We start from the raw sequence: 71,402 nt of genomic DNA, 5'->3' as shown, positions 1-71,402 counted from the left end.
TGCTGGTGGCCCAGGGGACTGGTCTGAGGACCAGGTCTCTCCCCTGGGCCAGCATCCGTGCTGCTCACCAGCCCTTTCCTTCAGACACCTCTTAGTCTCAAAGCTGAACAACTTCCCTCCCCAAGAGCTCGTGCCCTTGGCCCCAGACCTGGGCCCTAATGACCTGTTCAATATCTTGGACTCCTTTTTACAGGAACCTCATCACATTGTGTTTTATGAAGTCACCTATTTCTGTCCCTTTCCAAACCCCAACCACTCATGAATTTGAGCCCCACATATTGGTAGAAATAATTAACTGGGAAACCATTAGTGTTCCCAGATCTGGCTCTTGGCTCTGGTACCTTGGGTTTCAAGGTAATGAAAATGAACATTAACTCATAGTGACTGGTCATCTCCCAGGACAGTAAGCTTGAGGTTAACCACCAGAAACTGTCAACTAACCTCAAACTGGAACTTTCCAGAAGACACCAAATGTCTTTTTAAAAAAAAATGAAGCAGAATACAACAGACACCAGAATGGCAATATGTAAATCAAAGGTTGTGCAACTGATGTGATTCTGCAATCTGTATATGGGGTAAAAATGGGAGTTCATATCCCACTTGAATCAAAGTGTGAAATATGATATATCAAGAACTATGTAATGTTTTGAACAACCTACAATAAAAATTAATTAAAAAATAAAAAATAAAAAATAAATTAAAAAAATGATACTAGGGACTGAACAAACCAACTTTCATTAACCATTGAGCCATACGCCAGATCCCTGGAACATTTTTTTTCTTTTTCTTTCTTTCTTTCTTTTTTCTTTTAGATACAGGGTATTGTTAAGTTGCTGAGGCTGACTTTCAACTTGCAGTCCTCCTGCCTCAGCCTCCCCAGCCACTGGGATTGAAACCAGGTGTGCTATTACCACTGAGCCTTTTCTTAATTTTTTAAATTTTGAGACCACCTCTTGTGCAGTTGCTGAAGACCTTGCCAGGTTGCTGAGGCTGGCGGTGAACTCGTGATCCTCGTGTCCCAGCCTCCCAAGTTACAGGGTAACAGGGGTGTGTCCCCTAAGCTGATGTCTTAAGGTGAGGGAAGCACTGTGCCTCCTTCCTCTGAGGTTCCTGGGGGTGGCAGATTCATGCATGTGGCAGAGCATGAAAGCAGAGAAACAGGAGAACCCAGCCACCCCCAGGGTTTCCTTCACAGGTGTGACGAGGAGGAACCAAATGCACTTAATTGTTTTACTGGTTGGAAACCAGACAAGGAGAGGAGTAATGGCCCAAGTAGGGAAGGTGATGTAGGAGGCTCCCAGCACAGGCTTCTTTTTTGACACTGGAGGAATGTCTGCACAGAGTGGAGACAGTTTTGCTTGTCAGCTGGACAGAGGGCACTGCCCATGTCCTGTAGGTGGAATCCAGGGAGGCTGCTCAGCTCCCACAGTGCCCAGGACAGCCCACCACACCACAGAGTCACCAGCCCCAAATGCCCAAATGGAAGGGTGCTGAGGGGGCTGAACCCAGCTCCAGGCCACCCCATGGGAAAGTGCGGGGGTGGGGAGGCAGGGGAGCACTTGATGGGGAGGTGGGATTTGAGCCACAGGTGAGCATGTCCTGCCAAGATGGAGACAGGGGAGGGGACTTTAGTGGGCAGAACTGCGAAGGAGGCCTGGAGAGGCTTCCTGATAGTCCCAGGAAGGACCAGGTGTGCTGAGCAGGTCAGGGCTGAGACAGGGTTCTGGTGTGGAGGGGAGATGGAGAGTCCCCCAGGGGCTCACTGGAGGGGGTTAGTGGGGAAGGACAGGGCTGGTGGGGACCATTAGGAAGCTCCCTTTGCTGATGCTGTGGGTGATGGGCTGGAGGCTGAGGGGAGCCCAGAGGCTGGGGAGAAAACTGTAGGAATGATCTGGGGAACAGAGGTCACAACTTGGACCTGGAGGTGGGGAAGAGGGCACAGATCAGAAGTTGGGGACTGTGGGAAGGGACCACAAGAGAGAGAGGGAGAAGTGAAACAAAACCCTGGCCAGGCACATGCGAAATTTCTCCTTATAGAAACATTATCTAATACTTCCTATTTGCTAACTGGGACTTCAGCAGGTTTTCCCCTGTGACCACAGGGACACTCACTGTATCAGGAGGCAGGTGTAGAGCAGCATACAGCTGGCACCTTAGGGGATTCTTATGGTTTGAGTATGAGGTGTTCCCTGGAAATCTCCTGTCCCAATGCAGGAATGTCCACAGGTGAAATGAGGAGATTGTGACCCTGTCACCTAATTTGTGGATTACTCCACGTGATGGGATAATAATTTGAGGGATTACTGGGTGGTGATGGGAGGCATGTGGGGATGGCTGGAAGAAGCAGGTCCCTGGGGTGTGCCTTTGGGGCTTTTACTTGTCCCTGGCTCTGCCCTCTCACTGTGCTCTCCTCTGCCCTGGGATGAGCAGCTGTCCTCCACCATGCCCTTCTGCCACAATGTCCCACCTCACCTTGGCCCCAGAGCAATGGAGTCTGCCCACCATAGACTGAACCTCTGACTGTGATTCCCAGATAAACTTCTCTTCCTCTGAGCTGTTCTCACCAGGTGTTTGGGCCACATCGGTGAAAAGCTGACACAATCAATTAGAAAATTGAACAATGACCTCAGCAGCATGTGGCACTCAACTGAATGAACTTTGTCCAGTCCCCCAAAGCTGACTGCTGCTGGACCCTTACCACACCCCAGACATGCACCAGACTGCTGTGCCACTTCCCTGAATCCTCAAGATGAACCCGTGAGCTAAGTGGTCCTGTTATCCCCATTTACAGATGTGCAAATGGAAGAAGGAAGAGATGGAGCTGTGAAGCAGGCATTAGAGTTCTGGAGATCTGACTTCAAATTTCCATCCCCATCACCATCACCCCCATCACCATCATCATTACTATCACCATCAACATTACCATCACCATCACCATCATATTACCATCAGCACCATCACCATAATCAGCAGCATCACCATCATCACCATCATTATCATCACCATCATCACCATCATCACCATCATCATCATCACCATTACCACCATCAACATCACAATCACCATCATCACCATTACCACCATCACCATCACCACCATCACCATCACCATTACCACCATCACCATCACAATCACCATCATCACCATCATCATCATTACCATTACCACCATCACCATCCCCAACACCATCATTACCATCACCATCACAATCACCATCATCACCATCACCATCACCGTCACCAACATCATCATCACTATGATCATCATCACATTTTGGTTTTGGGGACTGAACCCAGGGCCACTTTACCACTGAGACACATCCCCAGCCCTTTTCAATTTTTATTTTGAAAGAGGGTGTTGTGACTTTGCTCAGGGCCTCTTTTATTGCTGAGGCTGGCCTTGAACTTGTCATCCTTGGACCTCAGTCTCCCAAGCCAATGGGATTACAGGCACATACCACTGTGACAAACCTATTATTTTTGTAATTGAGGCAAAATAACATGACATAAAATGAACCATTTTAAAACAAACGATTCAGTGACATTTAGTACATTCATAATGTTGTGCAACCACCTCTATCTAGTTGCAGAACAATTTAATAACGTCAAAAGGAGACCTTTTGTGTCCACTAAGCTGTTGGTATCCATTTCCTCCTCCTCCACTTCCTGGAACTCACCAATTTAATTTCTGTTTCCATAGATCTACCTCCTCTGGACATTTCCTTTTATTGGAATCATGCAATATGTGATCATTCGTGTCGGGCTCTCTCATGGAGCATCATGTTCTTGAGATTCATCCATGCTGGAGTGGACTTCCATGTTCAGTCCTTTTATGGCTGATTGATACTCCACCATATGGGTAGGTCACAGTGTGCTAATCCATTCATCAGTTGATGGGCATTTGGTTTTTCTCCACCTTCTGGCTGTTACCAAGGCTTTAAACTTTACCCATTGTTCTCTATTGTTTCCCTCAGACAATTTAGACACTCTCTACATCCTGTAAATACAGCTATGGAGAAGAGATGGATGAGATACAAGAGGCAGAAGTTCTAGAATTTTCCCAGGGTGGTACAAAGGACTTGAAGAAGCTCATGCTGGAGAGAATTTTGTCATTGGGTCTTGAGGCTCTTTATACAGTACCAGAGAGCTCCCAGGCCCAGGGAAGCAGGAGGAGGGGAAGACTCACCAAATCAGGAAGCGGCTCAGTGGCCCCTTAGAGAAACAGGCAGAGAGGACCTCAACTGGGACATGAGAGATTGGAGGATGACAGGGTGAGATCTGTTCCACAAGATCCTGTGAGTGACAGGCCTGGGATCACATTCAGTGGTAAATCAGAGCTGGATGCAGAGAACAATTCCATCCCACCCAACCGGCCTATATATAGGACAGAATGCACATGCCACTGTCACCTCCTCATGTGGCGATGTCCTGAGGTGATCTCAGATTTCAACAAGGGCATCTGGGTGCAGAATTTATAGTCACTCTCTGTACCATCTCAGCAACTTCTCTGTGAATATAAAATTCCTCCAAAATTAAGAATTTGTTTAAAAATAAGAAAGGGTTGGGAATGTGGCTCAGGGGTAGGGCGCTTGCTTAGCCTGTATGAGACCTGGGGCTCCATCCTCAGCCCTGCAGAAAAATAAAATGAAATAAAAATAAGATACAAGGTAGCATGCATAGAAAGTGTGTGTGTGTGTGTGTGTGTGTGTGTGTGTGTCTGTGTGTGTGTGTCTGTGTGTGTGTGTACTTGAATGTACACACAGAGGTTCCCTATGAAAGGATAGTCTAGCAGGGAGAGACACAAGATGTGAGGATTACCTTACACTTACTCAATTTTACTGCGTGTTGAATTCTGTTTTCCTAGAATCCATGTGTTGAAGCCCTAACCCCCAATACAGTGTTATTTGGAGACAGTCCTTTGGGAGGTGTCTGGTGTCACTGAGGTCATGGGAGCAGAACCCTCATATAGGACTAGTAAGAGGAAACACTGTCACCAGGGGGCAAAGGCTCGATGTATGCGGTCGAGGGGAGAAATAAGGAATGTCCACACACTTCTGCCCTTTTCAATGCTTTATTCCCTCAAATCACTCAATACAATTTCACTCTGTAGGTTCTTAACCAAGAAAAGGAGAATCCTTAATGCCAGGCACTGCAATGGTCATAATCAATTCACAGCAAACAATTCTAGATTAATTAATTCTAGGCACTGCAAACACACTTAATCATCAGGCTCAGGACAGACATCCCCTCTGGGTGCTAAGTTCTAAAGTCTCAAGCCTTAGGCTTTACGTCCAGCAGATGCCCACTCACTCAGACCACGGTGATCAGGTCCTGACCCAAGGCAGGCTTCTCCTGGTGTGAAGTGGACGACCAGTCGAGGAGAGGGTTACAGGGAGTAGTTGTGATTCTCACCAGGGTCCAGATGAGCTGGTAGTTTGAGGGCAGTGAGGATCACACAGAGGATCAGGAAATGATGACAAGTGATGGGACGTCAGTCCAGGTCCTCGTCAGGTCCTCCAGCTGAGTGCATCCTTGTTTCCACTGGCTGAATCCCTGTTCATTAGCTCTATTATTTATAATAAATTTTGGGGCTTTTTACCCCCGCTCCTTCAACCCTTATCATCTACCACTGGGTTTCTCCATGACATCATTTACCATGGGGTCAGAAACATTTGGTCTGCTGGTCTCCGCCCTGAGCTTCTCGCCTTTCCCTCTTATCAGACCATGACAGCCTGCCAGGGGCTGCACTCTGTTATCAGGGTGAGGGGAGGTGACTTCTCTGAGGCCACACTGGAGGTCCCCCTTAGGTGAGCAACTGACACTGCAGGTTTTCAACTGGAGTTTTAAAATGGAGTAGCTTAGGCTCAGGCCTCAGGCTATCCTCCAAACACCAAAGAGCTTGGATCCTTTTTCTCCACAGTGTGAGACAGGAAGAGGAGAAGATGGTCATCTAAAAGCCAGGAGGAAAACCCTCACCAGGAAACAAATGGGCCAGCACCTGGAACCTGGACTTTTAGCCCACAGGACATAGAATTAAATTTCTGTTAAGTCACTCAGTGCACAGTATTTTGTTACAGAAGCTCAAACAGACTAAGACAAACTGTGTGCTTACTATTATAAAACAATAACATTGCAAGATTGAAGGGGATCAGGCTAAATTGGGACCCTAAGGAGAATGAGGGCAGAGTTTGGGACAAGAATGTAGCTCTGGGAGTGGGGTTGTGGCTCAGTGGTAGAGAGCTTGCCTAGCATGTGGGAGGCACTGGGTTTGATTCTCAGAACAACATAAAAATAAATAAATAAAATACATGTCCATTGACAATTAAACAATATTTTTTTAAAAAGAATATGGTTTGAAGGCAAAGGAGCATCTTTGAATCATTATGAGTGAAATATGTAGAAGGAGGTACTAAGTGAATGCATAAATAACCACCAAACTAAAAAAAAAATGTAGCCCTGGGACAGGTGAGAGGGGAAGTGACCTTGGGATCCCTTGGGGACAGCAGGAGGATGGAGTTGGAAGGTGACAGTGGGTGGCTTCCTGCCTTTGCTGGTCCTGCACCTGGTCTGACTTTCTCCTGAGCTCTGAAACCCAGGTCTTGTCTGAAGCTGAAACAGTCCCCACCTCCATCACACCCCAGAGAGGGTGGCTGTGCCCACCTGTGCCATCTCACATGGCCAGGTTCTGTGGAGACAGGATTGTTCCCTCTCAAGTAACAGGAAGGTGGCTGTGGATACCTGTCCCCAGAGATATAGGAAGGGGAAGGCGATGGGGTCTGTGATGCTACCCCCTTTCTCCTCAGTAATGGCTTTTAGGGACCTGGGCACCCTGACCTGGCACTCACAGGACACATTTAGCCTGACAGCTCTCTCCACCATCACCTCCGCTCCAGGGAGGTCACAGGAAAGGTGTGGTAGGACCCCTGGTCGTGGGGCCCTGGTGTGAGGTGACACTGGGGAGTGGGGCGTTCTCAGGCCTGGGGGAGAAGCTTGTGCTGCCTCGGGAAGGTGCATGGCCTCTCTGGGCAGCTAGATGCCCCTGCCTCAGGGGTGTAGGTTGAGCCTACAGTGAAATGGGGTCAATCAAGGGAATTGAGGGATGGGTTGGAGGTGGGGTGTGGTTTCCTGAGTGTGGTCAAGGAGGGCCTGGCTGAGAAGAGAACACCAAACTCCATGACTCCGCCCACACCACAGGTTGGCTCCACCCACTGGCCACACAGAGAGGAGGGGTTTGCAGGCTCAGCTCCTGATTGTCTCTGGTGGCTGCTCCATGTGGCACTGGAGCCTTCTGTCCCACTGCCTGGAAGTGGAGTAAGCGTTTGGGGCCCCTGCTTGGCTGCAGGATGGGTGGTCCCTGTGAGGTCCAGGGTGGCCCAGGGCTGCAGTGAAGCCCTCCATCTCGTGCCCTGCACTGTAGAAGAATGGTGACTGGCCCCCTGGAGTGGCAGTGGGATCTGAGTGAGGATCCATAAACTGGGCTGCAGGAGGCCGGGCTGGTCTCTGATGGGCCACTGTAGCCAACCAGGCAGCCACCGGCCGTCCAAGCCCCGCATTCAAGACCCTCACCACCGCCCTGGCAGCCTGTCGGGTATGCATGACCAGCTCCTGATGGTCAGACCCCAAGAGCGCAGACTCCTGGTCAATTCTCTCAGAGCCCATCCATTTACTGATCAATGGTCCCTTTTCAGCATGTCCCCCTCAGTCACCTGGACCTGCAGAAGACAGCCAGTGGGTCACCAGTCACAAGGCAGCCAGTGTATGCTAATGACCAAGTCACTGTCCTGAAGGGTGGAAAGCTCTTCCCCTTGAGGATCGGTTTATGTGGTCACCCCCAGCCTGCCAGGCCGAGACTTCATTAGGTTCCACTTTTATCTTCCTAAGATAGTCCTGTTCTAGGTCACCAGTCCCTAGCCCTGTGCCTATCCCATGGGTAGGGCAGGTAATGGGTTTCACCTCAGCCCATCTTTTACCCTACAAGGTCTCACTTTGGGACAGGCACCCACAGGGCATCACGGGTTGTCTGCTGTCCCACTCCACCCCTTGTCCCTTCAGCCTCAGTCATGTTCTTATCCTGTCTGCTCTGGGGTCATGGGAAACCCAAGTCTCAACTTCTTCCCTTCATCACCACCTCCTCATCTTCATCCTCCTCCTGCTCTCTGGGGACATGGGTGGTGACTGAGCCACCAGGTGAACTCTGCAGCCAACAGCCCTCACAGCTGTCCCATGGGGGACACTCTGGTTCCCTCCTGTTTAGCCCCTTCATCACCACATTGGGCCCCTCCAGGAGCTTGGAGACCTGGCAGGAGAAGGGACACTCTCCAAAGGGTTGTTCCTCTGGGGCTGTGGTGGACGAGGAGATGAGAAGAATTTTCCAGACATGCTGAGGGGCTCTCAGAACAACCTGTGAGTCCACCACACCTTCACAGGGGCAGGGGCTCCAGAAACAGATCCACTTCCCAGTGCTCCTGGGCTCCCTGCTGGCCTGGGACCCAGGACCCCCCTCTTAGCCTCCCTGCCTCTCTACTCCCCACACCTATAGGGGGACCAGTTCCCCTCTCACCTGGCCTGGCTGGTCCTTTCCTGCATTCCTCAGAAAGCTGCCTGGCCCTGTCCATCCTGCACTGTTCACTTTGAGCATGTATGCAACTGGTGCTCTAGGTTGGGCCAGCACCAGGGTTGCAAGGCCATGGGGTTCCTGGATCTAAGCAACAGGAGGAGAATGGTGACGTCAGTGAGCAGGGCAGCTGGGCCCTGGGAACTAAGTCATCCAGATGGCAGACAGTGGCCAGAGGCACTGTGACACTGTCATGTCTCTTCTACCAGGACACTGGGCCAGAGCTCCAGTTTCCCAGGGCAGAGTGAAAGAGCCCTCAAGACCCAGGGTGGCTGCTGCTCTGCTGTGTGTGTTGTAGCATGATCGGGTCTTGCCTGTGTCCATGGCCAGGGTTTGTGCATTGTGGTGTGTTTGTGTTGGTATCTGTGGCCTCTGTTTGTGTCTGAGGTAGGTGTGTGTGTGTGCATATGTGGTATGCACATCAGCATCTGGAGTGTATATGTGTCCTGCATGTGTGTCTGCATGTGTGTCCATGGTCTTTGTGCACATGTCTGAAGTGTGCATGTGGATTTTTGTGTGTTTGAGCTGTGATGTGTCTGAGGTGTGTATGCATCTCATCTCTTAGTGCATGTGTGTCTGCATGCAGCATATGTGTGAATTTTGAGATGTGCCTGTTTTTATGTGTGAATGTGTGTTTGAATTTGTGCATGCGGGTGCATGTGATATGGTCACTATCTGTATGTGCAGATGGATTTTCTTTGTGTCTGTGAGTGTATATCTGTGGTCTGTGTATGTGTTTGTGTGAATTGTGTGTGCATTTGTATGATTGCCATTTTATGTGTGTGCATTTGCAAATATTAGTTTCTCAGGGATGATGTCCTTGGGTGACATATTGAAGAGTCCATTCCATCCCTCATTCCCCATAAAAATAATCCTATTTTGTTTCACTCCAAACTTCTTGTCACCAACTGGAAAAACATGCAATACACTTAGTTATTATTTACCTGACTTTCTCACTATTAAGTTGTGTACCTAATGATGATTTTGTTTATCTTCTGCTTACTGCTGAATCCTTCTTAAAAAATGTGTGGCATATGTGAGGTGCTCACTAGTTACTTTACAAATGGTAAGGAAATACAGAAATGCAAAATGAGATTGCTTCTCAAAGGGACGACTCTGTGCTCTTAGAACATCTTGTCTGCAGTGATATGATTCCAACCTGCTGTGCCTTTGTGCTGTGTGACAATGTCCTAAGGGAGAGATGGAGAAGGGCAAACCATTCCTGCCACATATGCACCTACCTTCTGTCTCCTGGAGGCCCTTGTTGCCCACACAGTGAGCTGGTTTCATAGTTCATCCACAAATTCCAATCAAAACACTTGTGTTTCTTTCTCTCCTTTCTGGTTCTCTCATTACTAATGAGTGAAGTAAAATATCTAATGTGTAAATTTTCTCTGTATGACAGTCATGGTGGTGTCCCTCTTTGGGGAAAATCGTCCTTGGATGGAGTAGTGAAGAAACCCAGGTGTGCAAGATGGACTCTCCAGACAGAATTGTGAGAAGACAGAGGGAAACCTCTGAAGGGAAAGAGGGGAATAAATTCAGATGAAGAGGAAGAGGGGGGAAGCCCTGCAGGTGTGGGCTTCCGGGAGCAGGCTGCTCACCAGAGCCAACCTTATTCTCCCAGGGTCTGGTGATGCTGTAAATGCCACTGTGAGTGACTCATGCTCCTTACCAATGCTGTCCCAAGACAGCACGGCCACTCCCACCTGGTCACTGGAGATGTCCCTGGCTAACCAACCCTCACCTCAGGACAGCCTGGATCCCTAGTTCACACCCCCGGGGACAAGAAACCCCAGCCTGGACACACACCCCACAGGGTCCTGGACATCCTTGACCAGCTCACAGACAGCGTGTCACCAGGCTCCTCTGTAATCCCACCTCTGCACTGGTGTGTGGCCAAGGCTCTGCTCAGGGATGCCCATCCACCAGAAGACTGTGGCCCAGGGACATTCTTGCAGAGGGGCTGCCATTGACCATGGTGCTGAAACAGGATCAGGATCCAGCTCAGCTGCCCCAGCTCTGCAGAGGGCTGAGCCCAGAGCCTGAGGAGCCCAGTGTGGCCCAGGAGGGGATGGCCAGGCCTGCTTTAGAGGCACTGGTGGAGTCTCAGGGGACCAGAAATCAGAGGTAGGTTGCCCTGCAGCTGCCAGTCCCCCTCGGGCAATGTTCTCCTGAGGGCAAGGTCAGCCTGCCACCCTGGCTAGGTCACAGGGAAGGGGCTGTGCTTGATAAGGCCCTCTGCTGGCCCTGAGCTGCCCCTTTACCTTCTTGCTTCACACCAGCCTCATGACTTTGACCAAGAAGAATACTGAGGGTCAGAAATACCAGTGGCCATGGCTCAGGCCTGATGGGGAGGGGACCACCTGTGACCACTGATTCAGCTCTGATTAGCTCCCCTTCCAGGAAATGTTGGTCCTGCCTGAGGACATCAGAGGGATCCTCTTCTACCAGGAGCCCATGTGGCTGCCTTCTGCTGCTGGCCGGGGGTGGGGCCAGGGTCCTGAGGGACCTGCCACTGTTGGGTGGTGGCAGCTGAAGGGGCAGAAGGGGCTCTACCTCCATGTGTCTCACCAGTCCAGGGTCCCGACCAGCTGGCCTCGCCCACTTCTCAGAGTCCCTCTGTCTCTTGCACCATTTACAAGTTCCTAGTTGTGCTGAGGCGGGAGGAGCAGGGGACATGGGAAGATGCCAACTTCTCATGACCAGAAGCCTCACAGCCACCTCCCAGTGTCTCGGCAGTGAAGTCAAGCTGGTCACGCCTGCCACCAGCCTGGACAGGAGCCTGACTCAGCTACCCTGCTGAGGACCTGGGAGTGGCGTCCAGGCCACAGGTGCTTTTCACTCACGGCCAGAGTCCACCATTATTTACTGGTCCTCATGAATTTCTGGCATAATGCTGTCCCTGCCATGGTTTGGTGCTGCTTGGTGCATGTTGGGCAGTTACGTCCTGAACTAGCTTTCATTATTATATTTAGGCTTTCTAGAAGGACAGTCATGAGCTCTACTTCACCACTCTACCCAGCATCTGCCTTTGAGCTCATTCTGAGGGCACGGAGGTTTTAGCCTACCTGTGGTCAGCTCTGAGTTCTAGAAAGTTCTCTCACTGCTAGCCTGCAGTTTGCCTGTGGCAGGACATAAAGGAGCTGGGAAGGCTGAGTAGGAGAGAAGAGGGATGGAGAGAAGGAGGCCGGGAGTGGAGGGCAATGGTGCAGGTCAGGGGGAGAGCGCCCCCTGCAGGGTGTGGGCAGAGGGAGCCTGAGCTGCTGATTCAGTGTCTGTGCTCAATGGGCCTCTGGACTAAGGTCAGCAGGAAGGACCAGGATGCACAGTCATGGGCTCCTGCAGGTGCATGCTATGCTCACCTCTGCCGACCTCACAGTCACTGTTACAATAATGCAGACCTGGAATCTGGTACACGGAGGGGCAGAGTGACTGGCCTGTGTCACACTGTTCATCAGGAGGGAGCACAGATGTGATCCAGGTCTCTGGTGGCAAAGTCTCAGATGATGTAATTACAGCAGGAAATGCACTCATGGCTGCTTAAGGACCCATTCTCTATGAGGTGTCAGTAATCAGCCTCTTGGTCCCACAAAGTGCAGGATTGCGCCTCTGAACAGCTCGGGCAGCTGAACTAAGATGGCTCCTGTGAATTTGCAGGGACACAAAATAAAACACAATTTACCTTAACACAAGCCTCAGGACGGCTTCCCAGTCCTGGGCCTCATACTCACCCAAAGGAGAGAACAAGAGAAATTCACAATAGCCTTATGAGAGAGAGAGAGAGAGAGAGAGAGAGAGAGAGAGAGAGAGAGAGAGAGAGAGAGAGAGAGAGAATATTTGGAAGTCATCTTTAATTGGGGGACTCTGTTCTTAAAAAGTTCTATCCATAAAAGGGCAGAGGGGCAGGACTAGAAGGGAACAGGTGAGTGTGACTCCACCCTAGGGACATGCTCCACAAAGAAGCCCTCCTTGCTGTCCCCTTGGGTCTCTGACTAGGCCACAGGAATGCAGGGTTGGCCAGAGCCTGGGGCATCAGGACTGGAGGGCGTGGTCACTCAGTGTGGCTCCACCGCAGTTGTCCTCTGCTGAGACAGGTACCTGCTGGTCCCTCCCTGTGCCCTGATCTCTGAGTACTGGGTGGAGGTATTCTCTGCAGGACTTGCCCCGTGGACGTTGCGAGAGGCCCGGTGAAAGCTGAGGGTGGAGTAGTGCAGCTCCTGCTCCTGCCCCAAGCCAGGGCCAGCTCCTGAGGAGCTGCAGGGGTCAGCAGGGCCAGGCAGCAGGGGCTCCTGCCAACACTCCTGTGTGGAGAGGAGAGAGGGTCACACAGGGCAGGGTGGGGAAGCTGGAGGGGCTGGGCGGGGTCCACCCTGACAGGACCCTCCTGCCCCTCCTTCCTCCTCCCCAGGTGGCCTGATGCCTCACAACACAGGAGTCCCCTGCTGCTCCCAGTCCTGCTCTGCATTCACAGACCTGGATGCAGACCCCTGTTCTGCCGTCTCACAGACACGGGAACTGACTCAGAGAGGAGGGGCTTCCCTTCACGCACCCTCCATCCCAAACGCCACTGGGGTCCTGGGCCTCTGTGCCCAGCACTGGGTGCACAGGAAGGGGCAGTGCAGAGGGAGCCCTGTGGGTCAGTGTCAGAGGGGACCAGTGCAGATTGCTGAATAGGCAGGTGATTGCCCATGGCGACTTCAGAGGACAGGGCACAGGTGACCACAGAGGTCTTGTTGTGGAGCTCAGGTGGGGAAGCCCAGGGAATGAGGCTGCCACCAGATGTGGGACAGCTGTGCCCACAGGAGCCTGGGCAGCTATGGAGTGGGGCCGAGTTGCCTGGAGGGTTCGGAGATGCAGCCCTTCTCTGCTACAGGCCCAGTTCTGGGCTCTAGGTCCACTCCGCTGACCGTGACCCTGCCTTTCCAGCCCCAAATGCCAGGGCAGGCTGCCCAGGGGCTCCTCTTCTGCAATGAGGAGAAGCAGTGCTTTTCAAACTTGGATGGGGACAAGGACAGTTGGTGCAGGTCCTGCTGATGGGTTGGGGATGAGTGTGAGGCAGGAAGGAGTGGGAGGGAGCTGTGCTGAGGGGGAGGGCTGCCTTAGGCTGAATTCAGAGGAACAGGAGTACCTTGGTGCAGGTGGGCAGAGGGAGAAGGATGGGGGACTGGGGTGGAGAGGGGCCAGGTCTCTGTTGGGCTGTGGGGACAGTAGTGCCATCAGAGATGGGGAACCCAGCGAGTGAAGGGTGTAGGGATGTATTAGCCATGCACTTCTGAGGTTCTGACATCAGGGCCTTGCCCACCCCAGACACTGCCTCTCCCAGAGCCCATCCCTAGGGACAGCAGAGGACACGCCTACTATGCACCTTTCCCTGCAGACCAGGTACCCAGACCCCAGACCAACCACGTCCTCCTGGAGCCCTTCCTCTCTGGACGACCATCACATACCCTAATAACCTAGGGCAAAGCACCAGGCAAACAGAGACACCCCAATCCCAAGCTCTGCTGACACAGAGCAGCCAGTCCTACCCACTGCCCGCCCGGTCTCGCCCAGCCCCTCAGCATGGGCTCCTGCCCAGTCTTCTTCTCACCCTGTCCCCTGACCAGCCCTCCTGCTCCACGAGTGGCCTTGCATGGCATGGCCTGCCGGTTCCTCTTTGGAACTGGGAGTCACACACTGTCTTCACACAAGGCCATCATCTCCTGCAGACTGGCCTTGCCATGTCTCAACACTGAGACCTAAACTCTAAAACAAGGGACAGCGACCAGCTCAGTTCTGGGCATGCTGAGTGGGCACCACCATGGCCACCTGGGGACATGCCATGGGGACAGGCTGGATCCCAGGGTGCCCAGGGCACTTACCAAGGAGGATGCCTGGAGGGTGGGGTGGGTGTCACTCATGCCCTCTACTGCCCTGGCTGCCTTCCTCCTGTGGGACGTCACTCTGATGGGACACGGGTGTCTTTGAGCCTGGTTTGCTCAGACTCTAGCAGCTCCAGGGAGGCCCCTCCTGCCTGGGTCACCACTGGGGATACACTGACCGCAGGGTTCTCTGCAGCACCCTCGACAGGATTGTTGCTCCTTTTAGTTGGATTGAAGATGAGGCAGCACTCCCCCCACCCACCCCGTAACCACAGACACACAGAGAGACAGGTCTGTGACCTCCAAGGTCCCTGATTCAAAACAGGCCCCCAGGACATGGCCACAAAGTGTTCCTAGCTCTGGGGCCCAAGCCTCCATCCCTGACACTCACAGCCCCAAGGACCCAGGTGTCCTGGCCCATTACTCACAGGTGACATTGAGCTGGATGGTTCTCTCTGTGGTCACACCAGCTGTAGGGAACTTCACCTGCCAGGTGAGGTTGGTGCCATGGTCCTGGGGCCGCGGGGTGAGGGTGAGCACCGAGGAGTGGATGATGTTGGGACCCAGGGAGGACACAGAGGGCCCTACCCAGGAGAAGGTGGGCGGTGTCCCCTGCTCACAGGCCCAGGGCACAGAGCAGGTCAGGTTGCTGGGGTGGCAAGATTCCAGGGCCCCAGGGACGAGGATGTCAGGGGTGTGGGTCAGGGCTGGTGAGCAGAGGGGGACAGGCAGGGTCAGTAGGGAGGGTGGGAGGTGGGGCCCTGTAAGAAGCTCAGGCTCTGACCAGCTGCTCCCTGAGCCCCTAATGCTTGACCCCAGCTCCCCCAGGGCAGGGTCCCACCCAGCCCTCTCCTGTGACCTCCCTGAGGCTTCCTGGAGCTGGAGTCTTACCTGTCACATGCACTGAGACCTTGTTGTCACAGTAATTCCACTTAAACTCTCCTTTCTCCATCCTGAAGAAGTAGGAGCCATTGTCACTGCTCTTGGTGTCTCTGATGCTCAGGGAGCAGATATTGGTTCCTGGATCCCTGAGGAAATGAAACCGGCCCTGGGTCTCGTTACTCACTTTCTGAGTAGAGTTGGTGGTGGCCATGCAGAGCCATGGTTTGTATTGGTCCCTTCACGGAACCAGGAAACAGCGACGTTGGCAGTCTCTGAGCTGTGGTAGGAGAAGGTGCAGGGCACCAGGACACACAGACCCTCCTGCACCGTCACAGACTCGGGCACATCCACGCTGTGTTTTGGATACTTATGGGAGCGCCCCAGAAGAAGCCGAGGGTCATTAGGGAGCACCCTCCCCGGCCCCTCTGCACAGGTCCCCTCCACTGCCCACAGCAGGGACAGCAGCAGCAGCAGCCACAGCATCGGGAGGCAGAGGGTCCTGGGCTCCTGGGACTGAGCAGAGCAGTGAGAGCCTGCGGAGGGGAAGCTGTGGGACCCATGGAAGCTGGGGAGGGGCGAGACCTGGGCGGTTCTCAGAAGAGGAACCTCAGACCCACTCACCACTGCAGTCCATCTGCTCTGTGCTGAGGAGGGACACCCCACAGCCAGAGACCCAGAGGCCTGCCAGAGAGGGGCAGAGGAGAGAGGAGACAAGGCTCTGCCCCCGTCTTGGGTGCTTCCCTGAAACACTGAGTTGGGAGCAGGGCCTTAGGGACACTGGAAGCGTGTAACACTGGCGGGGTTCTGAGTCCTCATACCCTTAGGGCTTTTCTGTGTGTACTGTTCACACCAGGAGCTGGCCAACTCCTGCCTGGACCTGGGGCCCGACTCCTCTCATTCTGTGGAGTGGTCAGTCCTGCAGGAGGGACTCTGTAGGGCCTCGTCTGAGCACAAGAAAGGCAGAGGGACACAGCCAGCCAGACACTCTGTGCCAACCACCAGGCGCTCCCTGCACTGCTGGTGAGGCCACAAGAGGCTGCCACCTGGTCCCCACCTGGGGCGCCCCACGCAGGAGCTCAGGGCTCAGCTGCCTGCCCCAGAGCTGCAGGTGCTGGGGAGTTGGCCACCTGCCTTGGTAGCATGAGGGTGGGGTACAATAGGGCACAGAGCTGTTCCCAGTGTCCAGTGCAGACACCAGGTCAGTGACCCTCTAGAACAGGGGCAACACGGTGTCCTTAGGAGGCACACATAGGGGGCAGTGTCCTCAAACAAAGTTGAGGGGCCTCTCTCCCAAGAGTGCTAACTGCTGGGCAAGCACTGGGGCCATTTGGGGACTTCCTGTGACACATATTGGCATTTCCACATTAGTCTGCCTCTCACTGAAGTGGCCCTCAGGGACGTCAGGTTTCCAGACAGCCCTAGTGGCCCACGAGGACAAGATGCAGTGCTCAGCTCGCGGGTTCCCCTCCCCCAGCAGGGGCTCAGGTCTGCTCCACTCTCCTGGCTCCACATATTCCAGGGTCATCGCGGGTTGGCTGTGTCCCCAGGAGCTCCTTTCATGACGGACCCGCACACATGGCTTCTTTGGACACCTCTCACACATTCACCAGGTGACGGTGGGGTTGTTGTCAGGCCTGGTGACAGTGACAGAAAGCTGCTCTAAATATAGAAACACAAGGACAAGCCACTTATTGTGTGGAGGAGAGTCCCCATGTCACTTGGTAAAGATTTGGGAGAGGTTGGCTGAATCCCTGGCAAGAGTGTAGGTTCCCATTTAGATGACATCTCCCAACTCTTCCCCACGGGGCGGTACCAGTCCTTGTCCCGCTGGCAGTCTTGGGAAGCTCTGGTGGCTGCAGGTCCTCTTCAGCATTTGGGGCCACCAGGGTGTCCCCAAACCTCTATCATGTTAACCCTCCTTGTTCCTTTGTGAAGGTTTCCTGAGTGCGTTACAGTTGTGTCCGAGAGCAGGGTCACTGGGACACCTTCATCTGGGCAGGGAAGGTGACTGGCTCCATTGAGTCCCAGTGCTGTGTCCCCTCCCTCTGTCCTCCACCTGTCCCCTCCCCCACCCACTGGGCTCTTCTACTGATTCACTGTCCTCTCATTGGGGCTCTGTTGGAGCAGGAGAATGTGGGGTTCAGGCCCTGTTCCTGGGGACGCACAGCAGAACTTGGTCGACTGCAGTCCACGGTCCTCCCCCTCTGGTCGCTGTATTCCCCTGGAGCAGGCCACGCACCACCCCTGGCTGCAGTCTCCAGCCCCACAGGCCAAGGCTGCTGAGCAGCTTCTCCTCACTGACTGGCCCTAGATTCTCTGTGCCCAGTGGAGGCCTCTTCCTGGGGCCCCGCCATGGAGACCCCAATCCCATGTGAACTCTCCTTCTCCAGGGCCCCCTCAGTGGAGATGGTGCTGTCCCCTGTGCCTGGCCTCCTGTGCTCAGGGGGCACCCTGCTGAGGCTCCTGCTGGGTCCTCCTCCCCTGCAGGTTAGGGCAGGCTGGGTTGTTCCCAGCAGCTGCTGAGGGACAGGTGGCCACTTCCCCTTAGCTACAGTGAATGCTGCCACAGTGACCCTGGGGTGGACGCGTTGCCTCCCAGGTCTGTGTGGGTTCCCTGGGGGATGGTCACAGTGGAACCTCTGGTGACCAGATCAGCTGTTCCTGGTCTTTTGAAGAACCATGGCATTGCCCTCCACAGCGGCCGTCCCCTTTCTCCTTCTCAGCACAGAGCACAAGCCTCCAGCCCCCGCATCCTCCTCCTCACTGGCATTGCCCATTTTAAAATAGGAACCTCATGATGGGTATAAAGTTGTCTCCTGGTGTCTTTACGGCACACATTTAACAGGTGCAATGTGAAGGGTGACGTGCAGGCTTGGGGTTGCACTTCCCTGGTGACAAGTCCTGCTGGTGTGTGGTCATGTGATTAGCCACCATTTGTACATCCTTGAAAAAATGTCTCTAAATCCTTTCCCCAGTGTTTGACACAGCAATGTGTTTATTCCTTATGGAGTGACGGATTTTTGATCTGGTGGGGACCCTCTATCTCCAATGTTGTTTGCAGATAGCTTGGTTTTGAGGGTCCTTCTTTGAGGAATGAACCCAGTGCCCCACACACTGGGCAAGCTCTCCACCACTGAGCTGTACCCAGACTGGAGGATCCCCCCTTGATATGCTCTGCACACAGGACACTTAGTTGCCCTAGGATGTCCTCTGATGTGTAAGGTTTCCTCTCCCCTGAATGAGAGACCCAGAGGTGTAAACACTGCTGGAGGATTCACAGGGACAGCTCCAAGACCTTGGCCTTGCAGTGGTGTCATTTCTTGGGAAACCCCAAAAGCACAGGTTAAAAAAACTAAAGAAGATAGATGGATTGCAGGAACATGAAGAGTTTCTGCATAATCAAGAAAGTAAACAGACTAAAGACAGGGAGAGAAGGGAGAGGGTCGCATGTTTTCAATAGATACAACTGGATCAGGCATCCAAAATACACAAGAAACACAAAGTTCACCACAAGAAACAACCTATTAAAAATGGACAAAGACCTGAATAGATATTTCATCGAAGAAGATTCATGGGGACAACAGATGTATCTTAAAACACACCATGTCACTAATCATAAGGAATATGCAAGTCAAAACAACAGTAGATGTCCCCACACCCCTGCTAGGACAGTTAAAAAAATGAGTATCAGCAAGACATGTAGGAAAGAAGCCCATGCCCAGTGTCTGTGGGGTGTCCATCAGCAGAGCGGCCCTATGGAAGAGCACAGCCCCCACCCTGAGAGAAGGAACCGCCCAGTATCCATCAGGCCCACTGTGGGGGTCAATGGCCACCGCAAGAAATGAGCTTGTCAGAGAGACGCCTACAGCCCACGTCCATTGCTGCACTGTCCACAAGAGCCAAGGCAGGGAGCCAGCCTGTGGGTCCACCAGCGGGTATTTGTATGTGAAGAGGTGATATACACACACACACCCAAACACAAACACACACACACATACACACACACACACACACACACACACACACACACATGCCTGGACCTGAAGGAGGACCAAGACGTGCAGAGGCAGGAGGGGGTGGAGCTCCGTGTCAGGAGCAGGGTCTGCGCCTGCCAAGTCTCGGACCCCAGCAGCCTGGCCATGAGGGTGTGGGGGTCTGCAGAGGAGGGAGGACGTCTCTGGGGGAGAGTCCACAGCATGGCCCTGGGAGGCCTTCTCCAACAGGCTCCCCTGTTCCCCTGTCACCGTCCATGGAGGGGACACGCAGCTGGGCAAGCAGTGGAGGAAGTGGACTCATGCTGGAGGCTGGTGCTGGGGACAGATGGCAGGAGCTGAGGCAGATCCAGTGAGCAGGGAGACCAGGGTCAGAGTAGACAGACATCAGGGAGGCCAGGCTTAGGAGGAAAGAAACGCCAGGTGGTGACTGAGGGGACCAGGGAGGTACAGTGAGGTCCAGGTGGGGACCAAGCTGGCTCTGCTGTAGAAAGGGTCCCTGAGCCAGGGACCCACAAGACCCCAGCAGGAAGGGTGGCCTTCAGGATGGGGACAGGCAGCTCAACTGTGCCCATGGGGAGCTGGCCTGGGGACATGATGGAGGAGGGGTCCCTGGGCATGTGGGATGCTGAGATCTTCTTTACTGAGCTGAGACTAACTGGTGACAGCATTTATATGTTCCACACCCGTAGCTGATCTTTCAGCCCTCTTCCTGCAGGACCTCACTCTGAGGGAAGAGACCAGGGCCTTCAGGGGGGCAGCTTGGGTACAGTGGGCAGTGGTCCCCTGTCCTGTGCCCTGTCAGGGGCTGGAGGTGACTGAGGGAGACAGATAAGGCCTGGCCTAAAGACCTCCTTGAGAGACCCACTTCCCCTCACATTGGGCCAGAACTGGGGACAGACAGCGTTTGTCCTCAGCAACCACTAGCCCCTGCCAGGCACCAGTGCTCTTGGCCACTTTGAGTCCCCTTTGCTGGACTCTGGGATTCAGTGCCAGAAGCCTGCCCTGCCCACACCACCTCTCCACCCCTGGGCAGCGCTGACCTGAGCAAGATGAGGCAGAGGCCAAGGAGCAGGATCTTGACAGCCACCTCCCCTATGGCCACCAGGACCACCTGGGCCATGGGCCCTGACCTCTCTGCCGAAAAGTGGACGAGGCCAGAGTCACCTGCTAATCCACAAGCCGAGTCCCTCTTCTCACCTGAGGCCATGGACATGGCTCCTCCATCCTCAAGTGTCGAGGTCCATCGGCCCAGCCTCCCCTGAGGCCCTGACTGCCCAGCAGCTGGACAGGGAGAGCATGAGTTTCTCATTGTCACAATGAAGTCTTTTGCTAATCCATCGACACCATCAAGAAAATGAACAGACATCACACAGAACTGGAGCACAGAGTGGCCAGTCACAGGGTTGCGGGTGGGCGGGTCACTGTCCAGTGTGTGGAAAACCCTCCTAGGGCTCCAGTGACTAAGGGCCCACACACCCAGGCTAAAGAAGAATCCCGGGATTTGAAAACACCCCCTCTGAAGGGAACTACAAATGACCACACGTACAGGAAAATGTTCCCATCTCCCTCCATGGGGACCTTCATGACAGTCAAAGCTGCAGTGAGTGTCCCCTTCACACCCACAGCAGAGCACAGTTTGCACAAAGGAAAACCCCAGTGTTGGTGAGAGTGTGGAGAATTCAGGACACGTGGACAATGCTGGTGGGAATTCAGAGTGTCTGGAGCTGTGGGAGGGGCTGTTCATCCAGACACAGGGACAGTGACAAGAGCCTTGGTAGCTCCATCTGCAGGTTATTCCCAAGGAACAGGAAACCTTTGCTCAGAGTAATACGTCCTTTAAGGTCATGCCCCAGACTGAGAAGAGCATGGGACCCAGGTGCCTCTGCATTCAGGAGCTGAGCTCACTGAGTGCACACCCAGCTGTGGACGGAGGCTCAGGTAGGACCATCCACTGCTCACTCCTGTGGGCTGAATGGACTCAGAGCCAGGACGGTCAGTTGGTGGAAGCCATTCACAGAACAGGGTCCATCAGTGCCGTGAAACACCACCAGAAACAAGGACCCTGAGTGCTACTGACCTCTCAGTCCTCAGGTGGACAATTCAAGGCTCAGCTTACATAGACATTGCATACTTCTGGGAGTGACCTAGGCTCTGGGGACAGACTGCTGTGCGTGTTCTGCGTGTTCCCTGGACTGTGCCTCCTCCCACAAACACTTAGATCAAAGCTGTTGGGGAATAAGAAGAGAAGGCTCGAGGTGGGTCCAGGAGGAGGCTGGGAGGGGGCTTCGGAGCCCAATTTTGCTGTGAGAGTATCACCCTGTCCCTGTGGGGATGAGGAGCAGGCACTGGAATCCCAGGGAGCCTGGGGGGGGGGAGGGCATAGGACATCCAGGCAAACTTGAGGCTTTGGTGGGGAGGGGTCAATGGGTTCTCCAGTAAGGGGTTCTGTCACTAGGCTGAAGGGACCCAGCCCTGCCCTGAGCTGAAGAGGCCCTGCCCCCCCCCAGCCTCAGAGAGGCACCTCCCTACCTGGGCTAGCTCCTTGGGACAGTTACAGTCAGGTTCTGTGGAGACTCTGGGGCAGGGAGACACACAGACCTGTCAGTGGGAGGCTGGGGACAGAGGAGACACAGGGCTGAGTTCTCTATCGTAAAACACCAAGGACGTAGAGGGACCCGGCTAGCAGGTGACCTGAGGGACAGAGAACCCAGGCTTAGACCTTATGAGGAGGGACTGGCCAGGAAGACAGTTTGAAGAGAAGAGGCAGATTTTAAAAGGTGCAAAACGTCTCCCTCAATCACCAGCCACCAGGATGGACTCCTTCACCACCATGCTCTCTGCTGCCCGGTTACTCCAGAGCATGTGGACCTGGGGCCTCCAGAGCTTGTTGGATCTACCACCAGGAGTTCCAGGGAAGAGAAGGAATAGAGCACGAAATGCAAGTGTGGACGGATCACTTGGGGGAGGCCAGGATTTCATGTGAGCAGCAGCATGCGCCTGAGTATTGTGATTTGCAGCTGGGGCAGGTCGTGGGGGTCCTGGGAGATGGAGCCCTGTGACTTGTGTGGGTTTTCCTTGAAACTTTTTTCTGGGGGAGGTGGAAAGATGTGTCATGTGGGTAAATGACATTTCCACGTGGGGCTGGGGCTGTAGCCCAGTGGTAAAGTGCTTGCCTCGCATGTGTGAGGCACTGGGTGTGATCCTCAGCACCACATGAAAATAAATTAAGATATTGTGTGTCCATCGACAGCTAAAAAAAAAAAAAAACTCCATGTATTAGGGCCAAATGAGTGTCCTCCAGGACAGGCCACCAGAGCACCCAGGGCCACCGTTGTCCTGCTCCCCATGGCCACCCCTGCTCCCCTCGGGCAGCCCTGGCCTTCCTCTGCAGTTCTCCATCTGAGCTCACCCCCTCCAACACCATGGCTTCCTCTGAGACTCTGTGCAAACAGAAAGTTTGGCTGTGTTTGTCCACTCAGCCCCATGGATCTGTCCATTCCATGGTATCCCCAGAACCAGCTCCCAAACCTGGGGTGGGGTCGTCCCCTGCGATGGCTGGGGGGGCGGGGTGGGGTTCCACACATAGGCCCAATCCCACCCCCTGCATTGCCAGCTGCAGTCCCACCTGCAGCCCTCCTAGGCCCCCCGCTGCCCAGACACCTTCCCAGCAGGAGCAACTGCAGAGCCCAGTGGGCAGAAGGGCTGGTCAGGACCCTCTGTTTTCCATAGTCTCCAATTTCCAAAGAAAAACAGAAGAATGGGAAGGAGAGACCTGGGGAAGCCACAGAGAATCTGCATGTAAGAGAGGAACTTCTGAGAGAGCTGGAGAAGCCCTCTTGTTCCACTTCCCCAATTTCAGAAGAAGACACCCAGGTCAGAGTGGTGAGTGCTGTGTGCTGAATGCTGTGTCCCTCCAAAATTCACATGTTGAAATCCTAACTGCTAAGGGGAGGGTCACAGGAGGTGGGGACTTTGGGAAGTGATTGGTCCTGGGGGCAGAGCCCTGAGGAATGAGATTAGTGTCCTTACAGAAGGGACCCAAGGAAGCTCCTTTGCCCTTCCACCACAGAAGGACACAAGGAGGAGGCAGGGTCGAGGAGGACACTGGCCTCCCCAGACATGGGATCTGCCAGCCCCTGGGGTGTGGGCTTCCAGCCTCCAGAACTGCGAGGAGCAATCTCTGCTGTTCACAAGCCCCCAGTTAATGGCATCTCCCCGACAGCCCAAGGACTCAGAAAGAGAGTGGTTCCCCTCTCTTGCCTCTTGTCTGGGGGAGCCACCTCCTCAAACGTTGTCCACCAGGGCTGACTGGGATGGGGGAGGAGAAGTCCCGTCAGATGGGGAGGGAAGAACTTTCAAGTCTTTCCAGGGGACAAGGAGAAGCTGCATTCATGCCACAGCCAGGTGGTGTCCATTCACACTGGGCCCTGAGGTCTGCAGCTAAGGGGTGAAGAGAACAGATTCAGTGGTTTCCTTGAGGGACAGCAACGTCTGGTTGGGAACACACAAGTCTCCAGACTATGCCAGTGCTACAGGGCAGGTGGCTGAGATGGGCAGGCCCAGGTAGGGGTGAGGGGGATCTTGCTCTTCTGGAGAGGAAGGTGAACTCTCAGGGGAAACAGGCAGAGGGACATGGTGGGGATGTCGGGCAGACCTGAGGGACATGGGTTACCCAGGGGATGCTGAGACAAAGGCCATTCCTGGCTGAATTCCCAACACTTCTGAAGCCCCCTCTGCTGAAGTCCTCAGCCAGGAGTGAGTCTGTGCTCTGTCTTTGTCCACTCCCACTCTGCCCAGAAGGGAAAAGGGCGCTGCTCAGAGTGGGCGCTGCCTCTGCTCAGGACTGGCTGTGGCTTGGGGATGGGAGGCCTTGGGGTGCTGTCCATGATGCTATGAGAGTGGGTTCTGACCCCGGAGATGCACACAGCTCTGTGGAGGAGCCTACCAAGAGTCTGTAGTCAGGGGGTCAGCATGTCAGGTGTGCCAGGGAGCGCCCAGGTCCATCTGGAAGGGGACACTCAGGAGGGGGACAGATCTCTGCTTCTGTCCTGTCCACCCTCAGGAATGCCCTATGGACCACACCGGGCTGCTGGCTCTGTCCCCATTTCACCCTCCCTACACCCCTGAGAGGGGTGATTGTCCTTGGCAGGGGGACAGGGCAGCTGGTGTGCAGGTGGGTGATCAGCTGTGAGAAACAGTCTCCAGACACAACCCAGACACCACCCAGAGAACAAGGGGTTCCTCGGGTCACTAGAGGGTTACTCCCATTCCCACAGCCCCTCCTCTTGGGGTGAATGGAGCCCATGGCTTCTCTGGCCCATAGAACATGGAGGCTGAGAAGTTCTGAGACTGAGGAGGTCAGGCAGCCTCCACCCCACCCCATGGATCTCTGGGCACCTGGGCATCCTAGGCCCTCTGCTGGACAGAGACCCACGTGGAGGAGCACCAAGATGTCACATGCCCCACCGTGACAGAGGCCACCATCTCAGTGCAGCTGCCTGAGAGAGCCCAGGGCCAACCACCAGACACAGTGCCCAGCCGGGGCCCCACCCACTCACAGCAGGGGAGGTACAATCCAATGAGTCCTAGGGTTGATGGGCAGCAGTACCTGCCTGGAACAGCAGGCCACGGGGCACAGCTGAGGGAGAAGGTTGGACTGCAGCTGGACTGCTCTTCTTGCTCACTGATCTGAGAGGGCTGCTCTTAGCTGGCCACGAGGAGCCCTGTGTGAAGACGCCTCTGGAGGTCTCCACTCGGTCAGCCTGGCCAGGCCAGAACTGCATTCCCAGAATCCTTTGCTCCACATGCTCCAGGCTAAAGTGGACCCAGGACCAGGTGGAAGGAGAAGCAGCCACAGGGCTGGGAGGGTCAGGAACCCTGGGCTATTACAGGGATGGGTCACAGGTCATTATGATCTGTTGGTCATCTCACTGGTGTGACGCAATAGCTCCTAACTTCCAGGCCAGAGGGAGGGTCCTGGGGACAGCCACTGGGAGCAGGGATCACTGAGTGTTGGGCCAAGGGTTGGTGGCCCAGGTGGACCCAAGTGGCCGAGACTGAAATGGGCAGCAACATGCAAACAACCAGGGAAAATGTCATCCCTGATATTTCACTTTTACCAAGACAGTGACCTAGGACCTCTGACCTGACCACTAGGTCCTATTCACAGGTGCCCCATCCTCCCAGGAAAGAGGGCAGGATGAGGCCCATCTCAGTACTCAGAATGCCCAGTGCCTAGGTAGGTTTGTGTGGGTGTATGTGTGTGTGAGTGTGTGTGTGTGTGTGTGTGTGTGTGTGAGAGAGAGAGAGAGAGAGAGAGAGAGAGAGAGAGAGAGAGAGAGGGAGAGAGAGAGAGAGCGATAGAGGGGAGGGGGCAGAGAGAACCAGGCAGACACTACAGAGTCAGGCTGTTCTCTGATACTATAAAGAAGCAGCTGAGTCTGGTGATTTATAAAGAGCAGAAGTTCATTTGCCTCATGACTCTGGAGGCTCCAGATGAAGAGCATGGAGCCCCATCTTCTCCCCTGGGGAGGCTCCCTGCTGTGTCATAACATGGCAGAGGCACCACAGGGTGGGGTGGGGCAAGCACGCTGGCCCAGGTCTCTTCTGACAAAGCCACGAATGCCATCAGGGGTCCCCACCCCCATGAACTCATCTAATCCTACTCAACTCCCAAAGGTCCCTCCTTCTGTGGCTTTGGGACCACATTTCCCCTTGTGGACTTTAGGGGACACATTTTAGTCACAGCACATGACATAGAGATACAAAGCAACTAGGAGCCGGTCTGCATGATACCAGATATTGTCATGGAAGGGATTGCTGTCCCCCAACATCCCATGACCCCCATTCACATTTGTAACCTGAGAACCCTGGGGTGGCTGTGCCCACTGTAGGTAACACAGAGGCAGACCAGTAAAGCCACAGATTTATGGGGGGACAACAAATCTAGAATGCAACAGAGCCTCAGGGTGGAGTAAGTACAGTACAGTGTTACCAAGGGAACGTTCAGGTGGCAGAGGACAGTCCCCTGGCATTCCCACCAGCATCTCTCCTCAGAGCACTGGGTGCTGAGGTCCCTGCTCTGCAGCACCCCTCCAGGCTTCCCCAAGCTCAATGTGTGACACCTGAGAGGACTTCAGCAGAGCTCCTGAGTTGATCACGGGATGATCAAGGTGTCGTGGGACAGGCACCTGACTGCAGGGGAACAAGGACTTCCCATCTCTGACCCCAGCCTTTTCACACGTGAGCTTGGTCTCCTGGCCCTGCCATGGGGTGGCGGAGACCCACCCTTTTCTTCATACTTCGAAAGTCACTGAAGGCGGTGGTGCCGGGGGAAAGCAGGTCTGGGATGAGATGCAAGTTCCTGCTCAGGGTGGGGGGTGCAGCCATGGATGCTGGCCCCCTCAGTCTACAGCCAGAGTCAGCACAGAAGGTGGAGTCTGGGGTCCCTCTCCTACGTCTGTCCCCAGGAACCAGGCACTCAGTGTCCCAAACCTGAACTCTCCCTGGGGTCCCCGTTGCTCTCAGGGTCCTGGAGCCCTGGCCCCTCTCCTATGAGACATCCAGCTGGACAGTTCCTCCACTCACCTGGCCCCAGAACACAGCGTGCATGGTGCTCGATGTCACTTTCCCAGGTACAGAGCAAGGACCTGGAAATGGCTGCCAGCGCCCTGCTCTTTCTGACCTGTGGTCCACCTTCTCCTTCCAACCTGACCCTGACCCTGTCTGTCTGGGAGGCACATGGAGGTGACTCAGCACACAGTGAAACTGTCCTCCCAAGACAGGGACCTGGGGGGTCCCAGGCCATGGGAGGTGCTGTCCACGATGCTGAGCAGTGTTGGTGGGGCATGGGCTTAAAACCCACCCAGGTCTGAAGAGGAGTCAGGGCCCACGGGAGGGGACCCAGCTCAGACCAGGGGAGTGGGCGGGAAGTTCTGGCTTGTCTTTCTGGAAGGATCTGGGAACAAGCAGACCTGGATCTGGAAAACTGCCATCCCCTTCCTGGTCCATCGTGGACTCTCCTCTTGTCCCTGCTCTTTTAGGAACACTGAGTCTCCAGGAAACCCCATTGGGCCTAAGATTGAAAATCCCAAACCTGAAGAGAGAAGGATCCCAGGGAGATGGGCCATGGGCACAGATGGGGACAACTGAGTGACAAGGACTCGTGGGTGAGGGGCCATCTATTCCAGAGATTGATCATCATAATACCAAGAAGTGGGGTCACTCTTCCTTAGGACCGTCTTCCATCAGGATTCTTTAAAAGGTGCTTTCTCACCAGACTTTGCTGGTGCAGTTTATGCTAATTCAACAGTTTCAGTGGATCCAGGAGAGACCAGATGACTTCCCCTTTCCTGAGTGTCGGCTGTGCTCTGTGTCAGCCCTCCTACAGGTACAGTCTATGACACCATCAGAGCTGGTTCTGCTCCCCAGACCCAGCAGCCCTGGTCATCCTGGCGCACTTATGTCTTCACAGTCTGGGCATTTCTTCTCTCTGTCATCTGGAGCCTCATGGCATGTGGTCTGTGTCTTCTATTTTCTCTTTCTTGGTAATTATCTAGCTTTCCTCGTGTCCTCCTGGTTTTGAAGAAGTGTACGGCACATGACTGACCTCTCAAGGGAGGCTGGGAATTCATGGTCTCCACCAACTCCTTAGTAACGTGCGATGACCTCATGACTTCTGCATGACATTTTCCAGGTCTTTCTCACTTGGCAACGGGAGGACTTTCTAGAACAAATATTAGCGCACCTCAAACCTCCATTAGACCTTGTCAGTACACCCCCCGATCATTTTCTCCTCAACAGCATCCATCAGCCCATCTCCCACCTGAGCAAAGATGACACTAGAACGCCACCTTCCTGGAGCTCATGTCCCCAGAGGCCCAGGGAAGAGTTGGGGAAAGTAACCAAAGCTGGTTTCTGTTAAAGGTTAGGACAATGGATTTGTGCCAAAAAGGACTGACTTTCCTCCAGTGTCACTGCCTTCCCATCACCACCTCTGAACTTCCTCAAAGAAAGAGCAGAGAAATCAGAGCTGTGGGTCAGAGTGTGGGTTCCCCCTTACTATGTTCTCCTCTGGGAAAAGCTAAATGCTCTAGATTTAGGTGCTAAAACGTTGATCATGGTGACAGTCTTGAGTCCTTCCTGGGAAAGGAAGACCTTTGAGCTTGCCCACACCTTAAAGAAGGGGGGGCAACCTGCTGGGGAGGGTGGTCCCCCGGGAGTCTCTGTGTTGGGCTCATCTTGGTGGCACCCCCAAAACCTGAGGCACTGATTTCTCTACCCACGTTCTCAGGCTGTGCCTGCAGGGAGAACCCTGGGGATGAGACAATGTCTCCCCAGGACATGGAGCAGGCTCATCCTGCTTCCCAGAAACCACTAGGTTCTCTAGCTGGTCTGCTTTGCTTCCCGGGAGATCTCACTGAGCCAGAAGTTTCTCTGAGCTTGTTCTAACAGTAAAACTTACCTAGTCACCCTGAGAGCCACCAAATACCTGATCCCTGTATACTCACCATCTGGCAGGACAAAACAGGGGGCACCGAAACTGTCACTAAAGACAGAAAGGCGGACAGGAAAATGCTGTGGTCAGAACAAAGACCTGAGATGAGAAGTTTCTGTAAACAGTAGCATCATTTTTCCAAATCTCAAAAGCACTTATTGCGAGGATGTATCCAGCACGACCCTTGCTGTGGAAACTAGATAAAAACATCTTCATCCAGCATCAAATATTGGGCAGAGACTTGTCCTGGAAATGGACAGTGAGGACTGGATGGCTGAGGTGGCAACAGGCAGATAAAGGAGAGGGGCTGTTAAGTGTTTGTCCCCTCCAGGGCCAGGCTGCACATGACAGTGTTCACAAATGGATCATGCAAGGCAGAGAACTTACTAATGACCCCAGAGGTACCCAGGCACGGTGACACTGAAGGAAGAGGAGGGAACTAGGCTGAGCAGGGCTCAAGTGTCAGGCTAAAGACTTGCATAGGGTGAGAGCAAGGGAGGGATGGGGCCCTTCTTAAAGAACCCCAAAGGGACGATATGAAAGACCCATGTGGGAGAGACGGGGAGACGGGGCTGAGGAGGAGATCAGCGTGAAGCTGAGAAGAAGAGGAAGTGAATACAACCGACCAGGAGTTGAGGCCACAGGGATGTTGGCAGAGGAACTGAGTCACCTTCAGGAAGGGACATTCGCAAGACTCGTGTAGAGGAGTGTGGTGGGTGAGAGAGACCCCAGGGACTCCTAGGGTCGTCACTGGGGAGTGGTGGCAGCTCCATCACCAAGAGGGAAAAGGAGCTCCTCTGAGGCTCCCTGCAGATGGGACAGGACAGAAAGGAGTGAGAGCCACCAGGGGCCATGAGGGAGAAGGGAGGTCGGGCAGGTGTGGAGACTCAGAGAAGGCTCCTGGGGGGAGAAACAGGACAAGGCCAGAGGTGGACAAGAGCCTTTAGACAGGGCTTCCAAGGAAGGAGTGGGCAGCAGCTGGAGGATTAGAGGAGCTGTCTCATCTCTGTCCTCAGTCCCCAGAGGTCCTGATACGGAGACATAAAGTGCCAAAGTCCGTGCCTGCTCAGAGTCTCACTGTTCAGGCTTCCTCAGGGTGGAGGCGCAGCACCTAGGATGGCCTAAAGATACCTTGATGGCACAAGAGGACCAAGGTCTCCCAGGAGCAGGGCCTCACAGCCCTGGATTAAAAGCTGGGGGGCCACCAACAGCCAGAGCCCAGACCTGATGAGAGAGACTGCAAATCCCTCAGTTGTAGCATACCCACAGGTGGCACCTGGACCAGCCACTAGACGTGCGCTCTGCCACCCACACTCCAGGTTACAACCAGCCTATTTCCCCATCCACTGGGTCATTTAAATCCCTCCACGACTGGCCAGATGGGGAGCTTTGAGCTCTCCTCCATCTCCTCCTCATCTGCCATCAAGTTCTTTTGCATACACTGGTGCCCAGCATTGGCCTCTCTGCACACTGGGCACTGTCACTCACTCAGTGACAGTCCCAACTCTGCTCTTAGTTTGGTGGCATGCCATGCCCTACCATTGCCCTCTCACCAGCATATGCCATTAGCCAGTCTCTGTGAAGCGTCTAGAGAAGAAAGTTCTAGTGCAGGAGGGCCAGTGTGGACTCAAGAAGCATGGATTTGAGGAAGGAATTGGTGACTGATATGCCACCAGCTCCCCAATAGTTACCAGAATCCAGACATAAGTCACCCACAGCTCTGACCACCAACACCACCCGCCATCCCATTTCCTCTGCAGAGAGAAGCAATGTGGGATAAGACAGTTCTCCTGGCCACACTGACTCTGGGGATTTCACCTAATGAAGAACCCAAGGACTCCAAGGTTGCAGAGGGATGGACACTGGGCCACATGGACTCCTTGGGGGCAGGATATAAGGGAGACTGGTGTCCATGGAAATGGAGGAGGTCACCCTCTGGAGGGCTCTGGCATTCTGCAGGTCTGATTTCTGGGGTGGCCACACTCTGAAGACCACAGCCCATGGATGATGTGTGGGTCAGGACTGAGGGGAGGGGAGTGACCTGATCATGAGGAGGAATCAGGCTGTAATCTTCAGAGTGGCCAGTCTCAGGTCCTCAGCGCTATAACTTCTGGATTCTCAGAGAGGATAAGATTAGGAGTGAACCATCTGTGGCCCCCCAACTCCCCCCTTTGGGTTCAGGACCCTCCCATCTTCTCCCCACTCCCACTCCCCATAATAAAACCAGAGCTAGCCCAGGCCTTCAACATGTCTGGGACCCATGCACTAGACTCCTTTCACAGACACACTTAACTACTGTGGTCTTGGATCTTGAGTCAAGAGTAAAGGATTCTCCTGGGGCCACCAGGGATAACTTCCAATGACAGGAGAACTTGGACACATCTGAAAAACTAAGAAGACTCCTGGGAGTGTCCCAAGCATTTCTCTGCATGTGGAAAAAGCTCAAAATCATCAGTGCTTGCTCTATGACCACCTTATTATCTACTCTGCCAAACAAATGCCACAAGACTCTATGGATCTTAAACATATTTCAAATCTCATGGTTTCTCTGGGTCTGAAATCAGAGTGCAGCATAGTCATGTCCTACAGCATAAGGTCTCTCACAGGCCATGATCCAACGGATGCTCTAGTCATTTGAAGACAAGGGAAGGAGTTCCCCCCAGGATGACTCTCGAGGTTGGGGAAAGGAGTCAGGTCCTGAAGCTGCTGGGTGGAGGACCAGTCAGAGCACTGATTTATTAATGACAGCAGACACACGTTCAAGACTGAATGCAGGCCATCTTGAGGGTGAGAAGCTTCTGAAATTAAGAAAAGAATTCACGTTCAAGGGGGAGCATGGGCCATCTCCAGGGGGAAACAGCAACACCTTGGTCTGGGGTGTCCATATTTACACAGGGACAATAGTTAGGGACTGTACTAGAGGGGATCAGGGCTGTTTCTCTGGCCCTTGGGCATTGCCCTCGAGTCCATCTTTGCAGACAGGGCAGGGGCTGAGGACCTGAGTTGGTGGCTCAGGAGGGATTGTTTGGCCAGTGGCTCATGGACGCTTCTCTTTTGAGACTCACTATACCTTTACATTTCTGCATCCCCAAGTTCCTCCCTCAGGGTCAGTGCAGAGGCCACCCTCAGACAAGTAGGATGACATTGCATGGACCAAAGTCCCCAGGCCACAGAAAGACGGAGACCTGGCAGGGATGGACCAGACCACTGCCCACTCTACCAGGCATCAGTTGCTTCAATGACCCTACAGAGAGCAAGGCATGTTGAGGTGGAGGTGGGCAGGGCTCCAGTACAGTCTGAGGAAGGTGGCTTTATCATGATGGCACTGGGGAGCCCTGCCAGGGTCCTCACAGGGAGAGACACTCATCCATCTGGGAACTCTGAGGGAAGACTCTGGTTCTGACGGAGATTCGAGAAAGGGGGACCAGGGAAGCCTTTGGGACCCTCAGTTTTGGGTCTCTAGCATCTGGGGATCCCATCAAGGCCTGTATCACCCACTGTCCTCCGCCCTGAGCTCCACCCCAGGTCCATGGTAAAGCAGAGGGTAGTCGTCTCACTGCACGGCAGACCTCAAGTGCACCCACCATCGACCTCAGCTGCACCCACCATCACAGCTCTCTCCCACACTCACCTGTGCACACACACCACTACCACCCCCAGGGCCAACACAGACCCACTACATCCTCATCCTCTGAGACTCTGCCCCGCGCATGTGCGTTCTGCCCAGTACAAGTCCCAAGCCTCTGCACCCACCCACCCTCCACATCCTCGCTTCACTCCCTCCCCACAACCCCACTGTTAAACCACGATGCAAAGAAAGGCCACCAACTCCAATTGACATCAAATTAAAGCAATCCTGTAATTCTGACCAGCCAGGGCTGTCTCTCCCAAAAACCGTGGGAACAGAAGACAGCCCACAGCTCTGAGGCGCAGCTTTATAGCACAGAAAGTTACAAAAAAGGGGGATGTCTGCAAAACTCACAGATATCAGGATTTTGACAAGCATAACACAGAGGCAGGCAGTAGGTTAATGGTCAAGCACTTAGGGAGTAAATTGGATTCTAGCATCAGAATTCATAAGGTGCCATTAGAGCTTCAGAGAGGTCCTTTCTGGCCAGGGAAGGCCAAGAGTTATGAGACGTCACTAAAGTTTCAGAGAGGGCTGCTATCTGGTCAGGGAAACCAGGCGTGGGTGAGGTCAAGGCACAGACAGGCATTCCAAGCAAGTTCAGAAATGGCAGTGATTCATAGTAAAGCTGAAGTTAACTTTTCATGCCTTAGTGATGTGATGACTCCCCATCTTAAGAAAAAATTAGGCTGCTTTATCACCCACCTCAAAGGGTGCAAATCATATGTTCTATAATTCCTGTAGCCTATAGTGACCACAAAACCAGGAAATCAGGACAAAGCCATTTCCCCTCCAGGTGATCCACCAACAACAGCCCTCTGCCTCATCCATACCACAGTCCTCACACCCTGGCGCAGGCACAGAGGAGATGCCCAGTAGTGCCCTTGGAGCCTCAGGCCTAGTGGAAGCCTGGACTACAGGGTTGGTGGGAATCCCCCAGCCTCAGGCTGCTTGAGGACTGTTGCATTCTGGGAGTCGTAGGCCAGGCAACACCGAGGACTGGAGATGACCAGAGGTGCAGAGGCAGGAGGGGGCAGAGCTGCGTGTCGGGAGCGGGGTCTGCGCCAGCCAAGGCTCGGATCCCAGCAGCCTGGCCCTGAGGGTGTGGGGGTCTGCAGAGGAGGGAGGATGGCTCTGGGGGAGAGTCCACAGCACAGCCCTGGGAGGCCCTCTCTTCCAGGGTCCCCTGTTCCTCTGTCACTGTCCATGGAGGAAACACACAGAAATTCAAGCCATAGAGGAAGTGGGCTCTTGCTGGACACTGTTACGGGGACAGATGGTGGGAGCTAAGGCAGATCCAGTGAGCAGGGGAGATGATAAACCGGCATGACCAGCATCAGGATGGACAGACATCAGGGAGGCCAGGCTTAGGAAGAAACAAAGGTGCTGAGGGGACCAGGGAGGTACAGCAAGGTCGTGGTGGGGAAAAGAGGAAAGAGAACACTGGAGTTCAGAGAGGGGACACACACACACTCAAGGACTGAATGAAGCACAGGAAAACACACCCTTGACATGGGCCCAGGAATATGGCCAAGTTGATGTTCCTGTGACAGATGCATTTTCCTGTACCTCCTTCAGCTATATTGACTCAAGCTCTTGAACCAGAACATGTGGCAGAGCTGTATTTTGTGCTCAGGAGCTGAGCTCACTGACGTGCACACCCAGCTGTGGACATAGGCTCAGGACCATCCACTGCACACTCCTGTGGGCTGAATGGACTCAGTGCTGGTTGGTAGAGGACACCCACAGAACGGGGTCCATCTGGGCAGTGGGACACCCTCACCACCAAGAACAAGGACCCTGAGTGCTACTGGGGACAGACTGCTGTGCATGTTCTGCGTGTGCCCTGGACTGTGCCTCCTCCCACAAGCACTTAGATCAAAGCTGTTGGGGAATAAGAAGAGGAGGCTGTAGGCAGTTCCAGGAGGAGGCTGGGAGAGGGCCTGGGAAGCCCAGTTCTGCTGTGAGAGTGTCACCCTGTCCCTGTGGGGTGAGGGGCAGGTGCTAGAGTCCAGGGATCCTGGGAGGCTGGGGACAGGAGCTCAAGGCAGACGTGAGGCTTCACTGGGGAGAAGTCAGTGGGTTTCCCAATAAGGGGCTCTGTAACGAAGGTGAGGGCACCCAACCCTGCCCTGAGCTGAAGAGGCCCTGCCCCCCAGCCCCAGCGAGGCCCCACCCTACCTGGGCCAGCTCCTCGGGACAGAGTTACAGTCAGGTTCTGTGGAGAGTCTGGGGCAGGGAGACATGCAGGCCTGTCAGTGGGAGGCTGGGGGACATCAGCTCTCTGTCCCAGGAGCCTCATGGTGGAGAGGGATGGAGGCTGCATCCTCCTGGCCCAGCCCCCACATGATTTCAGGACCCAGCACCCAGAGTCCAGGGTCTGACCCCTCTCCCTGCTCCCTCAGGGACCAGCCCCATCAGAGACCCAGTTTCCCAGCCCAGCTCTCACATGAGATGTTCAGGTGGACGGTCTTTGTCCTGGTCACATGGGCCCCAGGCAGGGTCACCTGGCAGGTGAGGTTGGTGCCATGGTCCTGGGGCCGCAGAGTGAGGGTTAGCACCGAGGAGTGGATGATGTAGGGGCCCAGGGAGGACACAGAGGGCCCTACCCAAGAGAAGATGGGCGGCGCCCCCTGCTCACAGGCCCAGGGCACAGAGCAGGTCAGGTTTCTGGGATGGCCAGACTCGAGGGTCCCAGGGATGAGGATGTCAGGGGTATAGGTCAGGGCTGGTGAGCAGAGGGGGAAAGGCAGGGTCAGGAGGGAGGGTGGGAGGTGGGGCCCTGAGAGAAGCTCAGGCTCTGACCCAGCTGCTCCCTGAGCCCCTAATGCTTGACCCCAGCTCCCCCAGGGCAGGGTCCCACCCAGCCCTGCCCTGTGACCTCCCTGAGGCTGCTTTGACCTGGTGCCTTACCTGTCACTTGAACTGAGACACTGTCATATATATAATTGAATTTCAAGTGTCCTCTCTCCACCCAAAAGTAGTAGAACCCCGCGTCCATCTTCCTGGCGTCTCTGATGTTCAGGGAGCAGTTGTCGGTTCTTGGGTCCCCAAGGAGGTGGAACCGGCCCTGGGTCTCCTCCCGCACTTTCCGGTCAGAGTCATTTGTGGCCACTGGAGCATCAGTGCTCTTGTCCTGATGCTGGAACCAGTAGCCATGAACTGGGTACCAGTTAGTTCAGCTGTTCCAGGGGTAGGAGAATTGGCAGGGCACATGGACACACAGGCCCTCCTGCACTGTCAGGCTACAGAGGTGTTGGGAACAGGAAACCTTTGCTCAGAGTAATACATCCTTTGAGGTCATTCCCCAGTCTGAGAAGAGCTTGGGACCCAGATGCCTCAGTGTTCAGGAGCTGAGCTCACTGAGTGCACACCCAGCTGTGGACAGAGGTTCAGGACCATCCACTGCCCACTCCTGTGGGCTGGATGGACTCAGAGCCAGGACGGTCAGTTGGTGGAAGACCCCACATAACAGGGTCCATATTTGCATTGGGACACCTTCCTCACAGAGAATGAGGACCCTGAATGCAGTTGACATGCAGTGACTTCTCAGTCCTCAGGTGGACATTCAAATGTTTGCTGCAGCCTGCATGGACACTGGCCACTTCTGGGAGGGACCTAGGCTCTGGGGACCGACTGCTGTGCGTGTTCTGCATGTGCTCTGGACTGTGCCTCCTCCCACAAACACTTAGATCAAGGCTGTTAGGGAATAACAAGAGGAGGCTGGAGGCGGGTCCAGGAGGAGGCTGGGAGGGGGCCTGGGAAGCCCAGTTCTGATGTGAGAATGTCACCCTGTCCCTGAGGGGCAGGTGCTAGAGTCCCAGGGAGCCCAGGAGGGTGGGGACAGGTGCTCAAGGCAGTCGTGAGGCTGAGGGTGGGGAGTGGTCACTGGATTACCCAACAAGGGGCTCTGTGACCAGGTTAGTTCAGCAAGAAGGGGACCCAGCTCTGCCCTGAACTGAAGAGGCCCTTTTCCCCAAGCCCTAGCTAGGCCCCCCACTGCCTGGGCAGCCCCTGGAGAGACACTGACTGCAGAGTTCTCTGCAGCATATGGACAGAAGGGTGGTTTGTTTCCCCTTTTAGTTGGATTGAAGATGAGGCAGCACTCCCCACACCCACCCAGTAACCACAGACACACAAAGGGACAGGGCCTGTGCCCTCCAAGGTCCCTGACTCAACTAGGTCCCCAGGACATGGACACAAATTGTCCTCAGCCTTGGAACCCCAAGCCTCCTTCCCTGACCCTCACATGCCTTGAGACCAAGGTGTCCTGGCCCATTACTCACAGGTGACATTGAGCTGGATGGTTCTCTCTGTGGCCACACCAGCTGCAGGGAACTTCACCTGACAGGTGAGGTTGGTGCCATGGTCCTGGGACCGTGGGGTGAGGGTGAGCACCGAGGAGTGGATGATGTTGGGGCCCAGGGAGGACACAGAGGGCCCTACTCAGGAGAAGGTGGGAGGCATCCCCTGATCACAGGCCCAGGTCACAGAGCAGGTCAGGTTGTTGGGACGGGAAGACTCCAGGGTCCCAGGGATTAGGATGTCAGGGGTGTAGGTCAGGGCTGGTGAGCAGAGGGGGACAGGCAGGGTCAGGAGGGAGGGTGGGAGATGGGGCCCTGAGATAAGCTCGGGTTCTGATCCAGCTGCTCCCTAAGTCCCTAATGCTTGACCCCAGCTCCCCCAGGGCAGGGTCCCACCCAGGCCTGTACTGTGACCTCCCTAAGGCTGCCCTGTAATTGGAACCTCACCTGTCACCTTCACTGAGACCTTGTTGTTATAATAAATCCACCTAAACCTTCCTTTCTCCAACTGTACAAAGTAGGAGCCACTGTCACTGCACTTGGTGTCTCTGATGCTCAGGGAGCAGTTGTTGGTTCCTGGGTCCCTGAGGAGGAGGAAGCTGCCCTGGGTCTCCTACTGCACTTTCTGAGTAGAGTTGGTGGTGGCCACCGCAGAGCCATATGCTATATTGGTCCCTGCATGGAACCAGGAGACAAAGACAGAGCCAGTCTCTGAGCCGCGGTATGAGAAGCTGCAGGGCACCAGGACACACAGACCCTCCTGCATCATGATGGACTTGAGCACATAAACGCTGTATTCTGGATCCTTAGGGGAGCACCCCAGGGGAAGCCGAGGGTCATCACGGTGCACACTCCTTGGCCCCTCTGCACAGGTCCCCTCCACTGCCCACAGCAGGGACAGCAGCAGCAGCCTCAGCATCTGGAGGCAGAGAATCCTGGGCTCCTGGGACTGAGCAGAGCAGCAAGAGCCTGCAGAGGGGAAGCTGCAGGACCCATGGAAGCTGGGGAGGGGCTGAGGCCTGGGCGGTTCTCAGAAGAGGAACCTCAGACCCGCTCACCACTGCAGTCCATCTGCTCTGTGCTGAGGAGGGAAACCCCATAGCCAGAGACCCAGAAGCCTGCCAGAGAGGGGATGAGGAGAGAGGAGACCAGGTCCTGCCCCGTCTTGGGTGCTTCCCTGGAACACTCAGGATGGGACCAAGACCTTGAGGACACTGGGAGTCCGAGACACTGGCAGGGTTCTGGGTCCTCCCACCCCGAGGTGCTGTTCTGTGTGTACTGGTCACACCAGGAGCTGGCCAACTCCTTCTTGGACCTGGGGCCATACTCGTCTCATTCCGTGGAGTGGTCAGACCTGCAGGAGGGACTCTGTAGAGCCACGTCTGAGCACAAGAAAGGCAGAGGGACACAGCCAGCCAGACACTCTGCAAACCACCAGGCGCTCCCTGCACTGCTGGTGAGGCCACAAGAGGCTGCCACCTGGTCCCCACCTGGGGCGGCCCACGCAGGAGCTCAGGCCTCAGCTGCCTGCCCAAGAGCTTCAGGTGCTGGAGAGTCGGCCACCTGCCTTGGTAGCATGAGGGAGGGGTTCAATAGGGCACAGAGCTGTCCCAGTGTCCAGTGCAGACACCAGGTCAGTGACCCTCTAGAACAGGGGCCACGGTGTGTCCTCAGGAGAACAGAGCAGGGGCAGTGTCCTCAACCAGAGCTGAGGGGCTTCTCTCCCAAGAGTGCTGCCTGCTGGGTGAGTACTGGGGCCATTTGGGGACTTCCTGTGGCACACATTGGCACTTCCACATTAGTCTGCCTCTCACTGTGATGTGGCCTTCGAGGGAAGTCAGGTTTCCAGAGAGCCCTAGTGGCCCACGAGGACAAGATGCAGTGCTCAGTTCGCGGGTTCCCCTCCCACAGCAGGGGCTCAGGTCTGCTCCACTCTCCTGGCTCCACATATTCCAGGGTCATCGCGGGTTGGCTGTGTCCCCAGGAGCTCCTTTCATGATGGACCCGCACACATGGCTTCTGTGAACACCTCTCACACACTCACCAGGTGACGGTAGGGTTGCTGTCAGGCCTGGTGACAGTGACAGAAAGCTGCTCTAAATATAGAAACACAAGGACAAGCCACTTATTGTGTGGAGGAGAGTCCCCATGTCACTTGGTGAAGATTTGGGAGAGGTTGTCTGGATCCCTGGCAAGAGTGTAGGTTCCCATTTAGATGACATCTCCCAACTCTTCCCCACGGGGCGGTACCATTCATTCTCCCGCTGTCAGCCTCGGGGAGCTCTGGTGGATGCAGGTCCTCTTCAGCATTTGGGGCCACCAGGGTGTCCCCAAACCTCTATCATGTTAACCCTCCTTGTTCCTTTGTGAAGGTTTCCTTGGGGGGTTACAGTTGTGCCGGAGAACAGGGTCACTGGGACACCTTCATCTGGGCAAGGAAGGTGACTGGCTCCACTCAGTCCCAGTGCTGTCCCCCCCTTCTGTCCTCCACCTGTCCCCTCCCCCACCAACTGGGCTCTTCTACTGATTCACTGTCCTCTCATTGGGGCTCTGTTGGAGCAGGAGAAGGTGGGATTCAGGCCATGTTCCTGGGGATGCACAGCAGGACTTGGTCCATTGCAGTCCACGGTCCTCCCCCTCTGGTCACTGTATTCCCCTGGAGCAGGCCATGCACCACCCCTGGCTGCAGTCTCCAGTCCCACAGGCCAAGGCTGCTGAGCAGCTTCTCCTCACTGACTGGCCCTGGATTCTATGTGCCCAGTGGAGGCCTCTTCCTGGGGCCCTGCCATGGAGACCCCACTCCCCCTGTGAACTCTCCTGCTCCAGGCCCCCCTCAGTGGAGATGGTGCTGTCCCCTGTGCCTGGCCTCCTGTGTTCAGGGGGCACCCTGCTGAGGCTCCTGCTGGGTCCTCCTCCCCTGCAGGTTAGGGCAGGCTGGGTTGGCCCAGCAGCTGCTGAGGGACAGGTGGCCACTTCCCCTTAGCTACAGTGAATGCTGCCATAGTGACCCTGGGGTGGACACGTTGTCTTCAAGGTCTATGTGGGTTCCCGGGGAGGTGGTCACAGGGGAACCTCTGGTGACAGGATCAGCTGTTCCTGGTCTTTTGAGGAACTGTGGTGCTGCCCTCCACAGCGGCTGCCCCCTTTCTCCTTCTCAGCACAGAGCACAAGCCTCCAGCCCCACGTCCTCCTCCTCACTGGCATTGCCCATTGTAAAATAGGAACCTCATGATGGGTGTGAAGTGCACGAATTTAACAGGTTCAGTGTAACGGGGGATGTGGAGGTTTGGGGTTGCACTTCACTTGTGACTCCTGATGCTGGTGTGTGTCTGCGGGCTTAGCCATTTGTATACCTTGGAAAAATGTCTCCAAGTTCTTTCCCCAGTGTTTTGTACAGCCATGTGTGTATTCCTTACAGAGTGACCATTTATCAATCAGGTGGGGACCGTTTTTATTCCTTTGTCATTTGTATATGGCCTCGTTTGAGGTTCTTCTGTGAGGATTGAACCCAGTGCCCCACACATGCTGGGCCAGCACTGCACCACTGAGCTCCAGCTCCATGCCAGAGGGTTCACCTTGACATGCTCTGGACACAGGACACGCCCTAGTCCCAGGGTTTCCTCTCATGTGTGACTTTTTCTCTCCCCCTTGAATGACCTCATCAGCAAAGCTGGTCCCTGTTACCCAGCATGGGTGTTGCACACCAGGAGCCCACTAGTGTGTTGGGGCTAGAAAAGCCGAGCAAAGTTCAGGAACATAGGACAGGAGGCCACCTCAGGAGCAGAAGGTCACAGGACATGGCTGTGGGCTGAAGGGAGCCATCCAAAGAGGCTCAAGCCTTAGCCACCAGAGCTATATATGTTTGCTGCTAAAAGGGGGGTTGCAGATGAGACCAGTTAATGACCTTGAGCAGAGTTGATCCACCAGGATTATCCAACAGGTGCCTGAATCCAATCACAGGGTCTCTCTGTGGGAGAGACCTGGGCAGGAGGCCAAGCATCCACAGAGGAAGAGACTGGGGGACGGCAGCCAGGGGTCCAGGCTACACCCTGGGAGAAGCAGGGGTAGACCCTACCCCAGCTCTGCAGAGACAGTGTGGGAATTGTCCCCCGTGGCCATCACAGACCAATGGGCACGTGGAGGGGATTCACAGGGCAGCTCTGGAGGGTGTGGAGCAGGATCCAAAAAATGCCCTCTGTCCCCAGAGCCATTTGTGTGTCCCTCTTTGCACCAAACTCTTCCAAAGAAGTCCTTGTACTCCCAACCTGACCCTCCTTCCAGGTTTTCTGAATGTTCTCCAGGGAAGTCTCCACACCTGTCCCCTTCACTGCATTGGGACTGCTGTTGCCCACGATCCTCCCCCTGCACAAAGGCCACCACAACAGGTGGAAGGCCCCAATGTGAGACCTAGAGCTGTCACATGCTGGAGGGAACACGGGGACAGTGCTTTGACCCTGGCCGTGGCAGGGGTATCATTTCCTGGGTAACCCCAAAGCACAGGTGACAAGAACTGAACAAGACAGATGGGAATGCAGCAAAATCAAGGAAGGGACCAAGCAGGTGACAAGGAGAGAAGAGACAGGGTCAGATGTTCACAAATATAGACACACATGGATCAGGGCTGGACATCCAAAGTGCACAAGGAACAAAAAGATTTCACAGCAACAAACCACCTGTTAAAAATGGAGAAAGCCCCAAATAGATATTTCCCTGAAGCAGATTCCTGTGGAGAGTAGGAATATTTAAAACACCCAGGTCACTAGTCATCAGGAAAATGCAAATCAAAACCACAGTGGAGGGCGGGATTGAGGCTTAGTGGTAGAGCACTTGCTACAGGTGAGAGGCCCTAGGTTTTGTTCCTGGTTCCACATGAAATTAAAAACAAATAAAATAAAGGTTAAAAAAAATGGATGTCCCCACACCCTTGCTAGGACAGCCAGGGTCAAAAAGAGAAAAGACAAGTGTCAACAAGACACAGAGGAAGGAGCCCGTGCCCAGTCTGTGGGGTATCTGTCAGCAGAGCCGCCTGTGAAAGAGCACAGCCCCAACCCTGAGAGAAGGACCCGCCCAGGATCCAGCAGCCCCACTGTGGGGGTCAGTGGCCACAGCAAGAGATGATATTGTCAGAGAGACGCCTGCAGCCCATGTCCATTGCTGCGCTGTCCACAAGAGCCAAGGCAGGGAGCCAGCCTCTGTGTCCACCAGGGAAATTTGTATATGAAGAGGTGATGCACGCACACACACACACACACACACACACACACACACACAAGCTTACAGGAGAACACATTCATATACATACATGCACACACATACATGAAGTGATGCACACACAATTGCACACACATGCACACACACACAGCATGATCTTATACGGCCTTAGAAAATAGAGCTGTTTTCACAACACACACGAGCTTGGATGGCATGATTTTAAGTAAAATACGGGGGAACTTGAAAGAAAAATATCCCATATGTCATTGTGTGTGGAATGTGACAAATTCACACCCAAATACAAGACTACAGAGCTGGGTGAGCCAGGTGAGAGGAGGGTCCAAGGGTCCAGAGCTGCACCTGGGAGGAATGAGTTCTGGGGTCGAGGGCACCCAGGGGACAAGGTCAGTGTGACGTGCAGTGTATTTCAGCACAGCCAAGAGAGCACCCCCAATCTCCCATGACAGAGCAACAGGGCACACACTGCCAGGCACAGAGCATCTTCCCACAGCACAGGGTGTGCCAGGTGGGAGTGCAGAGGGGCTGGTGGGGTTGAGAGTGCTCACATGGGAGTCCCTGTGCTCAGCCCTCCAGGCTATAGGTGTCACAACTCAGTGCTGCACACAGTGAGCAGATGCCACCTCTATCTGTCCATAAGAGAGTGACATTAGTGATGGTAACAACAGAGCACAGTGATGCATATTCACAAAAGCCACGTTGTGCCTAAATATGGGACATTTTATTTGTCAGTTGGACCACATTGAAGTGCTTGTTCTTTTGGGTGAATATAGAAATATCTGCACAGATTAAGGTCAAGAAACTCTTTCTGTGAGTTTTCTTTTCGTATTTTTACAGATTTAGGTCTCATGTTAAGTCTTTAGCCCATTTTGAGTGGTTCTTCTATGTGGCACAAAATAAGTGTTCTCTTTCATTCCTCTGCATGTGGATATCATTTTTCCTAGAATTTGTAGACTTTATGTAGCTGTGATTCTGCTGGTAACAACTTCTAAAAATAATTTTCAATTAAGATATAGATATACACACCAAAAATTGAACGTGTTAAAGTGCACAGTAGGGATTTTAGTGTATTCAAACTTGTGCAGCCATCCCCATCGTCTAATTCTAGAACATTTCATCATCACTCAGAACCCCAGTGTGCTCTAACCTGCACTCTCCCAGCTCCCAGCCCCAGAACCAGAAATACACTAATATACTCTCTGTAACAATTGATTGATCTAATCTGGGCATTTTAATAAGTGAAATAAAATAAAATATAGTTTTGGGGACTTTCTCTCTCTCTCACTGAGCATGTTTCTAGCCTCTTCGTGTCATTTCTCAGTGCCCCTTTAGTCTTTATGTTGAAGAATCTCCCAATGTATGTCCACCACATTTTATTTTACATATTTATTAACTGATGGACATTTTGGTTATTTCCACTCTTTGGCTATTATGAATAAATCACAAACCCATGAATCACACTGCTGTGACTAGGAACTACTTTTTAGTTGACATCTAATGAAAAATTACTGATGCAATTTACAACTCTAGAGAAACTCTGTCTCACTTAATCCTCCAGCAACCTGGGACATAGATCTCAGTATCCCTTCACATAGAATGTCATAGACCCATAAGAGTCCTGTGTCTGGACAAAGGATGTGAGCAGCCATTGGGTTGACAGGTTTCATATTCAACTAGACTCCAAACGGAGTGCCCTTTTCAGGATTTCATGTAGCTTTAAAACCTGCGATATAAGCATGATCAAGTTCATTCTATTATGTCCATCTCCTCATGAATAAGATATGAGACTAAATCAGCTGGTCCTGACCACCTTATAAGGTTGCTAAGACATTCCAGGAAAGAGCTGTAAACTACACACAAGACAAGTTACAGATATCTTCAGGTATGACCTGAGATGACCCACACAGTGTGCCAGCAAAGGGATCTAGATTCTTCCTCATCATAAACTGGAAGTCAGAAGGCCTGATCTTTGTCCTTACTTCCTGGGTGAGTCCCAAGAAAGTCACTTCCTTCACTATTGGACTCTCCCAAGATTGGCAACCAGTGGTACCCAAGCTGGGAACTCACTACTTCTCTTTTGTTAAAAAAAGAAAAAGTCAAGCACACTGCCTGTGTGAATCCTAGTTAGCTGTATAGGAGCAGACAAGCTGCTTCACTCCTCCCTAGCCCTGTTTCCTTATGTTTAAAACGTGTAATAATAACAGCCCCCATCTCATATGGTTGTGGCTCAGGGTTAAATGAGCTAATAGAACAACCTCACATAGAGTGACGCCCTATAATGTTAGTTACTTCTTAGTGAACTGCCTGCCTGGCTCCGTCAGCCTTGGATTTGGATGTGCTCTAGGTCCCCTTTACTCCTGCCTGTGCTGCAGACTCTGCCCTCCTCTTCCCTATTGCACAGTTCTCCATGTTGACAGGGCCCTCAGAGTGGAGTTCACCTGCAGAGTTAACCCTCACTGTCCAAACTGACTGCCCGACTTCTGCTCACAGAATGAAGACTCTGCCAAGTTCCCCAGTCAGGAGCCTCTCCACAACAAACACATGCTGGCTTGCTGTTTTTCTTCTGTTTCTATAATTTAAAATCTCAGGCTGGGGTTGTGGATCAGTGGTAGAGCAATCGCCTCACAGTTGTGAGACCCTGGGTTCCATCCTCAGCACCACAGAAGAAAATAAGTTAAAAAAATAAAGCTATAAAAAATAAGAAAACCTCATTTGGGATATTGAATGAACCTTACCTGGGTTTTGGCTCGGGCTTTGCCAGTAAATCACTGAAGACCTTGGATCAAGTATTTTTTCCCTCTTGGTTTCCTTTTTCTCATTGATGACAAGACTGGTCTTTATTCCTGAAGATTAAGGGTCCATCTAGTTTTAAAACTCTGACTTCTTCTTGTTCCTCTCTGCCAGGCTCCTGACCACCACTTTTCTCAAGTTCACCTCGGTCTGTGTTCCAGGGGCTGCAGGCAATTCTTTGTCTTGGACTCACTTACCTCCGTGTGTTTCCTTAGCAGAGGGAGAAGAGTGGAAATGCCTCTCCCTGCCTTTATAAAGGAAGCACTGACTTACATTAATGGTAAAAATGGTTTTCTAGAGAAGCCCAAGGCTAACAGGGAGACTGATACCCTGTCTTTATAGGTGGGATAACTTGTGAGACTAATAACTGACTGCCTTCTCCTAAGAGATTGATGTAGAGGAGCCTAATTAACCCACTAACAAGCAGGGCATGAAGGGGTGAATTGTCTCAGTAATTAATGAACTGATTCACAAGGGGCTAATCATTGACTCCTTCGGGCACTAATCTGATCCTTCATTGACACACAGTTTAGTTGCTTTACCAACAGACTGGTGACTAACTTGCTGCCCTTTTGCCTGACCGGGTGATGGATCTGGAAACAGGCCGACCAGGGAACTGATGGGGAGGCAGGCTGACCAGGTGACAGGACTGATATAGGACAGCACAGACCAGGGAGCATAGACACGATCTCCAGGTGAACTGACCAGAGCTCCAAGCTCTCGGCTGCCCTTGTACCCCCCACAGGCCTGCAAGGCCTTGGTGCAGGGCCTCCAAGGCCAGTGGCTGGATTACTGAAGACCACAGCAACCCCGGCTCGTGGAGCTCAGTCTGGGGAGTCCCAGGCAGGACCCCTCTGCCACTCCAGAAACGCCACAAGCAATGTATGTCCAGAGACAGGTCATCATCATTTTGTGGTGCAGGGAAGGCACAGGGAAGTCAATTGCTGGCCAGAACCCCCCCCCCCCCCGCAGGTCACACCCACATCATCAGCCAATCAGCAGTTGCATGATATTTTCAATAGCCAATCAGCGGCTGTGTGCATTTTCAGCAGCCAATCAGCATCTGCACATGCCTACTCCACACCCCCTCCCAGTCAGGCAGATGGAGCAGGGGCCTCAGGAGCTGAGGCACAGTGACCAGGGCCAATCAGGAGCTCACCTGCATGTCCCGCCTCTCTTTGTGACCAGTGGGACAGAGCTAATCAATAGAGGGGGGCAGAGTCCTGGGAGTTGGTAGGCAGCAGTTTTTACTTGGGGAGGCTTCTCTTGACCACACTCATGAAAGCCCACCCACCCTCCAACCCAGACACTCCCTTCCTCTTGATTGATCCTTCTAATCTCCCATGCTTCACCCACTGCATGCTTTCTGACCCACTTCAAAACATTATGCTGATCAATTCTGCTTTTATCGCCTGTCCCACTAGGACATAAGCTCGAGGTAGCAGAAATTGATATCACTACATTTCCTGGCTGTGTCCTCAAGGCTTGAAATATTGCCTACATCATATTCACGCGTGAGCGGTCATTTAATTAGGGACAAGCACGTGGGGCGGGCCTCGGAGTTCCACAGGTTAGACATAGAGATTACTTTGTAAGATGTGGCTCATGTGGATAAACAGGTGACACTCCCACCCCCAGAGCAGGAGAGTCCCATGTGCTCCACATCTCTGCTAACAGGTGATGAAGGCGTGTGTGTGTGTGTGTGTGTGTGTGTGTGTGTGTGTTAGGGTGGTTCCATGATTTTAATTTGCATTTCCCAGAGGGGTAATGTTATTTTCTATTCTTATAATCCATTTGAAAATGTCTGGGTGTGAGGGCTGTGTGAATACTATTTTCATTAAAATAAAATTTAGTTGTTTTGTAATTTTTATATTTCTTGTTTTATAGCAGTTATATAGTGGGATATGAATTCTTTTTTTTAGAATCACACATTGTAAATATCTTCAAGACTTTGCTTTCCTTTCACTCTCTTAGTGTTGTTTATTATTATTATTTTTAATGTATTAGGGATTGAAACCAAGTGTGATTCACTACTGAGCCAAATCTCCAGGCCCTTTTATTTTTTATGTTGAGACAGAGTCTTGTTAAGTTGCTTTGGGCTTTGCTAATTTTGCTGAGACTGGCCTCATACCTGCAATCCTCTTGCCTCAACCTCCTGAGTCACTTGGATTACAGATGTGTGCCACCACACCTGACTTTAGTGCTTTAAAATTGAGGGAAGTTCTTAGAATTTTAAGTGAAATCCAATTTAACATTTTTTAAAAATTAGGGTCTGGGTTGTGGCTCACCAGTACAGTGCTTGCTTCACACCGATGAGGCACTAGGTTCAATCCTCAGCACCACATAAAAATAAACAAAATAAATGTATTGTGTCCATTTACAACTAAAAAAATTTTAAACATGGGTACTGATTTTTGTATACTGATTAAGAAATATAAGTCCCCCTAATATTATAAAATATTCCTCTTTGCTTCTTCTAGGAGCTTCACTGTATTATAGTGACACTTAAGTCTATGATATATAACAAATGGATATTTGGATGTGATATGAAATGTGGATCCAGGTTAATCCTCTTTTGTTTAAATTTCTAAAGACTTTGGCACGAATTTTTGAAAACACCATTTCTCCCCTGAATCCCTGTGGCCCTTAATCACCCCCAGTTCTCTGTGTTCCCAGGTCTTTACTTAGGTGCCCTATTCTGATTCAGTAGCCTGTTTATCTCTGCTTCCACCAAAACCAGTGTCTTAGTTACTCGAACTTCATCCAAATCTGAAAGTCAGGCATCTTCAGGATTCCAGCTTTCTATTACTTCAAGAAAGTCTTAACTTTTCAGCTTTTTTTGCATTTTCTTATAACTTTGAAACAGCTTTAGAACCCCCTCCACATATACACCTGCCAGAATTTTGATTGAAATTTTATTGAACTGATGGAAACGTTTGGGGTGAAATGATACCAAATATGGTACAATACTCTTTATAATTTTTTGAGAAAATAGATGAGAAATAATAATTATGGTTTTAACCATTTAAAGAGTAATTGTCAGTGTCATTAAAGACAGAGGTTTCAGTTTGGAGTGTCATGTGGGGATCCTGGCATGGACGTTCCTCCTGGTGGGCAGCTCCATTTCCCTGTGGTCCTGTGTATCTGGCACATCCTCAGCACGATGCTGGTCTCCAGAATGAGCTGGTGCTCCTTTCCTCACAATTTATGGAGGAGATTGAGGTTCATGTTAGCCCCACATGATCAGTAGAGTTGACCAGTGAGGCCATCTGGGCCAGGACTTTCCTGGTGGAGGTCTTGGGTTAGGGACTCATCTTCTTGCCAGTGTGAGGTCTGCTCAGAGGCTCCGCCTGCTCATGGTTCAACCTGTGTAGGTTGCAGGTTCCAGGAATCTGTCCTCTCATCCAGGTGGGGCCACTCATTAACTAGGACTGTCCCAGGGGCTCAATTAATCATCTTCATTTCTCTAAAGTCATTGGGATATCCTCATTTTCATTTACGACTTTCATGATTTGAGAGTCTGTACTTGGTCAGCCTAGCTACACTTTGGTCAATTCTGTTTGATTTTTTTAAGAAGCAGTTTCTTGTTTGCTTGATTTTCTGTTACTTTTCTGTCTGGTGTCATGGTGTCTGTGGTGACCGTGGTTCCCCTCTGTTAGGTTTGTACTTTGGTCTTTGCCTGACGTCAGGTCGCTGGTTGGAGACCTTTCCTCCCCAGGTCAGCTCTTATGCTCACTTTTCTCTCCAGCTCTGCCCCCTAGACCTGTGGATCCTCATGCTGTGTCCTGCTGCTCTTCATCTCCAGGAATTGTTGCATCTCCCTGGGGAGTTCTTCTTGCCCACGGGGTGTTTACGGTTGGTGTAGGATTTCCACATCCGTGTGGCTCTCTGCTCTCCTCTTGGGATGGATTTCTGGTCTTGTTCCATCATGATAGGAAAAGATGCCGCACGATTCCAACCTTATAAAATCCATGATGACCTGTGTATGGCCCAGGGGTCCTCCTGCCCCAGCAGATTCTCGTGTTGATAAATCTCCTTCTGAGTCCAGGTTTGTCCTTTCCATGAGACTGCAGGGTGACGTCCACCCTCATCCTGGCTGCCTGGCCCTTGGGCACAGACCCAGGTGACTCTGGAGGTCCCTGATGTACAGGACCTGGCTGCTCTTTGGCTCCTCTCTTTTGGCCAACTCCTGCCTCCCCTCCAGGTGCAGCTGTAAGGATCTTCTTCCAGGGAAACTCTCCAACCTCCACTGCCAGGAAAGGACTGAGATGTTCTCACTAGTGACAGGCTGGAGAACGGAGGAGGAAAGAGACAGAAAGGGAGGTTTGGTGTGACAATGACGGTTTTAAGCTAAATCAAAAAAGAAAAAACAAAGGCTCCACCCCCCTCTCCTGCAGGTTGGAGATCCCCCATCAAGGTGACATCCTTCAGCTCTTAGGTCCAACTAATCAAGGAGCATCAACACCTTCCCTCCCTGGACTGCCCCTGTCCCAGGATTCTTCTCGCTCTGTGTCACCTTGTCCCTTATATCTACAGCCAGTGTAAGTTCAGGGGAGATGGTTTACATTTCTTCTGCCCATAATGTCATTCAAACCCTCCTGGTCCCTTAACTCTGGTGTGCCAATGCATGAATGTCACAGGTGAAATGAGGAGACTGTGACACTGTCACCTAATCTGTGGATTAGTCCACATGATGGGATAATAATTTGAGGGATTACTGGGTGGTGATGGGAGGCATATGGGGATGGCTGGAAGAAGCAGTCCCTGGGGTGTGCCTTTGGGGCTTTTACTTGTCCCCGGCTCTGCCCTCTCACTGTGCTCTCCTCTGCCCTGGGATGAGCAGCTGTCCTCCACCACACCCTTCTGCTATGATGTCCCACCTCACCTTGGACCCAGAGAAATGGAGTCTGCCCACCATAGACTGAACCTCTGTGATTCCCAGATAAACTCCTCTTCCTCTGAGCTGTTCTCACCAGGTGTTTGGGCCACATCAGCGAAAAACTGACACAGTCAATTAGAAAATTGATCAATGACTTCAGCAGCACGTGGCACTCAACTGAATGCACTTTGACCATTCCCCCAAAGCTGACTGCTGCTGGACGCTTACCACACCCCAGACATGCACCAGACTGCTGGGCCACTTCCCTGAATCATCAACATGAACCCATGAGCTAAGTGGTCCTGTTATCCCCATTTACAGATGTGTGAAGGGAAGAAGGAAGAGATGGAGCTGTGAAGCAGGCATTAGAGTCCTGGATATCTGACTTCAAATTTTCATCCCCATCACCATCATCACCATCACCACCATTTCCACTAGCACCATCAGCAGCAGCAGCAGCATCACCGTCACTATCACCATCACCACCATCACCACCATCATCACCATCACCATCATCACCATCACCATCATCAACATCATCATCAGTATCATCATCATCACATTTTGGTTTTGGGGACTGAACCCAGGGGCACTTTACCACTGAGCCACATCCCCAGCCTTTTTCAATTTTTATTTTGAGAGAGGGTCTCTTGACTTTGCTCAGGGCCTCCCTTATTGCTGAGGCTGGCTTTGAACTTGTGATCCTTGGACCTCAGCATCCCAAGGCACTGGGATTATAGCCAATGTCACTGTGACAAACCTATTATTTTTCTAATTGAGGCAAAATAACATGACATAAAATGAACCATTTTAAAGCAAACAACTCAATGACATTTAATACATTCACAATGTTGCGCGACCACCTCTATCTAGTTGCAAACATTTTTATAACCTCAAAAGGAGAACTTTTGTGTCCACTAAGCAGTTGGTATCCATTTCCTCCTCCTCCACTTCCTGGAACTCACCAATTTAATTTCTGTTTCCATTGTTTTACCTCCTCTGGGCATTTCCTATTGTTGGAATCATACAAAATGTGACCATTGTGTTGGGCTTCTCATGTAGCATCATGTTCTTGAGATTCATCCATGCTGGAGTGGACCTCCATGTTCCGTCCTTTTATGGTTGAGTGATACTCCACCATATGGGTAGGTCACAGTGTGCTAATCCATTCATCAGTTGATGGGCATTTGGTTTTTCTCCACTTCTGGCTGTTACAAAGGGGTTTAAATTTACCCATTATTCTCTATAGCTTCCTCTCAGACAATTCAGACAGTCTCTAGATCCTATAAATACAGATATGGAGAAGAGATGAATGAAATCCAAGAGGGGGGAGTTCTAGAATTTTCCCAGGGTGGTAGGAAGGACTTGGAGAAGGCTCATGCTGGAGAGAACATTGTCATTGGGTCTTGAGGCACTTTATACAGTACCACAGAGCTCCCAGGCCCAGGGAGGCAGGAGGAGGGGAAGACTCACCAGATCAGGAAGTGGCTCAGTGGCCCCTTAGAGAAACAGGCAGAGAGGACCTCAACTGGGCATGAGAGATTGGAGGATGACAAGGTGAGACCTGTCCCACAAGATCCTGTGAGTGAAAGGCCTGGAATCACGTTCAGTGGTAAATCAGAGCTGGATGCAGAGAACAATTGCCCCCCCCACCCCGCCCTGTGCTTAGGACAGAGTGCATGTGCCACTGTCACCTCCTCCTGTGGCGATGTCCCGTGATGATCTCAGAGTTCAGCAAGGGCATCTGGGTGAGGGATTTATAGTCACTCTCTGTACCATCTCAGCAAATTTTCTGTAAATATAAAATTCCTCCAAAATGTAAAGTTTATTTAAAAATAAGAAAGGGTTGGGGATGTGGCTCAGGGCTAGGGCTCCTGTTTAGCCTGTATGAGACCTGGGGCTCCGTACTCAGCCCTGCAGAAAAACAGAATGAAGTATAAAAATGACACTGTCATTATTCTTCTACCCGGACATTGGGTCTGGCTGGCCTAAGAGCCAGAGATCCAGTGTCCCAGGGCAGAGTGAAGGAGCCCTCAGGACACAGGGTAGCTGCTGCCCTGCTGTGAGTGTTGTAGCATGAGCGGGTCCTGCCTGTGTCCATGGCCAGGTTTTGTGCATTGTGGTGTGTTTGTGTTGGTGCCTGTGACCTCTGTGTGTGTCTGAGGTAGGTGTGTGTGGGCATATATGGTGTGCACACAGCATCTGGTGTGTATATGTGTCCTGCATGTGTTTCTGCATGTGTGTCCATGGTCTTTGTGCACATGTCTGAAGTGTGCATATGGATTTTTGAGTGTTTGAGCTGTGATGTGTCTGAGGTATATATGCATTTCAACTGCTAGTGCATGTGTGTGTCTGCATGAGGAATATGTGTGAATTTTCAGGTGTGCCTGTTTATATGTGTGAATGTGTGTTTCAATTTGTGCGTGCATGTGCGTAATATATGGTTCTCTCTGTATGTGCATATAAGATTTTTTGGGTCTGAGTGTGTATGTCTGTGGTCTGTGGTTTGTGTGCATGTGTGGGTTGTGTGTGCATCTGTATGATTGCCATGTTATGTGTGTGCATTTGCAAATATTAGTGTATCATGAATGGTGTCCATGGGGAACATATTGAAGAGTCCAGTCCATCCCTCATTCCCCATAAAATTATTGGTATTTTGTTTCACTCCAAACTTCTTGTTACCAACCAGAATCACATATAATATACTCAGTTATTATTTACCTGTCTTTCTCACCATTAAGTTGTGTATCTAATGAAAGATTGTGTATCTGTCTGCTTACTGCTGAATCCTTCTTAGAACAATGTGTGGCATATGTGAGGTGCTCAGTAGTTACTTTACAAATGGTAAGGTAATACAGAATTGCAAAATGAGATTGCTTCTCCAAGGGACGACTCTGTGCTCTTTAGAGCATCCTGTCTGCAGTGATCTGATCCCAGCCTGCTGTGCCTTTGTGCTATGTGATGATGCCCTAAGAAAGGGATGGAGAAGGGCAAACCATTCCTCCCACACATCACCTGCCTTCTGTCTCCTGGAGGCCCTTGGTTCCCACACAGTGAGCTGATTTCATAGTTCATTCACAAATTCCTATTAATAATTTTATGTTTCTTTCTCTCCATTCTGGATCTCTCATTACTAATGAGTGAAGTAAAATATCTAATGTGTTAATTTTCCCTGTATGACAGTCATGGTGGTTTCAGGGAAAATCATCCTTGGATGGAGTAGTGAAGGAACCCAGCTGTGCCTCTATGCACCGGGTCCCTGCTTGGTCTGTGCCCTTGGCCTTAGAGACAGCAGCCTCCAGGTGGAGCAGATCCTGGGGAGGCCACAGGTGAGGAGGAAGCTGGCCCAGTTGGGCCCCCCATGCAGGCTGGGACCAGAAGGAGAGGAACACATGGGAGGTGGGGGATGAAGGCATGAGGTCCCCGTGCCCAGGTCTCAGTGGCACCCAGACTCCCTGCCCCTCCAGGACTCTGGGCTCAGGTCAGCCTGGGCTGAGAAGAAGCTGCAGGAAGCATCTGGGCAGAAATTGGGCTGGGGCCTGCTGTGCCTGAGACCACCTTGCAAGATGGACTCTCCAGACAGAAATGTGAGAAGACAGAAGGAAACATCTGAAGGGAAAGAGGGGAATAAATTCAGACGAAGAGGGGGGAAGCCCTGCGAGTGTGGGCTGCCTGGAGCAGGCTGCTCACCAGAGCCAACCTTATTCTCCCAGGGTCTGGTGAGTGCTGTAAATGCCACTGTGAGTGACTCATGCTCCTTACCAATGGTGTCCCAAGACAGCGTGGCCACTCCCACCTGATCAGTGGAGATGTCCCTGACTAACCCATCCTCACCACAGGACACCCTGAATCCCTAGCTAACACCCCAGGGTCAAGAAGCCCCAGCCTGGACACATACCCCACAGGGTCCTGGACATCCTTGACCAGCTCACAGATAGCATGTCACCAGGCCCCTCTGTAATCCCACCTCTGCACTGGAGTGTGGCCAAGGCTCTGCTCAGGTACCTCCATCCACCAGGAGACTCGGCCCAGGGACATCCCTGCAGAGGGTCTGCCACTGACTGTGGTGCTGAAACAGGATCAGGATCCAGCTCAGCTGCCCCAGCTCTGCAGAGGGCTGAGCCCAGAGCCTGAGGAGCCCAGTGTGGCCCAGGAGGGGATGGCCAGTCCTGCTTCAGAGGCACTGGTGGAGTCACAGGGGACCAGACATCAGAGGTGGGTTGTGCTGAGCACCCCCTGCAGCTGCCTGTCCCCCTCAGGCAATGTCCTCCTAAGGGTAAGTTCAGTCTACCCCCCTGGCTGGGCCACAGGGAAGGGGCTGTGCTTGATGAGGCCCTCCGCTGGCCCCTGAGCTGCCCCTTTACCATCTTGCTTCACACCAGCCTCATGACTTTGACCAAGAAGAAAACTGAGGTTCAGAAATACCAGTGGCCATGGCTCAGGCCTGATGGGGAGGGGACCACCTGTGACCACTGATTCAGCTCTGATTGGTTCCCCTTACAGGAAATGTCAGTCCTGCTTGAGGCCATCAGAGGGAGCCTCTTCTACCAAGAGCCCACGTGTCTGCCTTCTGCTGCTGGCCAGGGGTGGGGGCCATGGTCCCGAGGGACCTGCCACTATGGGGTGGTGGCGGCTGAAGGGGCAGAAGAGGCTCTGTCTCCATGTGTCTATCCAGTCCAGGGTCCCAGACCGGCTGGCCTCACCCACTTCTCAGAGTCCCTCTATATCTTGCACCATTTACAGGTTCCTAGTTGTGCTGATGCGGGAGGAGCAGGGGACATGGGACGATGCCAACTTCTCAGGACCAGAAGCCTCACAACCACCTCCCAGTGTCTTGGCAGTGAAGACGAGCTGGTCACACCTGCCACCAGCCTGGACAGGAGCCTGACTCAGCCGCCCTGCTGAGGACCTGGGAGTGGCATCCAGGCCACAGGTGCTTTTCACTCATGGCCAGAGTCCACCATTATTTACTGGTCCTCATGAATTTCTGGGTAATGCTGTCCCTGCCATGGTTTGGTGCTGCTGGTGCATGTTGGGCAGTTACATCCTGAACTAGCTTTCATTGTTATAATTGGGCTTTCTAGAAGGACAGTCATGAGCTCTACTTCACCACTCTACCCAGCATCTGCCTTTGAGCTCATTCTGAAGGGCACAGAGGTTTTAGCCTACCTGTGGTCAACTCTGAGTTCTAGAAAGTTCTCTCAGTGCTAGCCTGCAATTGCCTGTGGCAGGACATAAAGGAGCTGGGAAGGCTGAGTAGGAGAGAGGAGGGATGGAGAGAAGGAGGCTGGGAGTGAAGGGCAATGGTGCAGGTCAGGTGGAGAGCGCCCCCTGCAGGGTGTGGGCAGAGGAAGCCTGAGCTGCTGATTCAGTGTCTGTGCTCAGGGGCCTCTGGACTAAGGTCAGCAGGAAGGCCAGGATGCACAGTCATGGGCTCCTGCAGGTGCATGCTGGGAACACCTCTGTTGACCTCACAGTCACTGTTACACTTATTCAGACCTGGAATCTGGTACACAGAGGGGCAGAGTGGCTGGCCTGTGTCACACAGTTCATTAGGAGGGAGCACAGATGTGATCCAAGTCTCTGGTGGCAAATTCTCAGAAAATATAATTACACCAGGAATTGCACAGCTCACCCTGTGCTTCCTGTCCACCCCGGGCTCTTGCCCAGACCTGGGACCCCACTTTCTCTCCATTCTGCAAACAGGGCTGTTACAGACCCCTTCTCTATTTTGGAGTCAGTCTCCAGCCATCAATCTCTCGTTCCCAGGAAGGGTAGGATGCTGTCCCCTAGCAGCTCAGGCAGCTGAACTAAGGTGGCTCCTGTGAATTTGCAGGGACACAAAATAAAACACAGAATTTACCTTCACACAAGCCTCAGGACATCTTTCCTGGCCTCAGCCTCATACTCCCCCAAAGGGAGAGCAAGAGAAACTCACAAGAGACTAATGAGAGAGAAAGAGAGAGAGAGAGAGAGAGAGAGAGAGAGAGAGAACACATTTGGAAGTCATATTTTATTGGGGGACTCTGTTCTTAGAATGTTCTATCCCTAAAAGGGCAGAAGGGGCAGGACTACAAGGGAACAGGTGAGTGTGACTCCACCCTAGGGACTTGCCCCACAAAGAAGCCCTCCTTGCTGTCCCCTTGGGTCTCTGACCAGGCCACAGGAATGCAGGGTTGGCCAGAGCCTGAGGCATCAGGACTGGAGGGCATGGTCACTCAGTGTGTCTCCACAGCAGGCGTCCTCTGCTGAGTCCAGGCTCCTGCTGGTCCCTCCCTGTGCCCTGATCTCTGAGTACTGGGTGGAGGTGTCCTCTGCAGAACTTGCCCCGTGGACATTGTGGGTGCGTCTCAGAACCCACCTCCCCCCATAGCCCTGCTCCTCTGTGCACCAGGCCACTTCCTTTGGTTGCTCAGGGAAGCATTCTGCATTATCCTGCCCTTCTCCCCACTGACCACATCCTTGGACACTCTGCCCTTTTAGCTCTTCCCAGCGCATCCTCCCCACACCCTGCCTGGTCCCACCTCCCCCAGGTCCTCAGGAGGCTGCGTGGCCCCTTCCCTTCTCTGGGCACCCAGGACCCACTTTGGCCCTTTCTGTCCAGCGCAGCTCAGGGTCCTGCTATAAAGTCAACTGCACCCAGGTCCTGCTGTCATCACAGGCCCTGGGTCCTGATCTCAGCCAGCAGGGCCCTCCACACCCTGCCACCAAGGCTTCCGCCTCCTTCTCCCTAACACAGAGCACAGCGGGTGCCGCTTAGCTGGTCTGACACATGGCACCCTGCTCCCTGTAACCCTGTCCCAGGACCCCACCTCAGGGAACCCCAGCCTGTCCCCCACACCCCGCCGGCTTTGCCCAAACACCACCCACAGCCATGGCCCCAGAGCCTGCTGCCCGCCACCAGCTGCCCCCTGCACCACCTCCGACAGACACCCGTCAGTGCCATGTGTCCTCGCCCACTGTTTATGATTGTTTCCATTCCTGCCACCTCTGCAAGGACTGTTGCTTGATGGCAGCTCCCAGGGAGACCCTGGGACAGCGAGGACCTCCACATCAGTGACGACACAGCCCTAATCATGGGTGGATGCTACCCCCAACACCTGCAGGAAACACACACACACACACACACACACACACACACACACACACACACGCCTGGACCTGAAGGAGGACCAAGATGTTCAGAGACAGGAGGGAGTGGAGCTGCGTGTCGGGAGCAGGGTCTGCACCTGCCAAATCTCAGACCCCAGCAGCCTGGCCCTGAGGGTGTGGGGTCTGTAGAGGAGGGAGGACTGCTCTGGGGAGAGTCCAGAGCATGGCCCTGGGAGGCCCTCTCATCCAGGCTCCCCTGTTCCCCTGTCACCGTCCATGGAGGGGACATGCAGCTGGTCCAGCCGTGGAGGAAGTGGGCACATGCTGGACGCTGGTGCTAGAGACAGATGGCGGGAGATGAGGTAGATCCGGTGAGCAGGGAGACCAGGGTCAGTGTGGACAGACATCAGGGAGGCCAGGCTTAGGAGGAAAGAAAGGCCAGTTGGTGGCTAGGGCACCAGGGAGGTGACACAAGGTTGAGGTGGGGACCCACCTGACTCTACTGTAGACAGGAGCCCTTGAGTCAGGGTCAGATGGGGCCCCAGCAGGAGGGGTAGGCTTCAGGATGGAGACAGCTCACCTGCAGCCATGGGGAGGTGGCTAACATGGGAACATGATGGGGGAAGGTTCCCTGGGCAAGTGGGATGCTGAGACGCTGCATCACTGAACTGGGACTAACTGGTGGCATCATTTCCACACTCCACACCCATTGTAGGCCTCGCTGCCCTCTTCCTGTGTGATGTCACTCTTAGGGAAGAGAACAGGACCTTCAGCTGGACAGCCTGGTATAAGGGGCAGTAGCCCCTGGCCCTGTGACCTGTCAGGGGCTGGAGGTGACTGAGGGAGACAGATAAGGCCTGGCCTGAAGACCTCCTTGATAAGAACTGCTCCCCCCATGTTGGGCCAGAACTGGGGACAGATAGCGATTGCCCATGGCCCAGGCAGAGTCCTCAGCACCCACTAGCCCCTGCTAGACACCAGTGCTCTTGGCCATTTTGAGTCCCCTTTGCTGGACTCTGGGATTCAGTGCCAGAAGCCTGCCCTGCCCACACCTCCTCTCCACCCCTGGGCAGTGCTGACCTGAGAAAGATGAGGCAGAGGCCAAGGAGCAGGATCTTGACAGCCACCTCCCCGATGGCCACCAGGACCACCTGGGCCATGGGCCCTGACCTCCCTGCAGAAAAGTGGACGAGGCCAGAGTCACCTGCTAATCCACAACCCAGGTCCCTTCTCCCACACAAGGCCATAAACATGGCTCCTCCAGGCCTCCTCAATCCCTAATGTGGGGCCATCAGCCCAGGCCTCCCTCCAGGTGATGACTGCCCAGCAGCTGAACAGACAGGACATAAGCTTCTCATTGTCACAAAGAAGTCTTCTGCTAATCCATCGACACCATCAAGAAAATGAACAGACAACACACAGAACTGGAGCACAGAGTGGCCAGTCACAGGGTTGGGGGTTGGCGGGGTCACTGTTCAGTGTGTGGAGTCTCCTAGGACTCCAGTGACCAAGGACCTAAACACCCAGGCTAAAGCAGGATCCCGGGATTTGAAAACACCCCCTCTGAAGGGACCTACAAATGACCAAACGTACAGGAAAATGTTCCCATCTCCCTCCACGGGGACCTTCATGACAGTCAAAGCTGCAGTGAGTGTCCCCTTCACACCCACAGCAGAGCACAGTTTGCACAAAGGAAAACCCCAGTATTGGTAAGAGTGTGAAGAATTCAGGACGCCTGGACAATGCTGGTGTGAATTCAGAGTGTCTGATTTTGGGGGAGAGGCTGTGCGTCCTGACACAGGGACAGTGACAAGAGCCTTCGTAGCTTCACTGGTTGTAACTGCTGAAGGAACCAGAAACCTTTGCTCAAAGGAATCTCTTACACCAGCCCTCCCACAAATGTTCATAATGCCAAAGGGAGGGAACAGCCCTCCTGTCCATCAACTGGTAAACAGATGAGCAAACGTGGTCTTGCCCACAATAGATACTGGACACTTGGGAAGGAATGCAGTGCTACTCTGTGTTACAGGGAAGAACCTTAAATCACTGTCTGGTGAGCGAGGTCAGATAAAAAGCCACTGTTGTGTGATTCCACTTCTATGTAACATCCAGAGAGCAAATCCACAGAGACTAGATCAGGTTAGTGTTGGCCAGAGGAGGAGACCTGCTTCGTGGGTGCAGGGCTTCCTTCTGGGGTGATGAAAGTGTTCTGGAACTTCACAGAGGTTGTGGGTCACATCACTGCACAGGCACAAGATGCCATGTCTAGTGTAAAGTGGATTGTGGTGGGTTTGACACTGTGTGGATTTTATCTCAATAAAAATGTGTGGATGTAAATTTATAAACTACAGGGAGATTTGAAATTGACCTGACATGGGCAGAGATCCAAGGGTTCTTCCAGGAGTAGAGGGTGTCGCTCAGTGGTGAGTAGGTCCTGAGCCCTGGGTTCAATCCCCAGCACCAGAAGCACAACCAGACAGGAGGTCCTCCCCACCCTGGCTTGGTGGACACCCTCACTGGCCCCTCACTGGTGGGAGTTACTGTCTCCACTCTGAGGGGAGAAGCACATGGTCTTGCCCCAGAATGAGAAGAGCTTGGGACCCAGATGCCTCTGCATTCAGGAGCTGAGCTCACTGAGTGCACACCCAGCTGTGGATGGAGGCTCAGGACCATCCGCTGCCCGCTCCTGTGGGCTGAATGGACTCAGAGCCAGGAGAGGCAGTTGTTGGAAGACACAACAGAACAGGGTCCACACTTGCATTGGGAGACCATCCTCACAGGGAATGAGTACTCTGAGTGTGGTTGACATGCAGTGACCTCTCACTCCTCAGGTGGACATCCCAATGTTTGCTGCAGCCTGCATGGACACTGGCCACTTCTGGGAGGGGACTGGAGCTCTGGGCACACACTGCTGTGTGTTCTGTGTGTTCCCTGGACTGTGCCTCCTCCCACAAGCACTTAGATCAAAGCTGTTGGGGAATAAGAAGAGGAGGCTGGAGGTGGGTCCAGGAGGAGGCTGGGAGGGGGCCTGGGAAGCCCAGTTGTGCTGTGGGAGTGTCACCCTGTCCCTGTGGTGGTGAGGGGCAGATGCTGGAGTCCCAGGATCCTGGGAGGGAAAGGACAGAAGGTCAAAGAAGCTGTGGAGCTGAGAGTGGGAAGGGGTCCCTGAGGTCTCCAACAGGAGGTTCTGTTACCAGGTTAGTCCAGCATGAGGGGGACCCATCCCTGCCCTGAGCTGAACAGGCCTCCACCCCCCAGCCCCAGCAAGGCCCCTCCCTGCCCGGGCCAGGCCCTGGGGAGACACTGACTGCAGGGCTCTCTGCAGCATCCTGGACATGGAGATGGTTCGTTTCCCCTTTTAGTTGGATTGAAGATAAGACAGTGTGGGAGACCAACCTGGCATGTGACTGAATCACTCCCTGGCTGGGTGATTGAGGCATTGGGTAGCAGAAATGCCACTAGAGTGCCCCATACTTCTTGGGCTCCAGGACTCGAGGACGGTGTCTTATGTAGAGGCCTGTCTCTTCACAACCACAGGGACCAATCACTACACCTGACCTTGCAACTCTGCCCCCCTTGACCTTCATTGGACGGGATTTTCCCCAGAATTTAGAGTTCCCCAATAAAAGCCCACTCTAATGCATGCTTGCCCACTCTCGCTAGCCTCTCCTGTAGATCCTCGCTCCCCGGATGGGGAACTTGAGGCAGAGAGCAAGAGGAGCCATCCTGGAGCTTGGTTTAAAGGTAATTTGTGTGTCTCTGTTTTATTTCTAACTCCCTGAGAATTTCCCTGAGTGACCGAACAGTTAATCATCTGTGCTGGCATCAGCCGATAAGACAGCACTCCCCATACCCAGCCCGTAACCACAGACACAGAGAGGCAGGGCCTGTGCCCTACCAGGTCCCTGACTCAACCAGGCCCCCAGGACATGAACAAAGTGTTCCTACTCTGGAATCCAAGCCTCCTTCCCTGTTCCTCACACCCCCAGGGACCCAGGGGGCCTGGCCCATCACTCACAGGTGACATTGAACTGGATGGTTCTCTCTGTGGTCACACCAGCTGCAGGGAACTTCACCTGACAGGTGAGGTTGGTGCCATGGTCCTGGGGCAGCGGGGTGAGGGTGAGCACTGAGGAGTGGATGATGTTGGGGCCCAGGGAGGACATAGAGGGCCCTAGCCAGGAGAAGGTGGGCGGCATCCCCTGCTCACAGGCCCAGGGTACAGAGCAGGTCAGGTTGCTATTACAGCTAGACTCCAGGGTCCCAGGGATGAAGATGTCAGGGGTGTGGGTCAGAGCTGGTGAGCAGAGAGGGACAGGCAGGGTCAGGAGGGAGGGTAGGAGGTGGGGCCCTGAGAGAAGCTCAGGCTCTGACCCAGCTGCTCCCTGAGCCCCTGATTCTTGACCCCCAACTCCCCCAGGGCAGGGTCCCACCCAGCCCTGCCCTGTGACCTTCCTGAGGCTGCCCCAGAACTGGAGTCTTTCCTGTCACATGCACAAAGACCTTTTTGTTATAATAATTCCACTTAAACTTTCCTTTCTCCAACCAAAATAAGTAGCAGCCACTGTCACTGCGCTTGGCATCTCTGATGCTCAGGGATCCGTTGTTGGTTCCTGGGTCCCCGAGGAGGAGGAACCTGCCCTGGGTCTCCTCTTACACTTTCCGAGTAGAGTTGGTGGTGGCCAACATAGAGCCATAAGCTATATTTGTCCCTGCACAGAACCAGGAGACAGACAGACAGCCAGTCTCTGAGCCGCGGTATGAGAAGCTGCAGGGCACCAGGATACAGAGACCCTCCTGTACCGTCACGGACTTGGGCACATCCATGCTGTGTTCTGGATCCTTAGAGGAGCGCCCCAGGGGAAGCCGAGGGTCATCACGGTGCACACTCCTTGGCCCCTCTGCACAGGTCCCCTCCACTGCCCACAGCAGGGACAGCACCAGCAGCCTCAGCATCTGGAGGTAGAGAGTCCTGGGCTCCTGGGACTGAGCAGAGCAGCAAGAGCCTGCAGAGGGGAAGCTGCAGGACCCACGGAAGTTGGGGAGGGGCCAAGGACTGGGCAGTTCTCAGAAGAGGAACCTCAGACCCGCTCACCACTGCAGTCCATCTGCTCTGTGCTGAGGAGGGACACAACACAGCCAGAGACCCAGAGGCCTGCCAGAGAGGGGCCGAAGAGAGAGGAAACCAGGCTCTGCCCCATCTTGGGTGCTTCCCTGGAACACTCAGGATGGGACCAGGACCCTGGGGACACTGGGAGTCCAAGACACTGGCGGGGTTCTGGGTCCTCCCAGGCCGAGGGGCTGTTCTGTGTGTACTGGTCACACCAGGAGCTGGCCAACTCCTACCTGGACCTGGGGCCATACTTGTCTCATTCCCTGGAGTGGTCAGTCCTGCAGGAGGGACTCTGTAGGGCCGCGTCTGAGCACAAGAAAGGCAGAGGGGCACCAGCCAGCCAGACACTCTGCAAACCACCAGGCGCTCCCTGAACTGCTGGTGAGGCCACAAGAGGCTGCCACCTGGTCACCACCTGGGGTGCCCCACACAGGAACTCAGGCCTCAGCTGCCTGCCCCAGAGCCGCAGGTGCTGGGGAGTCGACCACCTGCCTTGGTAGCATGAGGGTGGGGTTCAATAGGGCACAGAGCTGTCCCAGTGTCCAGTGCAGATACCAGGTCAGTGACCCTCTAGAACAGGTGCCACGGTGTGTCCTCAGGAGGCACAGAGAGGGGGCAGTGTCCTCAACCAGAGCTGAGGGGCTTCTCTCCCAAGAGTGCTGCCTCCTGGGTGAGCACTGGGGCCATTTGGGGAAGTCCCCGTCACACATATTGGCACTTCCACATTAGTCTGCCTCTCACTGTGATGTGGCCTTCGAGGGAAGTCAGGTTTCCAGAGAGCCCTAGTGGCCCACGAGGACAAGATGCAGTGCTCAGTTCACGGGTTCCCCTCCCCCAGCAGGGGCTCAGGTCTGCTCCACTCTCCTGGCTCCACATATTCCAGGGTCATCGCGGGTTGGCTGTGTCCCCAGGAGCTCCTTTCATGATGGACCCGCACACATGGCTTCTGTGAACACCTCTCACACACTCACCAGGTGACGGTGGGGTTGCTGTCAGGCCTGGTGACAGTGACAGAAAGCTGCTCTAAATATAGAAACACAAGGACAAGCCACTTATTGTGTGGAGGAGAGTCCCCATGTCACTTGGTGAAGATTTGGGAGAGGTTGTCTGGATCCCTGGCAAGAGTGTAGGTTCCCATTTAGATGACATCTCCCAACTCTTCCCCACGGGGCGGTACCATTCATTCTCCCGCTGTCAGCCTCGGGGAGCTCTGGTGGATGCAGGTCCTCTTCAGCATTTGGGGCCACCAGGGTGTCCCCAAACCTCTATCATGTTAACCCTCCTTGTTCCTTTGTGAAGGTTTCCTTCTTGCGTTACAGTTGTGCCGGAGAGCAGGGTCACTGGGACATCGTCATCTGGGCAGGGAAGGTGACTGGCTCCACTCAGTCCCAGTGCTGTCCCCCACCTTCTATCCTTCACCTGTCCCCTCCCCCACCCCCTGGGCTCTTCTACTGATTCACTGTCCTCTCATTGGGGCTCTGTTGGAGCAGGAGAAGGTGAGGTTCAGGCCCTGTTCCTGGGGATGCACAGCAGGACTTGGTCCACTGCGGTCCACGGTCCACCCCTCTGGTCGCTGTATTCCCCTGGAGCAGGCCACACACCACCCCTGGCTGCAGTCTCCAGCCCCACAGGCCAAGGCTGCTGAGCAGCTTCTCCTCACTGACTGGCCCTGGATTCTCTGTGCCCAGTGGAGGCCTCTTCCTGGGGACCCGCCATGGAGACCCCACTCCCCCTGTGAACTCTCCTGCTCCAGGCCCCCCTCAGTGGAGATGGTGCTGTCCCCTGTGCCTGGCCTCCTGTGCTCAGGGGGCACCCTGCTGAGGCTCCTGCTGGGTCCTCCTCCCCTTCAGGTTAGGGCAGGCTGGGTTGGTCAAGCAGCTGCTGAGGGACAGGTGGCCACTTCCCCTTAGCTACAGTGAATGCTGCCACAGTGACCCTGGGGTGGACACGTTGCCTCCCAGGTCTGTGTGGGTTCCCTGGGGGGTGGTCACAGTGGAACCTCTGATGACCAGATCATCTGTTCCTGGTCTTTTGAGGAACCATGGCGCTGCCCTCCACAGTGGGTGCCCCCTTTCTCCTTCTCAGCACAGAGCACAAGCCTCCAGCCCCCGCATCCTCCTCCTCACTAGCATTGCCCATTTTAAAATAGGAACCTCAAGATGGGTGTGAGGGGCACGTATTTAACAGGTGCAGTGTGAAGGGTGACGTGGAGGTTTGGGGTTGCACTTCTCAGGTGATTCCTGATGGTGGTGTGTATGCACATACTTAGCCACCATTTGTATACCTTGGAGAAGTGTCTCCAAGTGTTTAACTGCAGCCATGTGTGTATACCTTATAGAGTGACTATTTGTCAATCAGGTGGGGACCATTTTTGTTCCTTTTCCATTTGCAGATGGCCTGGTTTTGAGGGTCCTTTCTCAAGGATTGAACCCAGTGCTCCACATGTGCTGGGCAAGGACTCCACCTCGGAGCTCCAGCCCAGGCCAGGTGGCCCTCACTTGAGATGCTCTGGACACAGGACACTCCCTAGTCCCAGGAATTTCCTCTCACATGTAACTTTTTTTCTCCCTTGAAGGAAAGACCTGGAGCTGTTACCACTCCTGGGGGACACACAGGGACAGCACCTTGACCCTGGCGTTAAGCAGTGGTATCATTTCTTGGGTAACATCAAAAGAAGAGGTGACGAACTAAAGAATCCAGATGGATTGCAGCAAAATGAAGAGTTTATGCACAACCCGAGAAGTGACCAGAAAGCGAGAAGAAGGAAGAGGATCACATGTTTTCAGTTAGGCAATTGAATCAGGGATCCAAAATACACAAGAAACACAATTCACAGCAAGAAACAATCTATTAAAAATGGACAAAGATCTGAATAGATATTTCATTAAAGAAGATTTATGTGAATAGCAGGCGTATTTTAAAGTCACCATGTCACTAATCATCAATAAAATGCAAGTCACAACAAAAATGCAAGTCCCTATAACCCTGCTAGGACAGCCAGTGTCAAAAAGAGAAAAGACAGGTGTCAGCAAATACACAGAGGAAGGAGCCTGTGCTCAGTGTCTGTGGGGTGTCTGTCAGCAGAGTTGCCCTGTGGAAGAGCAGAGCCCCATCCCTGAGAGAAGGACCCGCCCAGGATCCAGCAGCCCCACTGTGGGGTCAATGGCCACAGCAAGAAATGAGCTTGTCAGAGAGACGCCTGAAGCCCACATCTATTGCCGCACTGTCCACAAGAGCTAAGCAGGGAGTCAGCCTACGTGTCCACTAGGGCTATTGTATGTGAAGAATGCACGCGCGCGCGCACACACACACACACACACACACACACAGGAACACACACAAGTACAATGTGCAACATATTTCAACACAGCCAAGGAAGCACCTTCCAATCTCCCATGACAGAGCAACCGGGCACACACAGCCGGGCACAGAGCATCTTCCCACAGCACAGGGTGTGCCAGGTGGAAGCGCAGAGGGGCTGGTGGGGTTGAAGGTGCTCACCTGGGAGTCCCTGTGCTCAGCCCTCCACGTTGTAGGCGAGTGTCACAGCTCAGTGCTGCACACAGCGAGCACATGTCACCTCTACCTGTCCATAAGAGAGTGACATTAGTGATGTTAACAACAGCACAGCGGTGAACATTCACAAGGGCCACGTTGTGCATAAATACTGGACATTTTATTTGTCACTTGACCAACAATGAAGTGACTGATCTTTGGGGAGTAATATGGAAAAATCTGCCCAGATTAAGGTCAAGAAAATCTTTCCTTCAGTTTTCTTTTTGTGCTTTTACAGATTTAAGTCTTATGTTATGTCGTTAGTGTATTTTGAGTTGTTTTTCTGTGTAATACAAAATAAGTGTTCACTTTCTTTCTTCTGCACATATCCACATGGATATCATTTTTCCTAGAATTTTTAGACTGTATTTAGGTATGATTCTGCAGATAAATACTTTTTAAATTGATTTTTGATTAAGATATAATTCATGCACACCAAAAATTGACAGTGTTAGAGTGCACAGTAGGGATTTTAGTGTATTCCCAGTTATGCAGCCATCACCATCGTCTAATTCTAGAACATTTCATCATCACTCAGAACCCCAGTGTGCTCTGACCTGCACTCTCCCAGCTCCCAGCCCCAGGACCATAAATGCACTAATATATTCTCTGTAACCATGGATTCATCTGCTCTGGGCATTTTTTAGAAATGATATAAAATAATCTATGGTCTTTGGGGGGCCTTCTCTCTCTCACTGAGCATGTTTTCAGGCTCTTGGTGTCATTTCTCAGTGCCCCTTTAGTCTTTATGTTGAAGAATCTCCCACTGTATGTAGAACACATTTTATTTTACACATTCACTAACTGATGGACATTTTGGTTATTTCCACTCCTTGGAATAAATTACAACCTAATGAATCACACTTCTGTGATTGGGAACTAACTACTATTTAGTTCACAGCTAATGAAAAATCACTGTTGCAATTTACAACTCTAGAGAAACTCTGTCTCACTTAATCCCCCAGCAACCTGGAATTTAGATCTCAGTATCCCTTCATGTAGAATGTCATAGACCCAGAAGAGCCCTCTGTCTGGACAAAGGATGGGAGGAGCCATTGGGTTGACAGGTTTCATATTCAACTCAACTCCAAATGGAGTGCCCTTCTCAGGATTTCATGTAGCATTAAAACCTGCAATATAAGCATGATCAATTTCATTCTATCACGTTCATCTCCTCATGAATAAGATATGAGACTAAATCAGCTGGTCCTGACCACCTTATAAGGTTGCTAAGACATTCCAGGAAAGAGCTGTAAAATGCACAGCAAGACGAGTTACAGATATCTTCAGGTATGACCTGAGATGACCCACACAGTGTGCCAGCAAAGGGATCTAGATTCTTCCTCATCAGAAACTGGAAGTCAGATGGCCTGATCTTTGTCCTTACTTCCTGGGTGAGTCTCAGTAAAGTCACTTCCCTCACTATTGGACTCTCCCACGATTGTCAACTAGTGGTACCCACGCTGGGAACTCCCTTCTTCTCTTTTGTTAAAAAATAAAATAAAAAGAGAAAAAGAAAAGAAAAAAATCAAATGAACTACCTGATTGTGTGTCACATTCCTGGCAAAAAAATCACACAAGTTCACTCAAGTGAACTGGGCAGCGTGAAATAACCACATGTGGACACAGATTTTTTTTGAGAGAGAGAGAGAGAGAGAGAGAGAGAGAGAATTATAATATTTATTCAGCGCACACGGATCGAACCCAGGCCGCATGCATGCCAGGAGAGCGCGCTACAGCCTGAGCCACATCCCCAGCCCAGAGGTACCTTTTTTTTTGGACGTGCTATGATGGCTCCTCTGATCTTAAAGGTCCACAGAAACAGAGAGAGGAGAGAGCCAGGGAGTGCTGACCCCTTTTATTAAGGAGAAACCATTCAAATGAGGCCAGGGCTCAGGTTTCAGGGGGCTGAGTCTAACTTTGTGATGTCCACTGTCAGCAGGTTGACTGACATCTAGGAAGGCCACACCCAAGGGCAGAGCAAGAGAAGGGGACACACAAAGGGAGTTTCCATGGAACATTCTATCCCAAACAGGGCAAAGGGGTAATATCACAAAGGAACAGGTGACCGAAACTCCACCCATGAGGCTGCAGGAAGGCACACCTACACATGAAGACATATTTGACGGCATTTTTATTCCTCTCAAGACAGGGTCTACAGACACTTGAAAGTGGCCAGATCACTGGAAGTGACCAACAGGACCTCAAAGCAATCAGGAGAGGAAAATGCTGGTCACATGGCATGGCGCCTCCCACAGTTGTGAATCCTAGTTAGCTTTGTACTGGCTGAAAAGCTACCCTCCTCTGCTAGTGTACATCTATAGCTGATTTTAATGCTTTAAAATTGAGAGAAGTTCTTAGAATTTTAAGTAAAATCCAATTTAACATTTTTTAAAAATTAGGGTCTGTGTTGTGGCTCACTAGTACAGTGTTTGCAAATACCTATGAGGCACTGGGTTTGATCCTCAGCACCACATAAAAATAAACAAAATAAAGGTATTATGTCCATCTAAAACTAAAAAAAAATTTAAATATGGGTAGTGATTTTTATACTGGTTAAGAAATATAAGTCCCCCTAATATTATAAAATATTCCTCTTTGCTTCTTCTAGGAGCTTCATTGTTTTACAGTCACACTGAAGTCTATTATATATACCAAGTTGATATTTGGGTGTGATATGAAATGTGGATCCAGGTTAATCCTCCTTTGTTTAGATTTCTAATGACTTTGGCACCAATTATTGAAAACACCATTTCTCCCCTGAATCCCTGTGGCCCTTAATCACCCCCCAGTCCTCTGTGTTCCCAGGTCTTTACTAAGGTGCCCTGGTCTGATCCAGTGACCTGTTTATCTCTGCTTCCACTAAAACCAGTGTCTTAGTTACTCTAACTTCATCCAAGTCTGAAAGTCAGACATCTTCAGGATTCCAGCTTTCTATGACTTCAAGAATGTCTTGACTTTTCTCCTGTTTTGCATTTTCTTATAACTTGGAATCAGCTTGAGAACCCCCCTCCACACACACACTTGCCAGAATTTTTATTGGAATTTACTGAATTTAGGAAAAGTTTGGGGTGAATTGATCACAAATGTGGTACAATATTCTTTTAATTGTTTTTGAGATAATAAACATGAAACAATAATTATGGTTTTAACCATTTAAAGAGTAATTGTCAGTGTCATTAAAGACAGAGGTTTCAGTTTGGAGTGTCATGTGGGGATCCTGGCATGGGGTTCCTGCTGGTGGGCAGCTCCATTTCCCTGTGGTCCTGTGTATCTGGCACATCCTCAGCACGATGCTGGCCTCCAGAATGAGCTGGTGCTCCTTTCCCCACACTTTATGGAGGAGATTGAGGTTCATGTTAGCCCCACATGATCAGTAGAGGTGACCAGTGAGGCCATCTGGGCCAGGACTTTCCTGGTGGAGGTCTTGGGTTAGGGACTCATCTTCTTGCCAGTGTGAGGTCTGCTCAGAGGCTCCGCCTGCTCATGGCTCAGCCTGTGTAGGTTGCAGGTTCCAGGAATCTGTACTCTCACCTAAGTGGGGCCACTCATTAGCTAGGACTGTCCCAGGGGCTCAATTAATCATCTTCATTTCTCTAAAGTCATTGGGGATATCCTCATTTTCATTTACGACTTTCATGATTTGAGAGTCTGTACTTGGTCAGTCTAGCTACACGTTGGTCAATTCTGTTTGATTTTTTTAAGAAGCAGTTTCTTGTTTGCTTGATTTTCTGTTACTTTTCTGTCTGGTGTCATGGTGTCTGTGGTGACCTTGGTTCCCCTCTGTTAAGTTTGTATTTTGGTCTTTGCCTGACGTCAGGTCGCTGGTTGGAGACCTTTCCTCCCCAGGTCAGCTCTTATGCTCACATTTCTCTCCAGCTCTGCCCCCTGGACCCGTGGATCCTCACACTGTGTCCCACTGCTCCTCATCTCCAGGAATTGTTGGGTCTCCCTGGGGAGTTCTTCTTTGCCCACGGGGTATTCGCGATTGGTGTAGGATTTCCACATCCGTGTGGCTCTCTGCTTTCCTCTTGGGATGGATTTCTGGTCTTGTTTCATCATAATAGGAAAAGATGCCGCATGATTTCAACCTTATAAAATCTATGACGACCTGTGTATGGCCCAGGGGTCCTCCTGCCCCCAGCAGATTATCCTGTTGATAAATCTCCTTCTGAGTCCAGGTTTGTCCTTTCCGTGAGACTGTAGGGTGACATCCACTCTCATCCTGGCTGCCTGGCCCTTGGGCACAGACCCAGGTGACTGGGGGCCCCTGATGTTACAGGACCCGGCTGCTCCTTGGCTCCTCTCTTGGCCAACTCCTGCCTCCCCTCCAGGCGCAGCTGGAAGGAGCTTCTTCCAGGGAACCTCTCCCAACCTCCACTGCCAGGAAAGGACTCTGAGATGTTCTCACCAGTCACAGGCTAGAGAACAGAGCATGAAAGAGACAAGGGAGGTTTGTGACAATGATGGTTTTAAGCTAAATTAAAAAAGAAAAAAAAATGGCTCTACCTCTCTCTCCTGCAGGTTGGAGACCCCCATCAAGGTGACATCCTTCTGCTCTTAGATCCAACCAATCAAGAAGCCGCAGCACCTTCCCTCCCTGGACTGCCCCTGTCCCAGGATTCTGCTCGCTCTGTGTCACCTTGTCCCTTATGTCTACAGTCAGTGTAAGTTCAGGGGAGATGGTTTCCATTTCTTCTGCCCATAATGTCATTCAAACCCTCCTGGTCCCTTAACTCTGGTGGGTGTTTTTCCAGCTGCCATCTGGCCACGCTGCTGGTGGCCCAGGGGACTGGTCTGAGGACCAGGTCTCTCCCCTGGGCCATCATCCATGCTGCTCACCAGCCCTTTCCTTCAGACACCTCTTAGTCTCAAAGCTGAACAACTTCCCTTCCAAGAGCTCATGCCCTTGGCCCCAGACCTGGGCCCTAATGACCTGTTCAATATCTTGGGCTCCTATTTACAGGAACCTCGTCACATTGTGTTTTAGGAAGTCACCTATTTCTGTCCCTACCCAAACCCCAACCACTCATGAATTTGAGTCCCACCCATTGGTAGAAATAATTAACTGGGAAACCATTAGTGTTCCCAGATCTGGCTCTTGGCTCTGGTACCTTGGGTTTCAAGGTAAAGAAAATGAACATTGACTCATAGTGACTGGTCATTTCCCAGGACAGTAAGCTTGAGGTCAACCACCAGACACTGTCAACTAACCTCAAAATGGGACTTTCCTGAAGACACTACTGTCCTTTTTTTAATTGTACTAAGGATTGAACCCAGGGTTCCTTAACCAATGACCCACACCCACATCCCTAGCATCTTCTTTCTTCTTCTTTCTTCTTTCTTCTTTCTTCTCCTTCTCCTTCTCCTTCTCCTTCTCCTTCTCCTCCTCCTCCTCCTCCTCCTCCTCCTCCTCCTCCTCCTCCCCTCCTCCTCCTCCTCCTCCTCCTCCTCCTCCTCCTCCTCCTCCTCCTCCTCCTCCTCCTCCTCCTCCTCCTCCTCCTTCTTCTTCTTCTTCTTCTTCTTCTTCTTCTTCTTCTTTTCAGGCAGGGTCTTGTTAATTTGCTGAGGCTGACTTTTAACATGGAGTCCTCCTACCTCAGCCTCCCCAGCCACTGGGATTACAGGCTTGTTCCACCATGCCCAGTCCATGAATTGTCCTTTAATTAGGAACTTTATGGGTCCTTGAAGTTTGGTTTCACTCACACCAAGTCAAATATTTCTACTTGTTCTGTTTCCATGAATAACTCATAAAAGTGGTCTGCACTGCCTGACTCAGGATCCCCTGCTCTATAAACAACTCTTTAAAATTTTAATGTGCCTAAGTTTATCCATTTTTTTTTTTGAATTGGAAATTGAAGCCGAGTATGCTTTTACCCCTGAGCCTTTCCAATTTTTTATTTTGTGACAGGGTCTTGTGCAGTTGCTGAGGGATTTGCTAAGTCCCTGAGGCTGGTGGTGA

General features: G+C 52.7%; 1 protein-coding gene and 1 pseudogene across 1 annotated transcript in view; both read right to left on the bottom strand.

Moving 5' to 3' along the window:
* Positions 1–14,897: 14,897 nt before the first annotated feature.
* LOC143642332 (sialic acid-binding Ig-like lectin 12) lies at positions 14,898–38,744 on the bottom strand (annotated as a pseudogene).
* An 18,715-nt stretch (positions 38,745–57,459) lies between these two features.
* Positions 57,460–71,402, bottom strand: part of LOC143642331 (myeloid cell surface antigen CD33-like) — an 18,937-nt gene continuing 4,994 nt past the window's right edge. The window contains exons 2-5 of the mRNA XM_077110660.1: positions 61,256–61,385; positions 60,791–61,068; positions 57,825–57,946; positions 57,460–57,519 (exon numbers count right to left, since the gene is read on the bottom strand). Coding sequence (XP_076966775.1) covers positions 57,460–57,519; positions 57,825–57,946; positions 60,791–61,068; positions 61,256–61,385 — 590 coding nt within the window. The remainder of the gene's footprint in view (positions 57,520–57,824; positions 57,947–60,790; positions 61,069–61,255; positions 61,386–71,402) is intronic.

This window comes from Callospermophilus lateralis, chromosome 11 (assembly GCF_048772815.1).
Source record: "Callospermophilus lateralis isolate mCalLat2 chromosome 11, mCalLat2.hap1, whole genome shotgun sequence".
Classification (NCBI taxonomy): Eukaryota; Metazoa; Chordata; class Mammalia; order Rodentia; family Sciuridae; genus Callospermophilus; species Callospermophilus lateralis.
The sequence above is the reverse complement of the archived record's forward strand: the minus strand, read 5'-3'. Positions and strand labels throughout refer to the sequence as shown.